Genomic DNA, 71,446 nt, shown 5'->3' on the forward strand with positions numbered 1-71,446 from the left:
GGCCGCCTCCTGAAGGCTTCACTCTTCAGTCACCCATTTCTTCAAACCCGATCTGAACCCAGCTCACCAGCTGCCAGCTCCTCCGCCTGAACCCAGTCACAGACTCACAGTCGTTCCCGATCCACCAACGCCGAGACTCACAGCTCACCAGCTGCCAGCTCCTCCGCCTGAACCCAGTCACAGACTCACAGTCGTTCCCGATCCACCAACGCCGAGACTCACAGTCCCAATCGTTCCCGATCTGAACACAGTCCCAACTCCCAGTCCCAATCGTTCCCGATCTGAACCCAGTGTCAGCGGCTCCGCCTCCTTCAGTCACCTTCAAGCAATCAAACCCGAATTGAACCCAGTGCCAGCGCCTCCGCCTCTGCCTCCGCCTCCTTCAGTCACAGTCCTTCACCCAGCGCCTCCGCCTCTGCCTTCCCAAACTTATCTGGTCCTCTCTCTTTTCACATCAAGCTGTGAGTTTCTTTATCCTTGTTCAGTTTGTTTGATTTCTTCTCTTTATGTGTGTATCTCCGTGCATATGTTGTGATATGTTGAAGAAATGTGTTGTATCTCCGTGCATATGTTGATTTTTTTTGTTTCTCTGTGTATCTCTGTGTATCTCCGAATCGTGTTTTAGCACCGGGAATAGAGTAATTGATCCTTATAGAAGCTCTCTAACTCCTAAATCTGTTGAAGCAATAATATGCTTACAGAATTGGATCAAATCAGAGAATGTTCAAAGTATTGAGTTTTTCCCAACAATTGAGGAGATGGAGTTCTATGAGACGTGTGAAGAGGGTATGTTTACTCTTTACATGTTTACTTCGTCTTCTATGCCATTGTTTTTCAGTTTTTGATGTGAATCAATGTAATTTAAATGTTTTTTTAATGAAATGACAGATTATGCGAAGGAGAAATCCGGTGAACAATCAGCAAAAAGGGCTGCTTGTAAGGCAAAAAAATCAAAGCAGGCTGAGAATTCAGGTGAGCTGCTGTGTATTGGTTTTGATCTGCAATAAGCTATTCATGCTATCAGCCAACAATAAGCTTGCAAGATAATCAAATCAATAAGCTTACAAACTGATTATTATGTTTTCTGCAATATTATCATACACTGATGTCAGTTTTGATCTATTTTCACTCTATTGAATCACTTGTTGATAATTTTTGTATATTGGCTGCTGTAGGGAAAATCATCATTGCCAATTGATGGCTGGCTTTACTGAATTGCTGAGAAGACTGGAAAGAAAAACTGCTGAATTGTTCTTTCCAATTTCGACTTGTTATTTCAATTTTAGCTTTGTACTTGAATTGGGACTTTGTATTTGAATTGCAGCTTTGTGTCTTTATATTTGAATTGGGACTTTGTAATTGAACTGCAGCTTTGTGTCTTTGTGTTTGAATTGGGACTTTGTGTTGAATTGCATGTCAGATTGTTCTTGACTTCTTCTATTTCAATTTGGATCTTGAAATCTACGTATTTGGATATTTGAATGTGCAGGGTGAACTTTGGATATGGATATTGGATAGTGTTTTGAATTCAACATGTTGAAATGAATGGAATTTGCATTATATATGTGTGAGCAGGTAGCAAAGAAGGCATATTAATAAAAGTATAAAACTGGTATTTGGGCCTGAAAGCCCGGAAACCCGACCCGAACAAAAACGGGCCGGTCCCTGTAGGTGTCAAAACGGGCTTTAGGCCCGAACCGTAAAAAACGGGCCGGGTCCGGGCCCAGTGAAATTTTTCTTGAACCCGGCCCGTGCCCAGCCCTAGTTTACAGACCACCGGCCAGTTGTTTTTAGGAGTTGTTTCAAGTGATAGATCACACAAATCTCGATCGAATTATAGTTTTTTATTTTGAAAAATAGTAAAAAAAGAAAAGAAAAAAAAATTGGATTGAGATTTCTGAGTTCTGTCAGTTCTAAAATTATTTAAAAATTATGATTTAGTCTTAGGAAGCTTTTGGTAAAAAAAAACAAAGAATATGCAATTTTGACTAAAAATTCCGAGCATTAATTTTTTTTTTTTGGGGGGGGGGGGGGGGGGGGGGGGGGGGGTGGGGGAAGAATTCTAGAATTGATTCCCACAAGTTGGAAAAGCAAAAACTGTCTTTCATTATGTTTAGCCTCGCTTTCAAGACTAGGGATGACAAAAATCTCTAGTGGGGTGGAGCTCCATTGGATACCCCTAATGGGGGGAGAATTCGGGGACAAATGGGCTATCTAAGATTGGGGATGGGGCGGGGTCGCTGGGATGGTATTGTGTTCTCCATCCCCAATGATATATACATATATTTAATATATATATATATATATATTTTTAATATAAATCACAAATATATACATTTACTACTTTACTTTAATAGTGTTTTGACTTTTGCACTCACTGAATTATGATTTATGAATTTAATCATATTTTAAATTTATTTGTTGTATATTTTTATTTTAAAAAATGCAATATGAGAAAAAATTATTTTATTTATTAAATTCTTATTGGGGATTTAGGGCTGGTTTGGAGGTTTAATCCCCAATGGGGATGGGGGCGAGGAGTCCCCAATATAATTTTATTTGGGATTGGGGCGGGGATAGGGGTAAAAAATGACCCCGGGAATGGAGATAATATTGTGATCCCCATCCCCAACCCGCTCTATTGCCATCCCTATTGATAGGAGCATTTTAATGCGACGTTTTACTTGCTTTTCCCTACATTTCTTGCGTTATTTCCTTATTAAAACCCTGTTTAGGAAAGTTTTCATTCTTTGATTGGGAAAGTTCCTATTTGTAGAAAGTTTCTATTTTTATAGTTTCTATTTATCATTTTTAGTAAGTTTCCATTTTCGGTAGTTGCCATTTTTCATTTTAGGAAAGTTTCTATTTTTCTTATTAGTTTCTATTTTTAGGACCTCCAAGCAAGTGGAAAATCTTGAAGAGGAAAATCAAAGTTGCAACCAAGTGGAAAATCTTGAGGAGGAAAATCAATTCAAGTTGAACAAGTGATAAACAAGTGGGAAGATATTTTTTACAAATTTGTCTAACATATCTAGCCCTTCATTTATGTTCATCTCCACCCTCCATTCATCATTTTTTGGGCTATAAATACACTTCTCCTCTCACTCTCAAAATACCAATACCTTCATCCATCTCATCTTCTTTGTCTCTCTATTTCCTTTTCATTTTTCTCTCCATTCTCTAGTTTTAAGTTTCTGCATTTTCAAGCAAGAAGAGGAAGAAGAAGAAGGAGCCGTGAATATCATATCCTCCATCATCCACCTTGAAGGCTTGCTTCCAAGATTCAAGATCCAACCATCTAGCTCTCCATCTCTCCATCTCCACTCACGGTTTAATTCGTTCCTTTGCCTTGTAACCTTTTTGGTTTCCTTGTTTGATTTCGTATGAACTTGTTTCTAGTTAACAATAATGTTTAGGGCAAAGTTTAAGCCCAATTTCTATGTTTAAATAAAGTTTTCGAATTCTATAATTGTGATTCTAAGTTGCTTATGTGAGTTTGTTCGATTGAATTTGCTTGATAGAAAACTTTTATATGTTTATCTTATTTGGGTCGACACTTATAGGATTTGCATGTAATTGGTGCTAGGTTTAAGAACATGAAATCGACTTTTCGTTTTGTGTAAACTTGAATCAAAGTAGTAAAGGTTCTGGACAAGAATCAAATTTAATTGAAGAGGATTGCAATTAGGTGGACTTTTCTATAACTAAGTTGTACACTTGAGTTGATAGCCTTTCTCTATGTCTAATGCGTTGAACATGTCATGATTGACTAGCTTTCTAGGGCTTGATTGCATGTTTGATAAGATTAATCTAGGTGCTTTCGCTTAGGTTAATTAGCATTGAAAAGTAAAATATGGGAAATCATTTGCTTTCGAATGTTTCACATGATCAACTCCTCTCTCATGACTTGGAAGAACAATTATAGGGTTTGAATCGAATTTGATTACATGGAATTGATTTTGATCTTTGTTCCTTGCGTTCCACCCCTGTATATATGTTTTTACGTTTTCTTTATTTTATTTATTTTAATTTTAATTTTAAGAATCCTAATCCCCCCTTATTTGTGTTTACTTGTATATATTTATTCTTTATTTTATTTTTGTAAATAATACTTTATTTTTAATTCTTTATTTGTTTATACAATTGTATATATTTATATTCTTTATTTTATTTTTGTAAATAATACTTTTCTTTATTTGTTTCACAATTACAAGTGTACCCTCAATCCCCGGAATAGAACGATCCCTATTTGCTTATACTACTAACGATATTTTCAGGGTTAAATTGCGCGCTCCCAAAAGCGCGTCACCTATTCAAAATGCTATTTGAGCTGTGATGCGCTCGAAGCAAGCGCATAATTTAACCCTGAAATATCGTTAGTAGTATAAGCAAATAGGGATCGTTCTATTCCGGGGATTGAGGGTACACTTGTAATTGTGAAACAAATAAAGAAAAGAATTATTTACAAAAATAAAATAAAGAATATAAATATATACAATTGTATAAACAAATAAAGAATTAAAAATAAAGTAATATTTACAAAAATAAAATAAAGAATAAATATATACAAGTAAACACAAATAAGGGGGGATTATGATTCTTAAAATTAAAATTAAAATAAATAAAATAAAGAAAACGTAAAAACATATATACAAGGGTGGAACGCAAGGAACAAAGATCAAAACCAATTCCATGTAATCAAATTCGATTCAAACCCTATAATTGTTCTTCCAAGTCATGAGAGAGGAGTTGATCATGTGAAACATTCGAAAGCAAATGATTTCCCATATTTTACTTTTCAATGCTAATTAACCTAAGCGAAAACACCTAGATTAATCCTATCAAACATGCAATCAAGCCCTAAAAAGCTAGTCAATCATGACATGTTCAACGCATTAGACATAGAGAAAGGCTATCAACTCAAGTGTACAACTTAGTTATGGAAAAGTCCACCTAATTGCAATCCTCTTCAATTAAATTCGATTCTTGTCCAGAACCTTTACTACTTTTGATTCAAGTTACACAAAACGAAAAGTCGATTTCATGTTCTTAAACCTAGCACCAATTACATGCAAATCCTATAAGTGTCGACTCAAATAAGATAAACATATAAAAGTTTTCTATCAAGCAAATTCAATCGAACAAACTCACATAAGCAACTTAGAATCACAATTATGGAATTCGAAAACTTTATTTAAACATAGAAGTTGGGTTTAAACTTTACCCTAAACATTATTGTTAACTAGAAACAAGTTCATATGAATTCAAACAAGGAAAACAAAAGATCATTACAAGGAAAAAGAATGAATTACACCGTGTGGGGAGATGGAGATGGAGAACTAGATGGTTGGATCTTGAATCTTGGAAGCAAGTCTTCAAGGTGGATGATGGAGGATATGATCTTCACGGCTCCTTCTTCTTCTTCCTCTCCTTGCTTGAAAACGCAGAACTTTGCAACTAGAGAATGGAGAAGGAAAATGGAGAGGAAATGGAGAGACAAAGAAGATGAAATGGATGAAGGAATTGGTGATTGAGAGTGAGAGGAGAATGTGTTTAAATAGGGAAGAAAAAGAAGAGTGAAATGATGAGATGAAGAAAAATAATGAAAGTGGAGTATGAAAGTGGTTTGTAAAATATGTAAAAGATGAGGTAATGATGAAAGCAAAGCATGAAGGTGAAGAAATGTGGAAGTGATGATGATCTTTTAGGGTAGAAAAAATGTATCCAAGGAAAAAGAAATGCTTTCTTCATATGGGTGGGAAACATGAATATGTGGTGTTGAGCTGTTTTCAGGTCAGTTTCTTCCCCTTTATTCCTTCAATTATTTCTACATCAAAACTTCAGAATGAGCCTTCGACTTCTTCATAAAAAATGTTCCACTATGAGTGTAGATCATCTTGACAAATTTTCAGAGATTTATTCCATGTGGTTGGGCCGGAAATGCTGCTGGACCTCTTACAGGTCCAGTTTTCCGGTTTTGCTTCTGTAGAAAATTGGGCTGATTGTTTGAAGGCCTTCCACTCATATTTTTCTCTGGTACTCTTCATAAGAAATGATCATTTGGGTGTCTAGAATGGATCTGGAGAGTTTCAGCTCATTTCGAGTTCATTTGGTCAGGTGGCCGCTCCTTCTTCCTTGTTTGGCTCTGATTCTCGTAGCCGGAGTAAGAAAATATTCAAGGTTGACTTTTTAGTGCATTTTCATTCTTCTCCATCATTTCTAGGTAATTATGGACGTAACACTCATTTCACCTTCATCTACTCCAATGTACCTAAAAATAGAAATTGAATTAAAAATCGATTCAGTTAAGGAATTAACTAAGCAAAATGTGAGGAATTAACTATTAAAATATCACATTAAAATGCTCCTATCAAGCTGCTACTCATTTGTGGCTAAGAGTTTTGTTTCTGCCCAACTCTTGTCAAAGGCTTTGGACCGAGACATACAATTAGACACAAGCGAAAAAAAGTCAAATTTTTGTTCATGAGAGCATTTCTACTCCTTTTAATTTGTCTCCAACATGTATTTTTGCGGGGTCAAGTGGTGGGGATGGAGTAACATGAGGTTTTTTCAAAAGGTGATGAGAGCTAAGTAGTCCAAAGAATAGATAGTTTCAAAACTGAAGCTCAAAATCTAGTTGATAGAGTTTTAGATATATGTTTTTTCATTCATGCCTTTGTCATATCTTTGTTCTTCTAAAAATTCTTTCATTTTTTGTTGCAGTTAGTAGCTCTCTATAACTGTTGCAGTGGCTTTGCAACACAATGATTGTAGCTTTCTATGCTTATGTTAGTTTCTTTTCAAGTTAATGTCAATAGCTGTTCTGTTTTTGTTTTGATTGATATCAAGTTATATTAGCTCTCTATAACTGTTATAGTGACTTTTTAACATAGTGCTAATACCTTTCTCTGCCTATGTTAGTATCTTTTCAAGCTGATGTCAGTAGCTCTGTTTTCATTTTGATTGATTTCAAGTTATCTTCTATCAATAGAAATGTTACAATGCTAAGGAAGATAATTAAGTTTACATACCCGCTTCTAGCAGCTGCTTAATTAAAGCGACAAACTGCAAAAACTCGATTTAATCTTTTTTATGATTTTTTTTTGGTTTTCTAATTTTATTTTAGAAAATTGTAAGTCGAGATTTTTGAATTCCATAAGTTATAAAATTGCTTTAAAATCATGACATAAGGATCAAAGAATTTTAGTAAAAAAAAAAAAGGCAAGTAATTTTGGCCAGAAAAACTATGTTATAATCCACATATTTTGGTGAGAAATCATGGTCTCGATCATTTTTTTTTGTGGGGTGAAAGTTTTGGATTTAAAAAACATACAATATCTTTTGGTATGTTAATGTTACTTTCAGGATGTTAGAAAACTGTTATCCGAGCTATTACTCATTTTGTGACAATATCTCTAACTCTTCTCGTCAAAAACTTTGGAATAAAATATTAGATTAGACGCATGAACAAAAAAGAGTCAAGTTATCTATAAGAGCATTTGTACTATGTACTTACATGAACAATTGCCAAGCATAATTAGCTATAATGAGCCACACTCATATTATCGCCAGCGCTACCAACAACCATCAACGGTGTGACATATGGAAACACAACCAAGCAGGCTATCACCTGAGCCCCGGCTCACCTCCAGATCACCGCTGACGCGGCTCGTGTCAAGATGGCCTCGCTGAAGCATCAGAAGCTGGGAACTGAAGCATATCAGTCCCATATCGAAAACAAGGAAGAGATCAATCTCTTCCCCACCTATAAAAGGTCAACTCCTCTCTCCTCATTAATTACGCATTTTATTACTTACTTACTGTGATTCTGTCAACACAAATACATTGACTAACTTAGGCATCGGAGAAGAGAAGACCGCCCAACGCAGTCTCCCTCTGACGCCCTTTGTATTTTACTTGACAGATAGCAGAAACTCGGAGAACATCACAAGTAGAGGTCTGCCCACCGGACCAGCGTTAACTGAGATTTGGGCTACCGCTCAATCTTAGACATTAACATACTCCTTTCGATTTGTCTCCAACAATTTATTATTTAAAATTTATTCTATCAATTTATGCAACTTTATGATAAGTTTCAATTTGGAAAAGCTTGACGATAAATTTACACGATAATCGGTTTTCAAAACTTTTATTGAAGCTGCAACTATATGGTGATAATGAGTCCAACAAGCTTCGAAATGATATATGATGACATGATGTCATGATGTGACCTAATTGGACCAAAAAAATGTCTTCTTTTTTTTTTTGAATGAAAATGTCAACTTCATTAATAATAATAAAGATTATAAAAAATAGATATAGAAAGTACATCAAAAATTAAAAAAGCGACAATAAAAGAATGAAAATAAAACCTAGCATAGCTATAGCTAGATGCAATAATGCATATGAAGACGCACCGCATGTAATCAGGGCTATTTAAAGAATTACTAATGGTATAACCGACCATAAAAGGCCAATCTTCCATCAAAGTAACTGGTGATATGACCAACAAGTAACTGGTGATATGACCAACCAAACATATTCCTCGTATCTTGTACGCCGAAAAAAGAACAATTTTCCACCTATGTTACCGATAGTATGACCAACCAGAAAAGGACAACCTTCTAATAGTATAACGGGTGATATGACTATCCATGCATCTTCCACGTAAAAAATACGCCAAATAGAGGATAATCATCCACCTGAAAAATAGTACCACAATTCAATGACCCATATCCAAGCAATATAGGCCCAACCCAAACCCAGAGACCTAGCCCAAGTCAAGGCCCGACCTGGATCCCAAGGAAGAGCCCAAATCTAGACCCGATCCCCCGAGTCCCAAATCCAGACCCGACCCCAGTCTCCATGTGAGCCCCTGAAAAAATTTGGTTAATTTTCGAAGGTAATTTTTCACCAATAAGATTTTTCTCAAGGTGATTAAAGTAAAGGAATTGATTTCGGAAATTATTTTGGTGTCGAGACTTCGATTTGGGCCTTACAATTTAGGTTTGGGCCAAAGTTCTTCCATTTGGGCCTAGGGCTAAGTCGTAAAATAAATTAGGAGGTTTCCGACGAAAAACGAGTAAAAGAAAAGTTACGACCCAAAACCCGAAAGGAATCAGCAAGGAGAATTCCGTAATTCATCGCAAGGGCAAAGTGGACATTTCGCATACGCTAGTATCAATAGAAAGCTAGGAAACCCTAGCCTCATTTCTCTCCCTCTCTCTTCTCTCGGCCGGGTCCCTCCCCCCCCAACCTCTCGCACTTTCTCTCTCTTCTTCCCTCTGCAAACGCTGGAAAACTCCATCTCCGGCCACCCCCTTTTGACACAGCCTCCACCCTTCAAACCAGCTCCTGAATCCGACCTAAACCCAAGAAAAATCTGAACCATGCACCAACCTTCCTCTCTTCTTCTTTCCTTTGCCACAACCGGAGACTTGCTCCGGCCACCATCTCAACACACCACCTCCACCAATTGACCCAGAGTATAAATCCGCCCAAAGCCCAACCGAAATCACCACCAACTCACCAGGCATCGTCGTTCCCCTCCGCCGACGACCACCACAGTTCCACTGTGTTGCCTGGAAACCGAGCCTCCATTTCTGACCATCATTTCAATACACCTCCGACACCAACGTGCTCAGACGAAGCCAAACATTGAAGCCCCAAAGCTTCGCTGACGATCGACGCCAGGAAATGCCGCACGAGCTTGCCGGAAACCGTAGCTCTACATGTCTTCGTTTTTCGACTTCCCGTTTGAAACGAACGAAGTTACCTCCAAGGATGGAATCAGGACCTCATGATCGACCAAAATCCCCAAAACCCGACCTCCGATTCCGACCAGAGCCACCGCCACCGTGGACGCCGCCGTGAGCTCCACCAGTTTATCCCCTTGTTCTGGTAAGCTGGATTTTCATCCCTCCTTCTTAGTTGAGGCTCCTGCTTCGATTTAGATTGAAAACCCTAATGGTTGTTGTTCAAATTGGATTGTGTGAGGTTAAGGATTTATGCGTTTCTGGAAGTTTTGGAGAAGGAGACGACTACTGGCCGGATCAGTTTCAATTGAAACTGGGGGAGGTAAGAACCATGTATAGGTTCTGTTTTGGGATACCGAAATGGTCTAGGGTGGGTTACTGATGATCTGGTATTTGTTAGGTGTTACGCGACTGTTGATGGTAGATTGCAGCAATTGGAATTAGCCCTCAGTTTGGAGAAGAAGAATTGGTAAGGGTCTGGGTCCCTAGTTACAGAGTACTGTTGGTGTGGTGATGTTAAAATGGTTGTAACTGTGGCTTATCGATTGAAAGCATTGAGTTTGAGTTTGAGTTGTTGTTGATTAAATGGTTGGAAACCGGTTAATTGTTTGATTGATTAATGCCTCTCAAAGTTATCGATTAAAATAAAGTATACTATGGACAAGCATAAAATGGCTAGATGTGTGGAAAAGATTAGTGTTGTTAGTTAAAACGATGATGGAGTGTGAATTGCCATATTGTAAAATAAATGGTTGCTGTAAAAGAACATGAGGAGCTTGAGTAATCATCAATGTTGCTTGGGGTTCGGAAGTGAAAGTGGTGGATTTTATTTGATAGAGTTAAATTAGGATATCGGATTAAAGTTCATGGAACAATTTACAAATGGAAGTACTTTAGTGGTATCATATCTTGGAATGAACATGGTCAGCTAAGTCATTCGAGAATGGTAAATTATGCTTTGTTTTCATAAAGTAAAACACTAAACAAATAAAGGTCAAAGTGCCAAGTATAATGACCATATCCTAAATGATTCAAATGCAATATCATGTGGATTATTTAGGAATGGTAAATATATTTGTTGCTTAAGAAAGAAATGCTAGACAATGGCATTGAATAATTAATGCGGACTGTATTATGGAAAGAAGCATAATCACCATATCCTAAATGGTTCAAAAGCTGTATCATTTGAACTATTTGGGAATGGTTAATAGGTTTTATTTGTTAAAGGTTAATTCGATGGACTTTAAGGAAAATTAAATAAATGCTTTGGTTGCTCGGTTAGTTGAGTTATTATGACGTCAAGTTATTTATTGGTTTAATTTTATTTCAAAGGACTCGAGCGTGTGCACATGGATTTGGACAAATGATCGAAAGTCGGGAACGAACCCGAATGTAGACAAGCACTCCGATTCCAGGTAGGGTGAGCTGTCCCTTCCTTGTTAGATGCTTTTCTATATGTGGAATGCTCTAGTATATTAATATGTTGCCTGCAAGTACGTCTTTGGGTTGTTCATTAGTCGATGCCTCGTGATATCCGGGTTTTCAAAACTGATAAATGTTTATTGCGAAAACCGAGGCTAGACTTGCATGTTGAGATACTGTACCCATCGTATGTTTATACTTGTGACCTGAAAGTGAATGGGACCTCGACGCGTAGATTCCTAGGGATCCCACGGTGTCGATAACCATGAACCTCCGGAGGGGGCCGTGCTCCTATGTTTGTCTAGGAAAGATAAGTTTAGACAGTGAACCAGTCATAGGAGACTCAGGGCCAGGAAATGGACACTTTCGCTACTTGTAGTCAGAAATACTACAGAGTAGTTGGCTGGTTCTCGAATTCAGGACGAACCAGGTCGGTCACCAATTTGTTTATATTAGCCGGTTGGTAAGTATATCGGAGCTCCAAATTGTGTGAAGCATACTGCATATGCTTTATAAAAGAAATAAATGTTTGTGGTTGCCTATTTTTAAAAGTATTTTCGATAAACGTGCAAAATATTATGTAGTAAATGTTTTCAAGTATATTATTATTTTCAAACCTAGCATGGTTGGGTCGGCCCTTACTGGGCATGCGAGGACGAAAGCTCACCCCTATAACAGTGTGCAGGTTTTGAGCATGTGGTCGGGAAGCGTATAGGGGAGGCACATGGCTCAGCTTGGCGTATTCCTCTTTGTCTTTATTAAAGTGTGGTTTTGGGTCCATTATCGGATTTTGAAGTAACTTATTTATTTACTTTCTTACTAATTTATTTATTTATTTCTTACTCGCTTACAAAAATTCCGGGAGACCCGTAACCCTGGGGCGCATCTCCCATGTTTGTGGTTATTTAGTGTTATGTTTTATTTTCCAAATTGGGCTCCGACTGCAAGCCCAAACTCTTAGCCCATTTTAAATTCCGCTTTAGAAATTGTGTTGCTTGGTTGCTAGAACGACTTATCCAAGAAAGTGTTTTGTAACCCAACAGTTTGAACCATAAAGGCCTTGCGATTTCGGGTAAATGAGTTATCGGGATGTTATTCGTGACATGTCGGTTTCTCATTGGCTCGGGGTCGCGGCGCTGTGGGACCCCTCTCTCGGGTCACCACACTCCAAGCCCATCTTGCCAACCCACGGCCCAAACCAGAATCTAGGCCCAGCAATGAACCTGGATCCGAGCCCAAACCTCCCTCCAGACGCACCACCGCGTCCTCAGTCCAAGCTTTGCCGCCCAACGCAACCGTACTCGCCTACATCCAACCAAGATCTGCGGTCGGAACTTGCGCCTGCATAACTCAGATAGGACCAGAAACCTGCTTAATCTGCAACCACTCCGTGTCGCCACATCCAGCGTGCCACTCCTTTTCACCACCAGATTTGAAAGGCGCTTCCACCCCCTAAAACTCCTATGGCCGCAAAACATAGAGCCCTACCACAAAGAAGAAGATTTGGTCCCTCCCTCGTGACGCAGGCTTCCCAGGGCCTCCATATTCATGGAGGAAGATTCAGAGACGGACCCCGGAGGAGGAGGCCGCTCTCTCCCTAGCAGAGCGCTAGGTCAACTACTTTCAAAAGAGCATGCTACCATATTGGGGTGAGCTATTTCTTATATCACATGATCTTAAATGTCCATAATCTTTAGGATAAGATCATAAAATTCCAAAAATATGAATTTTTTTTCATGAATATTGTGTGCCATAGTAAAACTCTTCTCACACATGCCCTTAAGTATACTAAAGTATGATGCCCTTCGCGGTAGGGAAAGAAATTCCAAACATGATCATTTTAGACCACATGACTTCTGACTGATGGTGGTCCAGGCTTCATGCTTAAAGCCGACTATCATCTGCGTACCAAACCTGCATCAATGGAGTCCTCTCTTGGCCATGGACTTGTGGTTTAAGTCGTGTAGGTTAGTACCAAGTAGGTAAGCAACGGAGAAGATCCAAACTCTCTTTAGTAATAGACCAGTTCGCCTTCTTTTCTCGTAGAGTAAAAAATTCAAACTTGCCAAACACGTTGTCATCTCAACCCTAGCTAGGCCATCACTATACCTTTCACTCCGGCAATGATTTCGGATCTTGAAAGGGAATCGACTTTAGGGTAGACAGCAAAAAAGCACCTTTTTACATTATTCAATGGAGCAATTATTTATATGAAAACCAATCCAAGGAACTAATTTCCAAGAAAAGGGGTTACCAGTTCCACTAAATGGGACTCAAACAATGAAAGGTCAATATCGTGCATGAAGAAGGCAAGCCCCCATTGTCTGTCGTCCTTCCCTTTTGCTAAGCTTTTCGGGAAGTAAGGACAGACTTAGCTAGTTTCATATCGATTCCTTAATGATGAGTAGGACAGTGAGCAATTCCCCTATAGGGTGCCCAAGATTTTCTATCTTTACATGTCTACCTCTTTTCCCATCGCCATCTAGTTGATTCTAAAATCATGGAGAATGACGACAGAGGGGTGGTGATAAAATTCAATAATTTGGAATAATTTATTGTCGTGCCACTAAGAATCATAAGACGCAAACAGAGTATCCATTTTAATAATTTAAGATTAGTTTGAGATTACTATGACTTTAAAAAAAAAAAATACTACCGCTGTTGTGTTGTAAAAATAATCAACTATGAATTAAAACAGTTTTGTGTTTGGTAGACAATACTTTTAAAAGTGTTGTCAGTACATAAAACAAATTTATAGTGTGTTTTGATTGAAATCAACTTCTAAAAATAAATTTTGAGCTGCTTCTAAAATCTGCTGTCATTGACCCATAATTTTCAGTTAAAACCGTTTATTTATTTATTTACCAAACACAATAAAATCAAAAAATTTAGACAAAAGCTAATTTTTTTTTTAAAGTGAAGCAATCCCAAACTAGTATTAGAGTTGTGTGTTCTCCTAAAAGTTCTTTAAAATTTACGGCAAAACTGCATTTTTTAAAGGGTTCTTGACCAAAACCCCCAAAATGAGCCAAAATTATCTCACTTACCCCAGCAACAAATTTTTATTCCCACTAACCCAATTTAAAGAGAAATGACTATTCTGTCATCTGCTTAATTAATAAATTATATACTGCCACTCGGTAATCTCTTTCTCATCCCCGATCTCTCTCTCCCCCTAACTGACTTCCAGCTCTGGCAATGTTCTAGGCCCTCCGGCGCTCCACCCAGCCCTTCCGGCGTTCGCCGGTTGACCCAGTGCTCTGGACCCAGCCTCTCCGGGGTACGATGTAGGCCCTCCGGTGCTCGACGAAGGCTCTCCGGAGCTTGATCAAGGTTCTCCGGTGTCGATGAAGGCTCTCCGGCGCTAGATCAAGGTTCTTCGGTGCTTGACGAAGGCTCTCCGGAGCTCGATCAAGGTTCTCCGGTGTCGATGAAGGCTCTCCAGCTCTAGATCAAGGTTCTCCGGCGCCAGATTTTTATGCCATCGAGCTCTCTCTCCTCCGATCTGACTCTCTCTGTCTCTGTCTCTTTTTTTTTCTTTTTTTTTTGCGGTAAAATGGGGCAAAAGCCCAAAATGAAAGGAAAATAAAAAAGGAGATAGGTGAGTGTGCGGCCTTCATGCTTTGGGGACGAGCTCAGGCCCTTCTTGTTGTGTATTTGGTGTGAAGGACAAAGAAGGACAGAGCTACTTGGTTGCTCTCCCAAGTCCCAACTGAAGTCAAGGTTGCTGATGGTTGGGCCCATTTTGTTTCTGTTGCAGGGAAGATTTGTGTTAGAAATGAAAGGATTTGAGTACTCAAATTGATTTATGTGACTGCTTTGTATCTGTTGCATTTAGTTTGTGATGCATTATTAGCAATTTTATGATTCCCTTTGGATAGGAGTAGAATCTGAAAAAGATTTTTTTTTAAGAGGCAATAGAGGTCTATTGGGGGCAATAGCCATTTTTAAATTGATGTAATCTCCTCATTTTTTCTTTAATCAAAATTTTATTTGTGTAATTTTAGAAAAATTAGTTCTCATTTCAGTAATCAAAATGTCTATTAGGGGGCAATAGACCGAAAGTTCTATTAGGAGGCAATATACCTCTATTGGGGGGCAATATCCTATTAGGGCAATAGACATCTATTGCGGGGCAATACCGAAGATTCTATTAGGAGTCAATAGACGTCTATGGGGGGGGGGGAATAGATGTCTATTGGGGGCAATAAAGGTTTTCAGAAAAATCCGGTAGGAAGCGGCCGATGTCAAGGCTCCGGCAAAGTCCCCTATGGTTTCTCTCTCTTCCATTTTCCCTCTCTCTTTCTCTCTACGTAACAAATGTGAGGGTAAAATGGTATTAAAAAAAATAAAAATAATAATAATAGAGTATTAGGGAAGACCTCCTTAGAGTGTTTTGGTTAAGAGAGAATTAAAAAAACTTAATTGGATAAGTGGGGAAAAAATCTCTAGAAATGAGATAAATGGACATAAACCCTGTTTTAAAAGATGCAGGATATAATAAGAATTTTGTCATCAAATCGGCTATGCCAACGGACTCATGACCTTTAGTATATTTCATTAATATGTATCATCAAAGCCCAATAGCCTCAAAGAGACGGGAAGTGTTTTTAATACGAAATTCCTTGTTTGCTATATGGCATATTTTGTTACAATATTTTGAGCTTCTTGAACAAAGTGGGAACCGAAATTTCATGAATTTATGAGAATAAATAAAGATAATTAGTAATCTATGATTTTAGTCGGATCTCCCCATCTTAATTTTTTCATCAAACATCCTATTTGACCCCTATACTTTACACTTACACCTCCCTCCCCTCTACTTGCTCATCAGTCATCACCATCTTCACCTTCCACACCATTCATGTCGTTGGGTCAGCCACATGAATTGGTTCAACATAATGGGGAACCACTTCTCCTTTTTTTCATACACAAAGAGAACAAATTAAGGATGAACACAGCCAATCAACCTATTAGAGTCCTTGCAATTGCTCACCTGACATCATATTAAAACTCCTAATCTTAGTCCAGTTACACGTCGCCAATGGCTTCCTACACAATTGCAAATTCCCTTCAAAGACACTTTTGAGCCAAAATATTTATGGGGACTGAACCATCAAACATATTATACCAGACAATCAAAGAATCAACAAACTCAACTGTATGATAGACCAACTGAGCTGGCCCTCCTCCAAACACAGGGCTGCTGCCCTTGAAAAATACTCGAGCAAAATTCCAATGGAGAAATGATTTTCAGCTAAATGACTCATAAGCTATGCAATTGAAGATCAAATCAACAATTAACCTTGAAAGTAACTTATAATGGTGGTTCTATGTCTGCCGTACAGATTTATAGTTCTACTAGGATAGACAATAGAAATAGGGAGAGGCACGAGGAGACGATCATGGTGTCTTCCTTCTTCAACTTTTTTTGTTAGAAGGGTAAATGAGAGATTAATTTTTACAAAAATTATGAGAATGTCAAATAATAAATTATGAGGTTTGAAAAGACTCACCATCTATCTATTCAAAAAATGAAAATGAAAACAAGATAGATTGATGAGAGTTTACCAAAAAGCTGACAAACCACAACAACATGTCCATTTTTTTTTTTATAGGATGCTTTGTAAACATATTGCTTGTCGGCAAAAGTATGTACCTTTTGAATTTTCTTTTTTATGTTTTTTTCCTGACGAACTTTTGTCGGTACCAGATTGATGAACAATATTTTATTTGTTTATGGATTGTTTTTGCCAACGAGCCATTCGTCGTCAAGTGTGTGCCCCTTTCATTTGATTTTTTTTATGAGAGGCTTTTGTTGACGAAACAAGCGTCCAAGAAAGCATGTCATTTTAATTATTATTTTTTATAGGAACTATTCAGATGAATGTGTCTTCGGCAAAGTTTGTCCATTTTATTTTATTTTATTTTTTATGGGATGCGCGCTTTGGCCAATGAGTAATTTGTTGACAAATGTATATCTTTTTATTTGAATTTTTTATGGGAGGCTACTACCCTCGAAACATTCGTTAGTGTATGTGTCTGCCTCTTAATTTTTTTTATTTTAATTTTATTTTTTATAAAGGTGCCAATTTGCTTTCATAACAAAAAAAAGAAAAATACTGAAATTTGAAGAAAAGAAAAAAGAGAAAAAAAAATTGAAGGCAGCATAACGGTGGCATTTTTTCCTTATTTTTTTTGCTATTATTTCTTGGGAAAATAACTGATTTGATTTATTTACTATTTTAGCCTCATAATATAATTTTCATTTACTAAACAATTCAATTAACAAAGGGCATAACAGGACTTTCTAAAACTTAACCATGGGTAGTAAGAATTTGCTTAATATAATAGATGTTTGTTTTTGTATATTTTATTTATGGGGAACATTTTCCGACCAATGTTCATCAATATGAGAAGTTTTTACCGATAAAAATGCACCGACGGTGTAAGTGACCCAAGCCTTATAAAATAATCTCAACCCTTGATATTTATTATCAACTTTATTTTTAATAAACAAAAAGTGTATTTAATGCAATCTAACCATTCATTTATGTTGGTGCAAGTGCACGGCGGTGCTCTGAATAATCTCTCTAAATACATTAGATAATTTACTTGAAAACTCATATAGTCATATTTATCTTTTTTTTTTTTCCTTCATGTCTGACAGTTGAAAACATTGTAGAACTTTTTATGAACATTGACATTTACTTTAAGCCAATTAACAATAATCATGCATGTTTCTCAGAAAATAAGGGATCCCAAAAGTTGTGAATTAGCTATAGCTAGGAATTTATAGAGAAACTCCTTAACTAGAGTCCGGGGTGTGATTGTGTGAGGTAGCTATTATTGATTCCAAACAAGGAAGGACCACCACACTAATTGCCGAACAATGATGTACACAAAGAAGCCTAAGACAGACAGACTGGGTGACTGACGTAGCATCTATATAATTGTCGAGCACTCTAGCTACTCATTCTCAGTCGCAGATCTGTCCATGTGTGTGTGAGTGATCGATCAATTGTGCCTCTGCAGCATCATGCATATTTATATGTATAATTAAGGTCCATACATATTAATTTCATTAATTAGATCTGGGTCTTCGTTTGTTTATATCCATCGACGATCGATTGTCACTGTATCTCTGTACGTATATATATGTATATGTATAACCATGTAATGCAGCTTTGCAACTTCGCGCGAGGGAGTTTCATATATAGGTATCTACATGTTTAATTTAGGATTTGGGTCTTGTTTGCTTCGCGGAAATGAAGTATTAGGAAATGAAACTAAGTTTTACATCCTATGAAAAAGGCAAAGGAACTACTTTCTTTTCCGCGGACCAAACGAGACCTTAGGTACTCAGTTCAGTGAGTTGGTGTGTAACCGTGGTATCGATTTTCAAACAGTTAAACAATGTTATGTTTATTAAATAATTTCGATAATTTGAGTTGGTGGAGTAGTTGGGATTCAAGTGATGCTAAGCATACATAATAATATTCTGATCTAGCTGCTCTCGCGCTAGGGTTTTCTAGGTCATAGAAAGCAAATCTGCATTCATGGACATGGATGTGCTTAGTTGGAATTGCAGAGGAATTTGTAATGAAGCAACGTCAAGGGCTCTGAAGGACCTTATCTCACAAAATAGGCCTCAAAGTGTCTTTCTATGTGAGACAAAAATAAGCCGAAGGGAGGACTTTGACCGGTTGCATCGAGCGCTTGGCTTTGCGAATGCGGAAATGGTGCTCAGTGAGGGTCAGTCTGGAGGGCTTGGACTTTTCTAGAATGACGAGGTAAAACTGAGGATGGGAATGACATCTGCCCATCATATGGATGCGATGGTTATTGGGGATGCCAGTCTCCCTTCGTGGAGATTAACTGGTTTCTATGGATATGCCAGAACAGGGGAAAGAGATCGGTCGTGGCAGCTCCTTCGTGACCTCTCTGACCTAGACTCGCTACCATGGGTTGTGGTAGGAGGTTTCAACAAAATCCTCAACAATGGGGAAAAGATTGATGGACCCGTTTGAGCAGAAAGGCATATGCGAGGGTTTCAGGAAGCCCTAGGTTATGGGGACCTGTTGGATCTAGGGTTTCATGGGGCTATAGCTACATGGTGGAATTTGGAAACAAAATTGCGACTTGACCGGGCAGTGTGTACTTCTTCTTGGTACGACTTGTTTGGGTATTCGAAACAATTCCATTTGCCTCCATCGGATTCGGATCATGTGCCCATTCTGCTGAAGGCTAGTACAACTCCTCTGGCATCTAGACCAAAGCATCATCGTTTCAAATTTGAGGCCTTCTGGGTTTAGCAACCGGAGTGCGAGGATGTGATTAAAGAAGCTTGGGGTACGAATGTAACGGGGACTCCAATGTTTTGCGTTGCAAAAAAGATAGTACATACTCGGATTCTTCTAGATACGTGGCAGAAGCAAGTTTTTTGGGGACGTCAACTTCAGATCCTAAGTATCCGTTCTAGGCTAGAGGAGTTACTTGATATGCCTACTTCTGAGGTGATACAGAGAGAGAAGAAAGATTTGATGGACAAGCTTCAAATATTGTTATATCAGAAGGAGTCGTTTCGGCGACAACGGTCTAAGGTCACTTGGCTTAAATAAGGTGACCGTAATACGGGTTTTTTTCCACCGTAAAGTTGAGAATAGAAAGAGAAAGAATATGCTGTAGGGTCTTTTTGATGAGAACAATCAATGGTTTGAAGATGATGCTGGAGTTGAGAATGTTGTTACAAGATGTTTAGGCTTCAGAGATTGATTTTGATGTTGTACATACTACATTGGAAGCTATTCAACCTTCTGTGAGTCAGGAGATGAATGACCAACTTTGTGCTTCCTATACATTAGAGGAGATTCGTCATGCACATTTCCAAATGTACCCAACTAAATCCCCAGGTCCAGATGGGATGCTACCTGTTTGAACCCAAAATAAGCATTTTGGCCTGACAAGGCGTGTCTTGGAGAAATTGAGCCAATGTCAGTGGCTCAAGCTATATATTGTCGACAAGTTCGAAATATATTATTTAGAGGCTAAATAAAGCCTACCTGCAGAATTATGGAAGATTATGCGAGTTACAAGAAAAGGAAATGATGGAAGCATGGAAAAGAAAAGTTAACTTAGCCTAACCCACCATAATTCCATCTAGTGCTCCATAATTCCATTAAGTGCTCCATGATTCCATTAGTGCGTAATAGGAAAACCTATCATGATTCCATTAATGCTTAAATGAAAAAACCATCATGATTTGTTTAAGGCCAACCACTATGGCTTGGTAGCCTATATATAGAGGCTACGACAATTAACAAGACACAATTCATCAACTAATCAGCAGATTGTAGTACCGCGACCACAACGGTTAAGGAACCAGCCAAGCAAGGGTAACGCTCTCGCAAAGCAGCCAAACTAAAGTCACACTTTAGCAAGTTCTCCCCACTTCCTAGTGATTTTATCTCTGCTCGATCTACGAGGTCGAGAATCGATTGTGTGATCTTAAAGAAGCTTAGCAAAAGTCTTCACCACGAGGCAGAAAATAATCCCACGACGAGGTTGGTGCTCTCCTCGTCCACAATCGCTCAAAAGAAGTCAGGTCAAGGGACACCCCCGACGACCGCACCGGAACTGTGCTGGCACGCCCACGCAAAAAAAGAGACTGTTGACCAGCTCAAGAAAAACTGGAGCCAAACACCACCTTTTTTTTTCCAACATTATTGGGAGATAATTGGAGGGGACATCTTTGAGGCAGTTAATAGTTTTCTTCAAACGGGTCAGCTGCTTCGGCAAATCAATTTTACACATATATGTCTCATACCCAAAGTTGATAACCCATAACATATGTCTGATCTTCGTCCAATTGCTTTGTGTAATGTGATTTATAAAATATGTTTGAAGGTGATTGCAAACAGGTTAAAGGTTATTCTTCCTAAGGTGATCTCACCCTTTCAAAGCTCTTTTGTTCTAGGACGTCTGATCACGGATAATATTCTTGTAGCGAATGAAATTGCCCATTTTGTGCATAACAAGAGGGAGGGTACCGATGGTGTTATGGCTTTAAAATTGGACTTAAGGAAGGCTTACGATCGTAGGGAGTGAGTTTTTTTTAGGATGGTTATGGCCCGGTTTGGTTTTGCTCAGGACTGGATTAATATGGTGATGAATTGTGTTTCTTCGGTCATGTATTCTTTTTTTATCAGAGGGAAGCTCAGGGGCTATGTGACACCAAGTAGGGGTTTACGTCAAGGCGACCCGCTATTACCTTATTTATTCCTCATTGGGCCTGAAGGTGTCTCTGCTCTACTGCAATAGAAACATGCTTTGGGTTTGTTGCCGGGTATTGAGATTTGTGACAATGCCCCCTCTATTAATCATTTGCTTTTCGCAGATGATAGTATGATTTAAGCTCAGGCATCCTTGGAAAATTGTTATGAGCTTCAAGAGGTTATAGAGACTTATGGTAGGGCTTCGGGGTAGATTGTTAACTTTGATAAAAGTTCCGTAGCGTTTAGCAAGAATGTTTCACATGAGATGAGGGAGGAAGTGGCTACTTGTTTGGGGGGTGCAGATGGTTGATGTACATGAAAAATATATTGGGCTTCCCACTTATGTGGGCAGTAAGAAGATGGCTACCTTTCAGTATATCAAGGACAAATTGGCGAATAAGCTATCTGTTAGGAAGGGGAAAATGCTAAGTGGTGCGGGAAAAGATATTCTCATTCGTGTGGTGGCTGCAGCACTACCTACATATGCAATGAGTGTATTATAGCTGACAATTTTTTTGTGATGATTTGGAACATATGTGTGCTCGTTTTTGGTGGGGAAGCACCCTAAATAAGCGGAAAATTCATTGGAAGACTGGGGGCGCTTTGTGCAATCCAAAGGAGGAAGGTGGATTAGGGTTTCGTAGTTTGGCGGTACCATGTTAGCAAAGCAGGCTTGGAGGATACTTATCAACCCCTCATCTTTAATTGCGCGTTTGTATAAGGCGAAGTACTATCTTGAGACATCATATTGGGAGGCTATTCCTCTTGCATCCCCCTCGTATTCTTGGCGGAGTATTTTCTCTACTCGAGAGTTGTTGAAAGAAAGTTGTTGTTGGCAAGTGGGTGATGGAAGAGACATTCGAGTATTCACCGATAATTAGTTACTAAGGTCACCTATTGGGAGGCCTACAGCTTTAACTTTAGGTCAAAATGAAGTTAGCCACGTCAGTGACTTAATTTTGACCAAAGGAGTCTGGAAAGTTCATGGTAAATTCGTTTTCCATCTTATGAAAATGGGCAAATGAACTACTTTCTTTTCCGCACACTAAACGAGACCTTAGGTACTCAGTTCAGTGAGTTGGTGTGTAACTGTGGTATCGATTCTGAAACAGTTAAACAATGTTATGTTTATTAAATTACAATTACAATTACGTAATTCTCTGCATTCTTATTAATTAAGGACAACATAGCATTAATTAATGAATACCAAATACACAGCGGTTATCTAGAAGCCGATGTCCTCAAAAAATTCAAAAGAGTAGTTATGAAGATGGTGGTGATCTAGACTAGGGTCCATTAAATAATTAGGATTGTAGAGATTTAGGTCATCCTGATTATTATTGTAAAACCAAAAGGAGCTCTGGTCACAATTGTTATTGCTACCCATCATCATCGTCTCCCACATCCCACTGAACCCAACACCACTATCTCGACTGATCATCATCTCCTGATCATGATCATCATCACATCCATGGCGAGCTGGTGCTGCTGCTTCACCATAGTCGTCGCTATTCGAATCAGGTAGTGGCTGCTGCTGTAGCTCTGCAGAGTTGGACTGTTCTTTTGGACTACTTGCTTGTTGGTCTGAGGAAGTAGTAGTAGTACTACTACTACTATGACTTCTACTTCTACTCTTGGCTTTGCTCTTTACACCTTTGTAGTTGTTGACCACACCGAGCTTTTTGCTCAAATGAGAATTCCAGTGGTTCTTTACTTGGTTGTCGGTTCTTCCCGGAACCCGTCCGGCTATCAGAGACCACCTAAAGTGCAGTAAAAACAGCCAAAACTATCAGATCAGAGCAAGCTAGAAATTACTTTTTATCATTGTCGGCGTGCAGTGAAAACAAAGACAGCAACTAGTTGAACGTCTAGTCATCCAATTCCAGCTAGCTACCAATTAAGTATTAATGACCAGCTTCTAATGCATGCAGTAGTATCGGTACTAGTACTAGCTATATGTTAGGTAGCTAGAGTAATTATGGTTGAAATAATTGTGCTCTAGCTACCCCTGAGTTCGTTGGGGTTGGACTCACTTATTCGGAACCATACTCTTCATATTATGATGAACCGCCAAGAAAGATGGAATATTTAACACTAGAGTAGACTAGTAGAGTAATGCAGAAGAAGATGTCTAGCTAGCTTAGGTAGATCTATATAGAACGTGTATCAGTTCATTCAACACAGCTAGCTGTACCCGGATCTTAATTTTTTAGAGAAAGACCGAGTTAAACAGAATAGTCATGAGCATATGAAATGAAAGTATGTTATATATTATAACAAAAATGAACTAGAATGAAGTAGTAATGGTGGTGGTGGACTGGCCTGTTTCCGAGGAGGTTATGGAGGCGAATGATGAGATCGTTTTCTTCCTCAGAGAAGTCGCCACGCTTCACAGTGGGGCTCAGATAGTTCATCCACCTCAATCTGCAGCTTTTCCCACACCTCTTCAATCCTACATACATCACATTGCAGAATACTTACTGTAAATATATATAGGAGAAGGGAGAACAAATTAAAGTAGTTGTAAATATTAGCAAGAGTTAGCAGTAAGTTATTACCTGTGACTTTGGTGACTCGATTCCACTTGCCTTTTCCATGGACTCTGATATACTCGGTTAGAATTCTGTCTTCCTCCGCTGTCCATAGACCTTTCTTATATCCATGATTCCTTCCACTACCTTCCATTACTGCTAATTAAGCTAGCTAGCTGTACAGTTCCCTCGCTTCTGAAGCAAACCAAAGCAAGAAACCAAGAGTAGTATATATAGTAGTACTGTTGAAACACAAAGGGAGAACGTGGAGAGAAAAGGTAGAGAGCTTTTAACTTGTAAGAAAGACCAGATCAAGCACTATTTGGGTGTTGGGAGAAGCGTTGGCTAGTTCAGTATTATTGTGGCGGTAGATATATAGCTAGTATATATGTTGGGACTTGGGTTGGGGGAGAGAGTATTTATTCCGTATATTATTGTTCTATTATCAGGGTGTGAATGAATTGTGATGGTTAGTGGGTGGCCATTTAGTGTCAACATCTGCTGTAGTGAACATGATACTGAAATTATTCAAATTACTGCTTGTACGTATGTAATTGTGTACACTTCAATAGCATGTCATCTTATATTATTGCTATGTGGGAGCCATGTAAACAAACTAAAGATTGAAGCGACCTATCCATAAGTACTCAAAAGGTTAAAGAATTGAGTACTGTGTGTCTATATATATATATATATATATCAATGTATTTTTTTAATATTAATGTACGATATTAAAGTGATCACATATTTTTAGGGCCTAGTATTTCAATTTTCAATTCTACAATAGGAACCGAGTTCAAACTTTGAATTTTTGTTCCACATTCCACAAACAAGGTTGAAGCCAACGGATCGAACTTTGTGACCTCATTTCATTATTGGCACATGCACGAGAGTACAAAAGCCTGCGATAAACAAACCACCCCCCCCCCCCCCCCCCCCCCCCGCAAAAAAAAAATTAGACAAGACCTGAAGATTGAGAGACTGATGAAGCGAACTTGAGGTTGGAGGATTCGATTATGAAACATTGAAACTAATACAAAATGACAACCCAAACTTAACTAATCAACTGGGAAATGATCAATTAGAACTACATGTATATTACTTAATGGCCAGAATCAAAACCTAATTAAAGCATATTGATAATACCTGGCTATCTATATGTATATCCTTAAATATAACACTACAAGTCTTAAAGAGATTAAGAAAATACTTGCACATTCATGCTTCTCATGCCCTAAACCAATATTAAACCAATGTGAAGAAAAATGCCGACGCACAAACAGCAAAAAACGAAAAGGCACACCAAAAGTAGTCTATAGCTTTACGTATGTGAAACACATTGGTCTAGAAATTAAGATAAGATAGATGACAAAAATGTGAATGATGGAATGCCACGTGCTTTATCATGCCCACACACACACACTTATACGTACATTAATGTGAGTGCTATACGTATAAAAAATAGAGAGTACATTCTTCTCATCAATGATTGAAGTATATACAATGAATAAATAATCATTGAGATGAATTCAACAGAAAAAGATAAGAGAGTAAAACATAGAAATTACTCTATGCTCCCAGTAAAACATGATCTTGGTTTCGCATATATTCGCATATACGAATCGGTGAAACAGTTTGCTTTTTGTTTTGGTTCACTTTCACGTAACGCACTCTTTCTTTCTTAACGTTTTCAATTTTCATGTCCTGCTGGAAACTTGAGGTACCTTCACACCTTGCACCTGTTCGATCAGTCTATTCCTAACTCTCTCGCTGTACACGAATTTCTAGGAATAACTAAAGCTAGTGGTGAACTGCATGCCGTGGGAATTTGTACCAATGAAATTGAAAAGAAAATTTTTTATGTAGCTTCGCAGAGAGATTCTCTTTCGATCTCGATCTGCAAATGGATTACCAAAGTTTTCTTCTGGGTTCTGATGAGGTAACTTATCATGATTCGTTCGTACAGTTTTTTTTTTTTTGATGCTATCCGTACACCACTAGAATCATTCGGTTTTGTTTCCTTTCTCCCCAAAACGCCCGTGTGGAGAGAGAGAGAGAGAGAGACGGGCTGATCCACATATTGCATGGGGTGGGCTCAAAATTTTCGACCAAAAAAAAAAAAATCTATATATAGTGTCATTAAAACGTCGTCGGCTTAATGTTGAAGTCCACCAAAAAATAATTAGAGATCGGTCTCTGATCTCCTCTCTATCATTTCAGTCACTTATTAGCGATTGAGCCCTCATTTTCTTCTTCACTTACGTTTCTCACTCTCGTTTCTATAGCCTTCAAATACTCTCGCCTCTCGGCATCCATCAACGACAATACAACATGGTACTTTTTACATTTGTACATAGTTGTACTGAAATTTATTTTTGGTTTTTGCCTAAAAGAAGACACCTGAATATGTAACCCACCCCATTTTTGAATCATAGATCCTGAGAGAGAGAGAGAGAGAGAAGGTAGGCTTTCAAGCTCCTCTTCTATTCAAAATGCAAGGTTGACAGTATTTCACTATTTCTACATTGATGTATGACATGCCTTTTCACATATAACAAAAATAAATCTAGAGGGTAAAAAACGTAATGTATATTACACACTCGTATAATGTAGAATGTATTAATATATATATATTTAAAACTTAAACTTGCTGAACATCCCATGCCTTTCATTTCGATGTGTGTGACAGTGTGAGTGCATTAAAGTCGAAAGATTTCCTACCTTTGTTTGAAGAACTTAAAGTACAATATCAGAATTTTGTCTGTAAAAGGTTCAAATTTTGAATCTTTCAACTCCCAATTCTCATATAGGCTCGTTCAGTTAGTTATCTACGAGACTAGCTACGAGATCAATGTAATGCTATGATTATATGAATGTGAGTGTATACATAAATATCACAGTTTAGGGTTCAATTCAATTGACAATTCAAACCAGAACCTCTTAGGGTTTTCTATTTCAGATGAGCTAGCTAGTAGGTAGACCCCTCGTGACCGTGGTCATTTTACCATCAACTCTGAACCGCCCAACGTGAAGATGATTACACCATGACCATCATTAATTACTCATCTTGTACTAAACTAAGAATCACATGCATGGCTGCATGCATGCTACCCATTTTGGTACTTCATCTAGCTCGATCATGAAATCAAAACGACAACGAGTCAACTAAGAAAGTGACAGAGTCAATTAAAATCTACGCAATCATAGTTTCAAAGATTAAGAAGGAGACGAGTCAGATAAAGAGATCTGGGATGGTCGATAGAGGATCTAGTTCTAGACTTCTAGTATTGAGTGCGAGGTGAGTAAGACACACGAAAAAGCAACAACAACAAAAAATCACTGTCGCGAGCTACTAAGCAACAGTGAGAAGCTTCGAAAATCGAAATCAAAAGCAAACAAAAACCAAAGGCATTCAATGAGATTACCACAGGTCCATTCCGTAGTCTCACTCATTCATACCATGCACCACCTTCTTCACCTCCATGTGATCGAAGCTGTTTTGTTATCAATGCCTCAATTATCAAAAATTGCAGAGAGCTTTGTCTATGTGCTGCTGTTCTTACGTGTCAAGACTGTATTGGTCATGGCTGAACCAGTCCGTGATCGTTTTGATCCAAAGTTGCTGAGATTTTTTGATACTGCACAAGAAGATCCAGTATGTGGCAATCATGATGTTTTGGAATACATAGTTCTAATTTGTTGTGTGTTAGAGAATTTTCTGACTACATTATCTATCTAACTTACCCTTCATTACGTACTACACCTGTTTTTGATGCCAATCCAAGTTCACCAATGTTCTCAACAACAATAACGACAAACTCAACTAGGTTTTTGCAAATCAGAGACAACAACTTTCCCAACTATAGGGATAAATGTTTGTTTCTGTAATTAAAAAAAAATTAATTAAAAAAAAAAAAAATATATATATATATATATATAGAGGGATAAATGCTTTTAACAAATAAACAACTAGCACCGCAAACTCAATCCATGCACCAGTTGGGAACAAAATAATTGATAGGAAAATTCGTCTAAACAATGTCTGAACTTTTCCAGACTATTAATTTTCATACCTATATTTCAAAAAACATCAAAATGGTACTTGACGATTTAAGTCCGACCCAACTTTCGTACCTAGAAACAGTAAAATCGTTAACTCTGTTAACTTTTGAAGGGTATTTTCATCATTTTACTATTCATCATCCTATCTCTCTGCAACTTCACCCTTTGTTCTCTCTTCTGGTTTCACTTCTCTGCACCTTTCATGCCGTCGATCATAGTATTCCAACTAGCTGTACACCTTTCTATCATCTCATCGAACAATGTCCTCGCTAAGATCATATTCCCTACACGAGTAAGAGAAGAAAACATTGTAGTCCATGCAAAACATCTCTCTTAGGCATTTGATCGAACACCTTCTGGGCTTCACCAATTCGTCCCAGCTTCGAATACAAATCAATCAAAGCAGTCTGAACAAACACATGTCTCTTGAGAAAAACAACCATAGAAACAAGTCAAAAAAGAAAACCCAAATCAGATCAACCAAGAAAAGTGAACTGATGATGCCCATTTCACAAAGAGGAGCCCGTCGTCGCCAACCGAGATGTTGGCTTTCCGGTTGATTTCCGGCTTCTCTCTAGAGATACTTGAGACTTCGTGGGTCTGATGACTCGGAGAAACACTCGGTGCTAGTTAAGGTCAGGGTTCTTGGAGTACTTGTATTTTCTGCCTGGAATTGAAGGGCTTGAGGGAGACGAAGGCGTGCATATGGATTTGAATGTTGCTTCGGCGTCGAAAGAGGAGTCGCCCGTAGCGATGGTGGCTATTCTGGTGGCGGAGTCGAGGTGGCGCTCGCGGCGGACGTCATCCTCGATTTCTTGCTGGGCACTGCGGCTTCTCGGCGTTGGCGTTGTTCCACCGCGGGAATCAGACCTCTGTGAGTGGGCTGTTCTGGAGTTGGTTGTGGGTCGGGTTTGGGTTCACCGGTGGCGCGAAAATGGGGCAATCGAAGAAGCAGCAATCGAGAGAGATAGAGATAGCGCTTTGTCCTTAGTTTGATGAAGCAGCAATCGAAGAAGAAGAAAGAAAGAAAGAAAGAATTAGTTATCAATAGATCTGAGAGTCTGGTTTGGTGATGGTTTCAGATAAGATGAATAGTAGAATGATTTAAATACCCTTCAAAAGTTAACAAAGTTAATGATTTTATTGTTGCTAGGTACGGAAGTTGGGTCGGGCTTAAATTGTCAAATACCATTTTGATGTTTTTTGAAATATAGGCATGAAAATTAATAGTATGAAAAAGTTTAGACACTGTTTGAACGAATTTCCCTAATTAATATAAGGGAGAGGATCCTCTCCGGAGCAATGAAATTGCCTGAGCTGCCTAAGCTTTTAATCATGTAATGACACTTGTAAAACAACATCTACTGGTCTACAATAGTGCCACATAAGAGCAAGTCCACTGGTGTGTTTTTGACCGTCACCAGCTAGGAAAAGTTTAGGTGGTAACCATGGAGGGGGAAAATGGGTTTCTAGCGGTGGGTTTTTGGCTGGCCAAAAGTCAGACTTTCTTGATCGAAGCCAAGAAAAAAGGCAAGGCCATGACAATTTTATTGACCCAGCCAAGAAGCCTGCCAGCTCGGAAGAGAGGTGAACGTGGGTGACGTCATCTACACAAGTGGAGAAGGCAACGCGCTCAAGTCCCCGAGAGGATGCTGGAAAAGTGAAATTCTGGCCGGGTCATGTAGCAAGGCTGTGGGAGGCCTTCGATCTCCTTCTGGGTTGCGTGGTGAGGTGAGGCACTACTGTGCGGAGGACGAGCGAGTCGATCGAGGCGAGCCCGTATGGCCTGGGTCCGCGGCTGGAGGACACACGACGCAACGCCGAAAAACTCGGGTCGGGTAGGTCGATACCTGGCGGGTCTAAGGAGACATAGAGGAGAGAGAAGAGAGAGTTTTAGGGGTGAAAGTGAAGAAAAGAGGAAAAACCTGTCCTTATGAAAAAGGACCAGAAATTTTTGCAATTTATAGAAAATTTTCAAAAATTTATAACTAATTCATACGAACTTGGATTTTTGTGTTGCACACATGCACGAACTCGTATTAACGATCCCTATAACTTTCATGAAGGAAGTTTTCCCAAATTATGTATGTATAAAAAGTTAATTTTCGAGACCCCCCTAAATAACGTTTGTTTAGAAAATAAAATCGATTCGAAACCAAATTTCTCATAAAACAACTGACGAAACAGTCTCAATATTCATAATTCAAGTATCCAAACAATTATTGAATTACAAAATCGACATTAATTATCCATAAATCTCAATTATTATCATCTATTTACATCAAATCTATTTTTATTTTTCAATAAAAACAAAATAAATTTAATGAACAGTAAATCTCACAAGTCAAAAAACAGAACGGGTGGAAACCTATGTCCAGTGGCAGTGAACAATTTCTTGACTTTTCGACTTTAACATTTCTTAATTACGGGTAGACTTGCTCTGATGAGACATCTAAAATTTCAACCAAAAGCAAAGAAAGAGAAGGGTAACGACTCCTTCACTCAGAGTACTGGAGAGTCTGGGAGCCATTCGAGCTCTTGGTTTAGAATCTCTTGGCTGCCAAATAAAAACTACATCGTCGTGGCTATTCTTGCATACAGAGAAACAAAACTCGGTGCAGAGAACTACCTTTTAAGATTGGTTGGGATTCAATTGATGGGACGACATTGAGGATCCAAGTATTACCTACAACAAGTAAGTCAAAGACGAATTTGGGACGAAATGGTTGGGATTCAATTGATGGGTTCGAACTTTTGGGGTGGGTGTTCCATTAATGGGTTGGTTCTTCTGTTCTATTGAAGAACAAGATCTGGGTATATGGGTAAACCATCAAGGGAACATATTCATTAAACACAAATCATTTGCAAAATCCAATTAGACAAGGTTGTGATTTTCTGCAAAACCAACAAAGAGAGGAATGAGATAAATGTAAAATTATAGCCACCATGATTGAATAAATTAGGCGACCCAAAATTTGATTTACCCAGATCCACCGGAATTAAACAACTAGATTTATATTTCTACAACATCAGTAGTCTATTTTATGGCGAAGTGGCAGGTGATTTCGTTATAGAGAGAATGAGAGGAAAGGAGAAGATGGTCTGCTACAGTAGATAAGCATTTGAATTTAGAAAAAGCAATCAGTTGTGGGTAAGCTGCGTTGAGTGAGAGAGAATAAATCATCACTTCCCAGCATAATTCTGCATATACCCAATATTTCAAGCTACTATTCTCTTCTTATTTAGTCTCAGCTGTAGAACAGACCAGCAACGAAGAACTGAGAGAAGGAGGCGTGAAGGAAGAGAATAGAGAGAGAAGAACAGCAAAATAAGACAAATTAAAGTTTATCGTAGACCTTTAGATTAATTATATCCACATGTCATTATTTAGTCAAAATATTAGGAAGCTCGGGATGGGAATGAGCTTAGGAGAGATCCACTCTCTTGATGTAAGTGGGGTTACACTCTAACTACGTACGTGATGAGTGGCGTTTTGATCAATTTCTGGCAAACTGACACATTGACCAAGCAGCCTAGCTTGTCGTCAAACAATAATTATTAAGGGACCAAGTAGTATAGTGTAGGTCTCAACATCTGGAATAGTTCTCAGACCTAGATTCGAGGGATAGGGCAACTTATGCAATGATGATTTACACTGCTAGTCAGCAGCTTCTTGTCCACATTGAGGTCTCAACGTCTGGAATAGTTCTCAGACCTAGATTTGAGGGATAGGGCATCTTATGCAATGATGATTTACACTGCTAGTCAGCAGCTTCTTGTCCATGTTGAATCTGAGGCGAATAAACAAACAGTATCGTTGCAGTCTTTATATTCTGGAACATTTTCACTTCTTTGAATATTTCCTTCTGAGCAATGTTGGGATTAGGTCAAGTTTATTTTGAAAATGGGAAAGTCCAGAGGTGCATAACGATCTACATGATGAAATCTCCCGCTCAAATAACAAGTTTCTAAGTTCTAAGGTAAATAACACTAAAATAAAATCTGAGTTGTGACATCTCTACTGGTGCAAGGGTTGACGGGACTCGGACGGCTCATGTACAAGATCATTTTAGCACGGTACTGCGGTCTTCACTGGATTTTGGTGTCTTTGTAATCCGTTCAAGACAAAATCTCTTGGATGAAAAAAAAATTGGGCGAGTTTGACAGCTAGAAAGCTTGCACTTCTGGAATTGTCATGCTACAAGAAAAGCATTAAAGATACAGTTCATATCACTAAAGAAATTGGAGAAATAATACAGAAACACAGACAACGAAGACAAGTGATTGAATCATAACGTAATGGACTAACTTGCTAAGTCATTGATCTTCTTCAAAAGCTTATCCACCATACCAATCTGCTGTACCCCACTAAGGGACTCCGAGTTCATAATTGCATTAGCAACTATGATCACCTTATCTGCTTCAGTAGCGTTCACCTAGAAGTTGACAAGAATATGTAAGGAAAGTCTTTTTTTTTTTAAAGGGATCAGAACAGTGTTTGCAACATGAAAATGTCCCAATTGAATAAGTTTAGTCAAGACCCTAGCAAAGGTTTATCAAGCCTAGCAAGCAATGAGCTTAGTGTTAAATAGATGCCAATCGCAAATAAATTAACTACTGAGATGCAATGGACATGAGAAACTGCTTAAACACATTTTTTCTTTTTCAAGAAAGAGGTCCTCAAGAAGTATACCCAAACACGGCCATTTAAACCAACTGCTATTTCAAAGGAGATGTTCCTCCCAAGTGCTGCAAGAACTGGGCATGTTGGTGAACTCAGCAGCCTGAAAACAAAATTATAGTTAAAATACCATACTGGAAAGAACCCCTCCACATGTAGCTCTTTTGTGTACCAAGAGCAGACAAACATGTAGCCAAGCACTCAAGCAAATTTTTACGTATCATAGCAAGGGGAGCTACATCTCACATTCTTGAAAGGCCAGTTGAGCATTCAAACATGTAGCCATCTTTAAGGGAACCATACTCTGCTGCTTTTCCACCAGCTATAGATCAAACAATTAAAACAAGGTCAATCATACAAATTGATTCAACAAAAAATCAAAATTACTGATACAGGAAAAATAAATGAGCAAATAAGGCATGCGGGAGATGGAGAAAGATAAAGATTGAAAACCAACCATCAGTGCATGACAACTCAGGGTTCATACCAGGGTTTGCCTTCACGACCCGAACATAAAGCAATGTACCTACCTGCAAAGCAACTCATTAAGCCATAGGAGGATATTGTAAAGCCCTGAATTCAGAGATTTCTCTGCACTTACATAAAAAGAGAAGGACTAAAATTATAACAAGAAATTATAGCTGTTTCAGTACAGCGGCTCCCCTAGAGGCCCCCCTCCCCACCAAAAATTATTTGTAAAGGCTATGTCTTTCAAGTATTAGTTGAAAACTGACATCCTATATAGAACATTTATAGAACTACTTCATATATCCTAACAAAAACAAGGCCTAATCATGTTTTATATGCTGTCTTATCAGTTGCAGAGGTAAGGCACAGTCACCAACAAGAAGATCAAACACAAACTTCAAGCTCATAGAAGCTCCCAGAATCACCCTGATATACAGTAGATATATAATACACACATGAACACCTTTGAAATATTCATGTTTTGACCATCTTGACTTTTTCATTACTCAAAAACATTATCATATTTCTCAAAGATATAATTCTGCTTCCTACACAAACACAGACACACCGCTATTAAGAATAAAAGAGCATTTCAATTAAGATTGTAAAGAAAAAAGGAACACTGTGTGCTTAAAAAGTTCATGGTTCCAAATACTTATATTAGCAACAAGAATTATCATCTGATTTCTTCAAATATATAGAACTGCGTCACACTTGACACATTCACCTCCAAAAACTACATACCTACCTACTGAATCAGTTTCACATCTTTTTTGAACCTCCCCGCCCTCCCAAACTTTTCTTTGACAAACCAAACAAGTATGGAGTATGTATCTTACACATATGACTCCAGTCCCCTATACAATAGTTTAGGTCGCAAACTATCCAAAATCATCTACATTGTACACCACACAAGAAATAATGGAAAGTAGCAATAGTACAAACATGATTTGCACTATAAACAGACCTCAAACTTTGGTATGTTTCTCCTGGTTCCTCCTTCGAAAGCAAGCACGGGCAAAAACGCCAGCGAAGGCCCCTTAATGTCCACCAGAAAATTCTAAACCCACACAAACAAAACCAAAAGATGATAAACAAAATGCCAGCACCGAAAATCCAACACCATATACACAATCTTACATCTGCTTTAGAGTCCACCACGATTCCAAGAACAGAATCCTCCACACAAGGCACATACTGCGCAAACAATCGTCAGCATTGAAATTGAGTAGTACTATGTGCAAGAAAAGATCGAAACTTTTTCGAATGTGAATGTGGGCTTGTACTGACCCGTTTCTGGGACGTTTCGACCCAGTACTTGTTGGGCCTTGAGAACCTCAACGTTCCGGCCTTCATCGCAGCTATTGCATCGCAGTCCTGCCGGAGACCCCCGCCCAGTTTGATGGTCTGGTTCGCCATTTCTGTTAGGTCAAGAACCACATCTCCCGGAACCTAAACCACCATGAAATTGTTAAATTCCCAAAAAAAAAAAAATCCAATCTCTTATGGTTTAGGGAAGAAGAAAGGGAAGTACTTACGACTGATTGGTCTACGAAGTTCGCCGGCGCTATCTCGGCCATTGATAGTTTCTCTGACTGGTGATCGGCGACTAGGTTGGGGGGAAGCAGGGTTTGAGTATAAAGTATAAAGAAGAAGAAGACGACGACGAATGGGTATTTAAGTCATTTAAACCCTAATTTTCTGCCGCCCTAACTGCAAACGACGTCGTATGGTACCATATCTTATTCGCGGGAAGTTTTGGGTCTCGGGGAGAGAAAATGGCTGGTGTGAGAGTGAGACCACAAGGCTCGTGTTCGCTGAGACCATCGGAGCCATTACACTGCTACAAGTTGAGAGGTGGTGCTACAACAGTTTCTTTTGCTTCAAAGTTTCAATCTTTATGTTGCAAATCACAGTTCCCGGGAAACCCATCTCGGAAATCGAATTCCAGAGGTGGGTTTTCGAGGAATTGTTCCCGGATTGATGTTGTTTCGGCCGGTGAGCTGATCAAGAGGTACGTTGAGAATGGGAATTGCGAGGATGCGATAGTGGTTTATGTTAAAATGCTTGAACTTGGTTTGCCTGTAGCTGAGGAATTTCAGTTCTTTCCGATTTTGATTAAGGCCTTTGGGGGGCTTTGTGATGTGGGCAAGGCTAGGGAGATTCATGGGCATGTGTTGAAATTGGGGGTTTTGGGCGATGTTTACGATGCCAATTCGATTTTGGGGGTTTATTGGAAATGTGGGGAGGTTGACGATGCGGTTCAGATGTTTGAGAAAATGCCTGAGAGGGATTTGGTGTCTTGGAATACGATGATATCTGGGTTTTGCCATTCAGGGGATTATGTGAGCTCGTTGGGGATGTTTAGTCGGATGGTTCGGGATCATTGGGTGTTGCCTAATCGGGTGGCTTGCCTTTCGGCTCTCACTTCGTGCTCTTCGCTTCACTCTTTGGTTCATGGCAGAGAGATTCATGGCTTTGCCCTGAAGCGTTGGCTGGATGGTGATCAGTTTATGGTTAGTGGGTTGATTGATATGTACATGAAATGTGGGGATGTGAAGAATGCGGAACGTGTTTATAGGAGCGTTATTGGTGAAGCGTGTATTAGAGAAAATACAGTGATATGGAATGTGATGATTTCGGGCTATGTCTCTAATGGGTGTTGGCCGCAGGCCGCGGAGTTGTTTCTAGAGATGTTGGCGATTGGGTTCTTACCCGATACTTCCACAATGGTGGCCATTACAGGTTTGTGCTCTCACCTAATGGATTTAGCATTCGGAAAGCAGATCCATAAATTCTGTTTGAGCACTCAATTGAACACTGATGTACGAGTTGAAACAGCTCTTATGGACATGTATTTCAAATGTGGTGATAGCACAACTGGTCTTGAAATCTTCAGAAGGTCCCTGAATCGTAACATGGTCATGTGGGGCGCCGCCATCTCAAATTTTGCTCAAAGTAGTCATCCTCGTGAGGCATTGAATCTGTTTCATGACTATATTTTAGAATATGGCTTTGTGGATTCTGTCATAATCTTGGCTATTCTGCGGGCTTGTTCATCCCTGGCGGTTAAGTCTATAGGGATGGAAATTCATGGGCTACTAGTGAAATTGGGGTTTGATTCAGACCATTTTGTTGCCAGTGCATTAGTTGATTTTTATTCAAAAACCAGAGATATTGAGTCTGCTCAAAAAGTATTTCACAGACTACCAGCTAGAGATTTGGTGTCATGGAATGCCTTGATATCCGGATATACTCAGAATGAGTATCTAGATGAAGCTTTAAAGGCATTCCTTGACATGCAACTTGAAGAAATTAGACCTAATACTGTGACAGTGGCTAGTATTCTGTCAGTTTGTGCTCAGTTGTCAATCATGATGTTGTGTAAGGAGGTTCATGGTTACCTAATACGGCAAGAATTTGAGTCCAATGTTCTTGTGAGCAATTCCCTGATGACTACGTATGCAAAATGTGGAGACATAAAGAGCTCAAGGAGTGTGTTTGTGAAAATGCCTGAAAGAAATTTAGTTTCATGGAACTCAATTCTTCTGGGGTTAGGAGTGCATGGCCATGCAGATGAAACATTTGCTTTATTTGAAAAAATGGAAGCGGCAGGATTGGAGCCTGATCATGCAACTTTTACAGCTCTTCTTTCTGCTTGCAGCCATGCAGGGAGGATAGAAGAGGGGCTGAAGTATTTTCAGCGTATGGTAGAAGTTTACAAAATTGAGCCTCAACTTGAACAGTACACCTGCATGGTTGATCTTTTAGGCCGAGCTGGCCATCTAAAGCAAGCATATGATATTATTTCAACAATGCCTTGTGCCTCCGATGATCGTATATGGGGATCATTGCTTGGATCATGCAAAATTCATGGTGATGAAAGACTGGCAGAAGTTGTGGCTGATCATATCTTTAAACTGGATCCTACTAATATTGGCTACCGTACACTTCTTGCAAATTTGTACGAAGGTTATGGGAAATGGAATGACGTTACCAGGGTTAGATCAGACATCAAAGGTGTGGGACTCAAGAAGATGCCTGGGTGTAGTTGGATTGAAGTTGATAACAATCTCCATACCTTTACTGCAGGTGATCATTCTCATAACGAGGCAGAGGAGATATATTTTACAATAGAAAATCTGACAACTGAAATTAGGAAGGCAGGATATATCCCTCAATTACTGACTCTGGGTGAGGGGCTTGATGAGGTTCTTGATGAAGATCTTACGTCATCTAGAGACAAGGGTTTGTTGTTTCTGGTTGCAAGTACAAACAATCACCAACAAGTTTCAATATAAATGACGACATGACAATTAGTCAGTCAAAGCTAGGTTGTGCAGCTTTTGATCAGAAAGGAGACGATTAACTGTTCTGAGTGATTGAGGCTGACTCGGATAATTCACACTTGATGACTACATTACAGCAAAGAAATGGTTCATTAGACCTATCCATCCATCTTTGCAACTGATTGTCTATTCCTTTTGGATTACTTCCCAAGTAAGTTTTAACATGAATTTCTGTAGCTGATGATGCAATTCTGTATTTTCAAAATTTTATATCAGTTAGACCTCATATTAAAAGTAAGATGGTTACCCAGGACATGTACCGAGTTGAATGTAACATATAGAGCACAACATCTTAATCTCCACCTAGCTGACCTAGAAGAGCTATTCTAGAAGGTTGGTAAGTTCTTTTCTACGTTGTTATATCTTGGGTTTTTTGACTTTTGTCAAGACTTTCATTGTGGTTTTGCTATCTTCTTTTACTCACTTCTTCTGTTCAATTCGATTCTATTGATAGGACTTGACTGTGGAAAGAGGTGACTAAAATCTGGTTTCACAAGGATGATTCACTCTGGCTCTCTTGAGTGTTGTTTGACGGCACTGTTTGCTGCCCATTATGTTTAAAATTCATGAGCAAGCAGTTTAACATTCCCAAGATAATAGAAGGCAGTCTCATTACCTTTGTTCTCTATTGGATTCAGTAAACTCAGAGGAGAATAGACTGTCATCTTCTGAAGTGCTCAGACAAAAAGGTAATTCTTATTTGCAGAAGTACATTCTCAGGTTAAAGGTTGAAATGTAAGCTGAATAATAGTTAAATGTATTGGAATTCAAAAGCAGCTCATAATTCTAGTTGCTTCAACTGCAGGCCAGTGCAGAAATCTTATTGCTGCTTTAAGATGGACGTTTCACAAACTCCAGCAGTTTACTATTTGTTTTCTTTACTACTGACATCACTCAGGTTAAAGCAAAGTTGCAGACATCAGAGTATAAGAATAGTAATACGTCGCCTTCCGTTGCTGTGAAGTTAGGAGATGACTATTTAGAGGCTACTAAAGGAAGATACATCAAATGCATCTTCATGGGGTTGAAACAAAATGTAATGAGTAGTCTAAATTTGCTATTTCATTATTTTGCTATTAATATGGTGAAATAGTGAAATAGCCAATTAAAGGTTATTCATTTTTTCTGACCTGATATCAATATCTTCCTTTTTGAATGTCTTGTTGCTACGGTACTTATTTTTTGGGTTTTGTTATCTTCGTAAACCAGTTGGTGCTGGAACCCAACCCAAATGTGCGGTAAGAAAGACTAGTGGTGAGTATGACCACCAGATGATGAAATCTGCAATCAAGGACAAGGACAAGGACAAGGACAAGGAATGAAGATGGAATGGAGGAATAATCTTCTAGGGCGCTGTTTGTGCTACCTATATGGCTATATGTAGCAATCCACAGGCCGGTGTACATTATTTAATAAGCTCTTGATAGAGAATTAGAGACTGGTGTTAGTAGATGATTTGGTTTTGTTGACATTGTGGAAGTGTTGTAATATGGTGCCCTCTTTTTCTCAAGTACTAATTTCAGTTTAGTACCTCTGACCTCTTCACCAAAATCTTACGTTTTTTACCTTCTAATTTAATCTGCAGATCTGATTTGATTGATCACCTGTTCCCCCAACTTTTCACCAAGAATTATGGTACCACTTGGCTTCCATTATGGTACCATAATTCTTCAGACAAAGGGGCAAAAAAAAAAAAGTAGTACTATAATTCAGCAAGTGATTTTATCATACAAATAAGATTTTCCCAGACGGCAAAATACAGAACAAAAACCCAAGTGGAAATTAATTCAAATAATGAAATCTTCATACTGGAGCGGAGTGTGAAACAAATCTGTAATTCTTGAATACAAGATGAATTCGTGACAAAGCTTCATGCCGCAATTACATAAATAGTGTTGACACAAAATGTGATATCCTTCAGCAATATAAATTAACAATACACCAAAAACCCTACCCTGGGGCTACATTCACCCTCTCCCCAGCAAGAATCTTATCAACACACTCAACTGTTTTTCTTGGTTACTCTATCATTTTCCTCTTAAATGTGTCCTATTATACATTGATTTCATTCCTGAACAGAACCATTCTTATCATACCTTGATTCCATCATTGTTTATACCATGAGAGTTGGCATCAAGGAGGTTCTCTAGTGATCTGGCTTTTCTGTTCCGAACTTTGCCCGTTTCTTTCAATAAATCAGCCAACCTTCTTTTCTCATCATCCACATCAGGATTAGCTGTCCCTAGCTTTTCTTCCCTCATCCCAACAACAAATTCCAACAGTTCAATTGCATCATCCAACCTGGGTATAATGACAACAGAAGAATATCGAGAATCAGTACATTGACTAATTTATAATATTAATTAAACTTAAAGGCTAATTTAGCAACAATATTAATCAAACACCGAAATATCCCTTCCAGAAATGCAAAAGACTTCGATAGCTTACACAGCTTAATTATTTTTGTTTCTCTGACTAGCCCTTGTTTGGTCGGTCAACTATGTTCTAACAATTAACATTCTGGGTACTCTTACAACTAGGGTGTTGAACAACAAGTCCATGAAGGAAAGGAAGAGCTACATGGACAAGAACCAAATATCAGCCTGTAACTAAGAATTGTGTTACTAATTCACACCCATGTAACATGGCGAAGTAAAGAATAAGGGAGAACAAAAAGCAAGTTTACAAGCAATTGAGCATTTAGAAACACAACAATGCTAAGGGAAGAAGAAGGCTAGAGATGACACTTGGGGAAGGAAAGAGATAAAGTACCTTCCAACTGCATCATAAGTGCCTGCAAGATTGCTATATACGCCAAGTGTATCAGGGTGATATGGCCCACACTCTTGCTCCAAAACAGTTCTGGCTTCTTCAAAGAATTCTTGAGCTTCATTTATATCATAACGTTGTACACAAGCAAGCCCCATTTGGTTCAGAACAATCCCAAAGAAGGCAGATTTCTTTTCTCCAGTAGCGCGGAGCTTTGTGATGGCATTCTTGAAGGACTCATAAGATTCAGAATAATTCCCCAACATGTAGTTCATGACCCCCATTTGGGCTTCTATCCCTGCTACTGTGCTTTGCTGACCAGGGGCATCATTGTATATTTTTAACGCCTTCTGTAACAACTTGACTGCCTGCTCGAGCTCATTCATTGATTCATAGATAGCTGCAATATCTGTGAGACCACTTGCCATTTCCTCAGGAGGGACTCCGGGCATGGGTTTTTCATAAATTCGAAGAGCATTCTCACAGTATGATACTGATTCCTTAACTTTCCCTGTCCTGTTATACAAATCTGCCAGACGGATGAAAACTGAACCAACAGATGGATGATTCTCTCCTTTAGTGGTCTTGAACACATTCAGTGCCTTCTGATAAGCAAAAACAGCCTCATCATACCGAGACAAGGATAAGTATGTGTCTCCAATGCTGCTGTCAACAGAAGCTACCTCCACTTCCTGGCCATTTGCCACCATAGCCATGCTGGCTAAAACAAGATGCTCAAGAGCTGCTTCATGATCTCCCTTTGTTTCACATATAAGACCCATGAGTCTCCTATCTGCTGCCTCTTCCATAGAAGCTGGGGAACCATTCTCTTTGTGAGTGTCAAGAGCTATCTGGCAAAGCCTTTGAGCCTCCTCAAATTGTAATGCTTGAACATGAGCTTCAGCCAGATATCTACAAGTTTCACCAACTCTTGGATCCGTTTCTCCCAAAATTTGTTTCTGAATTTCCAATCCAGTTGCGTAATGCGCAAGTGAATTTTCCAGTTGGCCCAGCATAGCATAAGTATCACCCAACTGCATGTGACCAGCAAATTTAGCAAGGGCATGATCTTGGCCTTCCTCAATGGGTGAAATCTCAATTGAGCGCTCAAGAACCGGAATTGCCTCACTGTACTGGCCTAAGCTACAGTAAATTGCCGATGTAACATGCAAACACATTACTAGCTCTAAGCAGGGTTTCCCATTTGCACATAGTTCAAACGATTTTGTAGCTCGAAGGGCTAACTCAAGAGCTTTCTGGGGATTATCCCCTGAAGAAATCAAATCCCTTGCTTGCTTTAACAAAAATGGCCCCAGGTCCGAATTAAGTCCTGATTCAGCTGAATCCTCGGTTCCAGTCTGCAACTTGGAGCCTCCAGAAGGTGATTTCCTGTTTTTCTTAACAGGAGTTGCTCCCACAGGTTTTGGTAGAGTCTTATCACTATGCTTACGCAGGGGAGGTTTGTCAGGACTTTTTCCCTTGGAAACTGATTTTGATGAAGTCTCGGAGTCCTGCATGCGAGCACTTTTCTTTGAGTTGCGTGGAGAAGTGGATTTTGTACTTGGAGATTGAGGCTTATCAATCTTTCCTGACTTTCTACCAATGGACGAACCTTCCTTCTTGGAACTTGACTCACTACGAGAATCATCCACTGGCTTTGAATGCACCTCCTCTTCCATTATCTCCACCTCCCTCATCTCTCCTCCAACAAGATGGCGCAACTCGGAATCAATCCTAGACTCCTCCCCATCTGATCGAAAACTACGCCTTGAAGGTGAGTGATCAGAGCTCTGCATGTCACACACATTCTCATAAAGCTGCTCAATTGAGGTGTCAACTGCCCCCTCAACCGGATGATCATTTCGCATACTCCGAGGGCTATGTGCACTCAGAGTACTTTTCGGGGATCTAATCACCGCCAAGTTTTCCTTGTGAGGTGGAGAATTCCCACTCGATTCATTCACCACCCCTTCAACAATTGCAGGCATGTCTGTCTAACCAAATCAACAAAATCTCTCTCACTTCGCTGCAACAGACATTTGAAAGTTGAAACCAAACGATGAAAACAAGAACGAAACAACTAGCCTGAAATTTCTAGCAAAATTCCAAAAGCGTACATAAATCTATAGTTGACAAACATTGAATAATGTAAGCACAAAGCACAATGCATCAGAAAAACACATGTTTTCCTTGCCGGTAATCTGCTCGTGAAGCTTTGTATCTTTCCCAGGAAACTTAACAAACCAGATATGAAGCAATAATTACAGATATACAAAATTTCAATTTGTCCATAAACAGAAACAACGAACCAATAACTAAAATGGCCTCATTAGATCTCCACAACCAAACCCAGATAAATACAAATTCCATATATAACTTCAAAACCCAATTAGATTAACACAAAACCCATCACCAATTAACACCAAAGTTTCTTACTTTCTTGCACAGTATAATGGAAAATAAATATAAAGGGTTGAGCTGAAACAACAACATAAACAAAGAGGAAATGAAAAACCCATACCTGAAGAACAATCAACCGACCATGACAAAACGACACCGCGGAGATTATGCTATCTGGGTCTCAATAAAAAACGCGTACCCATATATATATATATATACAAGGTAAAATATCTAATCTTTTGCTGGTGGGTGAGTTTATATCAGCTGGATTGGGACGAAGATGACAGAGATAGAAATGGGAGAAATGGACAAAAATAAATTTAAATTAAAAAAGTTGCAGACTTTTGGGGGAAGAGGAGAGAAAAAAAGGTGCGACTGTTCCCCACCCGCCGATTTCGTTTACCCCCACTGTAATTTAAACTGAAACTGGCCACGTGGCGATGTGGTAATGATTGTTGGTAAGTTGAATGACTTGTATTTTCCTTGTTTTTGGGGTTGGTTTTTGTTTACCTCATTTAATTTGGTGGGATGTAGGTTTTGTTATGGACAGAGGGTCATTAGCTTGAGGTAAGCTTTGCTTCTTCTCAACTTAATCATCAAGCATATATAGGAGAGAAGAGACATTGTGATGTATACTACTATGGAACATTAATCTCAAAAGTTTCTCTATTGGTTATTTATATATTCAAACGATAATATACTCAAGTTTTTAGAAGATAATACATACGTAGTTGATAATATATATGTGTGATTGATGGTGATACATTGGTTGCTTAATAGGTTAATATTACCACACACATGAGGTAAGATTACATCATATATAATAGTAACTCTCACATGTAAATAATGAGATCGAGTAGATAGTTTGGTGAGGACGTGGGGTGCACCTTTGTTTTTGACCTTACAATGATGTGCTTTCCCATCACACGTTGTGCCAAATTTATGTGCTGGTCAAGTTTTTCCTTTAATTTTCTTGCGCGCTGCATCTAAAGAATGAATACAGTGAAACATAAAGATGGAGCATTATATGCAAGGCTCGAAGTTGATATAACAATAATGATATGGGGCATAATTATTGATAATAAAAAGTTAACAACGTACAATTACCTCACTACAACGAAACACAACCTACTTTGATCGTGTACATTTTAAACAGTTTGGACCACCCATATGTGGATGTCTCTTTCTATCATCTAGTAGATCAGTAGAGTAGTAGCTAGAGGTAGTAATTTTTAGCTCGAAATGGGTAATACGATTGTAAACATGATATGAAGTTAAAAGGTTTGTGTCAACGATTGAACATGAATCATGGTCGGGTCAGGTTATATGTGATTTAAATGTCGATGCATCATATATGTACGAGATAAAGTATTAGTAATTCTGCATTAAAAAAGTAAAAAAGTTATTTATTGTTTTTCAGAAAACCAAAAATATATACAACCTAATATCATTTGGTTCAATACTATTAGTGTTCATTGTAAGTAGAAGATCATGAGTATGCGATAAATCTTTTGAGCTCACATTAATCTAAAGTAATATAAAAGTGAAATGATTTGGTCAGGTAAATATTGAATCTTTCAAGTTGATTATTCGCTTAATTAAAATATAGACATGAACACCGTTTGTCTCGCTTGCAGGGATGTGGGCATGTCCATAATTAATGAGCCTCACTTGCCTTGGCCACTGTTAGCCTCACTTGCCTTGCCCTCAATTATCCTGACTTGTCATGCTCATGTCTTGTGATTCTAAGGATGCTCATGCATGCCCACGCTAATGCAAGCGAGGCTAACCGTATATCCTCGAACGAGACTATGTTGTATGCTTTTCCATCTCATAGATTTCAGTGGTAGTACGATTGTAAACACGGTACGCGGTATGAAGTTACAAGCTTTGTTTTAACCATTGAATATTTGAATATGAATACGCCGGTTGAATTCATTATTCATGCCATCATTTGAACATAAGCACATTATTTATGCAAGAGATAAAGAGTTAAAATCCTGTATTGAAAATATAAAGAGTACGTCATCAATTGATTTCCAATATAACAAACCACAAACGAAAATCCAGTAATCTATGATCTTTAAGAAAATCCTATACCGGCCAGTATGATTTTGATCCCACTTCACTTTAAAGTAATATTAGAGTGATATAAGTTGGTTACTTGATTGGCATGGGTAAATATTGAATCTTTTACCCCAATTGTTTACTCATCAAGGGAATCATAGTAGTGTTGACTAGTTGATGAGAGTCATGAGACACAATATACGAATTGCAGCTGTCATACGTACGTACTTTGTCAGTATTGAATCTTGATGATGAGAGTCATGAAACACAATACGAATTGCAGCTGTCATACGTACTTTTTCAATATTGAATCTTTACTACTCGATCAAATGAATAACTAGATCTACATGTCTAGATTGACTGGTATCGATCTGAGATGAAATACGATGGAACACGATCGATCTTGCCACCCTTAATCTATTTGCAGTTTTGTGTACTTAATAGTCAACAAGTATTCACCAAATGTGATCCAACACTTAAGCCTCGGTTTTGAGCTGCTGTACGTGCAAGAAATTAATTTGATCATGACAATTAGTTCAAGGTTGTTTAATAAACCAATGGCCAAGTAACTGCGTTTTTACATTCCTCAATACAATCCAAATCCGCAGGCAGCAAGGAAAAAAAGATTCAGAGGGCCCAATATAGATAATAAATAGAAGAAGAAGAAGAGGTCAAGGACGTGGAAGCCCTACAACTGCCAAAAGACGTAATGCTGGAGATCTTCTCCAAACTCCACCAAAACACTCATCCGCTGGACCCACGTGTGCAAGTCTTGGCATAGTGATGCTAAAGGATTCGGCTTCTATGCTCGAATTCATTTTGCTAGGATTTGCTTGGATAACACTATCAGCTCACCACGTTACTGGTTCAATCTAAGGGTTATAATGCTTACAACACAGAAAGCCATAACTTCACTAACGATCTCCAAATAGTTCTTTAACGTCAAGGGTTTTTCAAGTTTCCCTCCAACAATTTTCACCTTCTGCTAGTTCCCTCCAATCAGACTTCCTCTTCCTCATTGCTGAAACGTCTCTTATTCTTCACGATCACTTTTTGTCTCAGTCCAAATTGCATTCATCTCTAGGTGCTGGTACTTTGCTTTCATCATTCAGGTATCTGTATCTAGCTCTATAGATTGATCTTATGGATCCTGATCTTATCCCATTTAGCATTTTTGGTTTTGGGTTTTGGTTATTTGAAATCTCAGCCTTGTATCGATGAGTGTTTATCCTATTAAAGTATTCTATGTGTATATGTTTAGCTAAGACATGATTCAATCATTCTTATTCTCTTGATCTGACTCTATGGTTTGTGATATCAGATTCTTCTATTTTTTTGTTTTGTTTCAGAGCTAAAAACTGAACATAGTAGCATATAAGCCAAACTTCATAGCATGATCCATTTTGCTTCTGAATTTGATTGGAATGTTAATACAAATTTTATATGTTATAGATTGAAAATCAATGATTGAATGGAGCCTATGGATAGAGATGACTTGACTAGTCAAGCCAGGGAATGGTATGAAGTTTGACTCAGAAGAATTAGCATATGATCTCACTACTACAAAAAGGTCATCAGACGACGGTGGATTTGTGTTGTGTAATGACCAAGCTCACCGTGGTCTAAGTGAGAGTGTTGTGTGATTGAATCATCAGACAACGGTGATTTCACCGTTGTGTGATAGTACTTTGCTCAACAGAATACTAGTTTCCGTTGTGTGAATTTTGCGCAGGCATGTGCCTGGTATGGCATGCGCGGGGATGCCGCGGCACAGTCAGACAACATAAAAGGAAATTTACCGTTGTCTGAGATTCATAACACACAACAGATATAACTCATTCTTTGTTGTCTGAGATTCATAACACACGACGGATATAACTCATTCTTTGTTGTTTGAAACTAATAACAGACAACGGATATAACTCATTCTTTGTTGTCTGAGACTAATAACAGACAATGGATATAACTTACTATTTGTTGTCTGAGGTAAGTAACACACAACTAAAGTAAAATTATCTCCCTTGTCTGTTGATTACTCAGACAACAGTGATCATTTTATTTCTGTTGTGTGTTATGAATCTCACACAACATAATTTTGTTTTATTTTGTTGTTGGTTGTTAGTTCACACAACAACTATATTTGGTTATCCGTTGTGTGAATATCGTAATCAAATTAGGTACCAACCAGTGACTGTTGTAGGAGTAGCCTCAATTTTGAACTCTTTTATCATCATACAACACATGGTTTTGTCTTGTGTTGTATGACTTAACCTTGGACAACTTGGATTGCCTTAACAAATTGTATGAGCTTCTCTCAGACAACATATTCTTTTTATCAACTGTTGTGTCAACATTATAAACCAGTTGTGTGATTAGTTGAGGTTGTGTTGTCTGAGTTTGCTTCTCACAACTTCTTGTGAACTGTTGTTTGTTCATTCATTACCTAGTTAGCTAGCTTGGAACAATTTTCAAGAAACAATGCAGCATATATTTTACCACAAAAACAGTACATATATTACCAAATGAACAGTACATATGAAGCCACAACATTGATCCATATAATTAGTGTAACTATATAGTTGCATTTGTCAAGTACAACCAAACATCTAACTAGATAATTAAACTACTACACAAACAAAGAAAGCATTCCTAGTCTAGCTAGTGTTCTATTGTTCTCAAAGTAGCAGGCAACTAGCTAGCTCCCAATATACAAGCAACAGCCATTTCAGAGATGGATCGAAAGTTCAATTACCTAGTACTCCCACCACCAAAGCTACACACCCACTATCATCATCTGCACCAAAAAAAATTAATCATTCGTCAACGCGTGTAATTTGAGTAGGAATGAGATAAATTTGTGTCACAAAAAACCAAATTTGAATAAATGAAACAGTACTGCTGCATCGTTCTTGTATATGAATATTTAGGTATTATAAGCCAAAAAAAGAATGAAACAAAAAAACCTAAAAATTGAGTAGTGCTGATGTTTATGATGAGTCACCATCTATATGCAGCAAATATATGAGTTGTTGACCATAAATTCTACTATTCGAGGTTAATTAATGCTATACAATGCAATATATAAAAGAGATATATTGTTGAGGCTCAGGGACTATGAATGAAATTTCAAGGACATGGGGATGCATGAATCATGAAAGGTAGTGATGAGTACAAACGATTCTCGCCATGTAATTAAATTTCACAAACTTTGCTTCTTCATATCAATTGCAGCAGAATCAACTAACCTTCTCCATCATTGACACAACCACAAACTCCTCCTGATAATTTAAACCTACTACCTTAGCTTGTTCCTAGACTCAAATTACTCAAGCACATTTCATTTTTAATCAACAGCAGAAACCCAAATTACTCAAGCACATTTCATTTGTATTCAAAAAACAAATCAAAATTCACATGTTAAAAGGCGAGCAAGGCTGTTGCCTTAGGCCTCACATGTTAAAAGGCCTCGGTTTAAAAGTTAACTCTATTATATATATATATATATATATATATATATATATATTTGGATCTGAATAAGAGGCCGAAGGCTGAGTAAAATGCCCAAGTATCTTCAACATAGAACACCTAGAAAAGCAAAAAAACAAGCCTAAATCAGGGAGGCCTCTTCACATGATGATCATAGAATAATCACATCCCAAATGAGAATAAAGCATTTTGCTTTTCTATTGGCTATAGCCTAGTACAGATTAGAGTTCATTTTTGTTTTTTCTTTTATCAACCACCTAGTTCTCTAAAACAAAGAACTACATAGACTTTCCTCATTTCACTTCTGAAAGTCTAATTTCTTTTTCTTATCAATTTTCAACCGTGAGCTCTAAGGCTAATAGCCACTAAGGTAAATAGTTCAACAAGACCATAAAATTCAAGAAAATGTTCTAAGACCCACAGCAAAAATCAGTGTCCTATCAAATTAATAAAATACGATGGAAGCAACAAAAGGAGCAGCAAGTCAACAAAGTGTAGTTCACTTCAATCATTTCTTTCATCCTCATTCCTAGAGAATCCATAATCAGAAATTGAAAACTTTCCTCCTTTTTCCATTATTCCCACATCTTCTAAGCATTCAACTTTTGCTCAAAATTTCTCAACCCCAAGTTGTAAAACACAACAAAAGAGCTTGACGCGGATCCAGCATTCACAACCAATTGCGACTCCCGAATCCCAGAATTTCAAATTTTCTAAAAATAAAAAAACCCTTAAAAAATCCCAAACAGATTTATGAGCTCCTGAACTGGGGTTTGATCCCCCAGGAAACTTCTATAGCCATTATTAACAGAGCAGTAAACTATTCCCACCCCCAAGAAAATCAAGATATGATTTTAACTTCTATTTCGTGCTAATTTTGGCAAGATGGTTTCTGGGTATTCACGAAAGAAGACCAAACAACTCGAAAATGAACAATAAGAATAAGAAGAGCAAAAGAGAGCGACATAGGAAGAGAGGAGAAGCACCTGGTAGTCAAAATTACGAGCAATACACAGCGGGTATATTGCAATTAGGAGCAATACACCCAAAACACCAAACATCATGATTCTTGAATTCACCCACGCTTCAATTGCTCTTGAGTCGCGAGATAAAAAAGGCACCCAGTCACCCGCCTTCTGTGGATCTCTTTCTACTCGTGCATCCTCGATGACAAATCTGGACAACCCATTCCCAATTATCAAACATCATCAGCATGGGTACTAGGTAATCGATGTTTACCTAAGATTCAGGGATTGGAGCCTTGAAGGAGTCGTAAAGATCAGAGATATATACTTGCAGTGAAGGTGACTCGCTGGCAGAGGAGGTGGCTTAGGCAGACTGTAAGGGGAGGTGGCTCGGTGGCTGGAGCCTGGAACTCTAGAAGGTGGAACCAAAATGGATCTGAACGGGGAGTGAGAGATGGGACCGGCAGCAGCAAAGCACGATAGCAGCAAGCGAGATCCCTACTTGGCAGATTTTGGCCCAAATTTCGTAAGGGATATGCAGTTGAGAGAGGGATATACAGTCAATGTGCAGTTGAGAGAGAGAGAGAGAGAGAGAGCTAAGTGTCGATGTGCAGGGATATGCAGTCGAGAGAGAGCTGAGTGTCGAGAGAGCGGCCTATGTTTTTTTTGTTCTTTCTTTCTTTTGGACACGATGTGGGAATCAAAACCTAGCTAAAAATTCTCTTAAGTTATTTACACAACAAAAATATCTCTCACTGTCGTCTGAGTGCATCATTAAAAATTAAAATGTAAAATCATGGAGGGAAACATGGCACCTTCAACATTTTTGGTTAAAATGTTGCCGCCAGTTGCATGTTCACACAACAGAACATCTTAAATCTGTTGTACGATTATAGTAGCTTGCACTAGCCCTATCTCGGTGAAGACATTCAAGCAAGCATCCTTCAACTTTGGTGCTTGGTTTTTCAATCACACAACAGAAATAATAAAACCCGTTGTCCTAGTAGCCCAAATTTCAGCTTTTCAAGATCCAACCAAAACTCCGAAGTGGAGGGAAATCTGCAGCTAAATTTTTAAGGCTCAGACAACAGACCATGCTTAATTCTGTTGTGCAATGGAGTTCCAATAAAAAAGTTATCACTTTGTTGGCATTCACACAACAGAATATAACCAGCACCGTTGTATAATAAAACTGACTTCAACATACAACAGATGATTTGTGTTCCGTTGTGTGATTAGTGTTGTGTGATTAACTTTTTGTACTAGTGTGAGTTTTGTAACATGTATGGGCGAAGAGTTGAGTTTAGTATTAGAAGACATACACATTACAAGAACAAGCATTCTGGTAAGCTCATCTCAAGAATATTTGTTTGTTCTAAAGAAGGTTTACGTACAATAGATAAGCGAGACCATTTGACTAAGAATCCTCGAGCGGAGACACGAACAAGTTGTGATGCTGAAATGATCATTAAGTTGGATAAATCAAGTGGTAGGTACAGAGTTGTTCAATTTGAAGAAACTCACAGCCATGATCTTGTAATACAAGAGTGTGCTCACATGCTACCATCTCAACGAAATGTTACTTCTTCACAAGGAGCTGAGATGGAATTGGTACAAGATTCTAGAATCCCACTGAAGCTTTCATTCGAGTTAATGGGCAGAGAAGTTGGTGGAAGAGAGGCTCTTGGATTCACTAAACAATATCAAAAAAATTATCTTCAATCTCAGAGGCAAAAGAAATTGGCATATGGAGAAGTAGGATGCTTATTAAAATACTTCCAAAATCAAGCATTAGAAAATCCCTCATTTTTCTATGCTGTGCAATTGGATAGTGATGGGCAAATAACAAATATTCTTTGGGCTGATGTTAGGATGATACTTGATTATGGTTTATTTGGTGATGTTGTGAGTTTTGACACTACATACAGAACTAATGAAGCCAATCGTCCATTTGGAGTATTTGTGGGATTTAATCATCATCGTGAGACTGTAATCTTTGGGGCTGCATTGATGTATGATGAAACTTCTGATTAGTTTACATGATTATTTGTGACGTTTTTGGAGGCAATGTCTAACAAGGCTCCAAAGTCTATTTTTACAGATCAAGATGCTGCAATGGCTAAAGCTTGTGCAAATGTGATGCCTAACACATATCACTTGCTTTGCACATGGCATATAATGAAAAATGCCATTAAGAAAGCAAGTAGTATATTCAAGGGTGAGGAAGGGGTCACCACCTTCTTATCAAAGTGTATGAATAACTATGAAGAGGAGGATGAGTTCCTAGTTGTGTGGGAAGCAATGTTGAATGAATATAGTGCACATGAAAATACTTGGTTAAGTAGTATATTCCGATTAAAGGAGAAATGGGCAAAACCATATATGAAGTGGGCATGGTCTGCTGGAATGCATAGCACCCAATTAAGTGAGAGTTTCAATGCTAGCCTAAAACCATATGTTAAGTCAGAATATGATGTGGTTAAGTTTTTCAATCACTTTGACAGATTGCTCAATGATAAGCGATATAAAGAGTTAGAGACAGAGTATGCTTTGTGCTACAAGTTACCTGCTATTGGGATATTTTCTTCAATGGTGATCAAGGCTGGAAATATTTACACTAAAGCTGTATTTAAAGAATTCCAGATTCAATATGAGAAGGCAGGGCCGGTCCTGAGATTATAACGACCTGAGGCGAAAAATTAAAATGTGGCCTCCGAGATATATATGTGCGAGTATATATACACATACATACATATATATATATATATATTTTATATATATATATATATATATTTTCCAAATAACAATACAAAATCATGTATTTTGAATAAAAATAAAAGTAGAACTAGAACTACTAACAAAACAAAAATATATGAATTTTTATTCATAGATAAATTTCTGAAATACAAAAAGAAAAAAATAGTTAAACATAAAATTATATGGAAAAGAAAAAGAAAAAGCAGGGTTTGGGCCACAGGCCAGGGAAAATTGTAAAAAAAAACTGAAAAAATGAGGGTGGGGAGGGAAGCAAGGTTCAAACATTGGTTGGGAATGAGCCATTTTAGCTGCAGTGCTGGTAAACCAAGGCTATATTTCATCCCAGTTAAACCAAATAATATATACGTATTAAAGATGACATACATATAGGACGAGATCTTCAGAGGCCCTCCGGGACTGGTGGCCTGAGACTGCTGCCTCAGGTGGCAGCCCTCAGGGCCTGCCCTGTGAGAAGGCTCTTGATTACAACTTAGTCGGATGTATTCAAGATGGTGATGACATTGTGTATAAAGTTGCCTTTAATGGTCATCCAAAGGAGAGATGTGTTAGGGTGAACAAAGACCAGTCTATATCTTGTAGTTGCAGGTTGTTTGAGATTGAAGGTATTTTGTGCCGCCATGCAATAAAAATCCTTACTAAGTACATGAATGTCAAAGAGATTCTTGATTAGTATATTATAAAAAGATGGACAAGAAAAGCAAGATCGGAAAGAGTGAAAGGCATGAATGGCCAAGACATCCAAGTAGATACCAACCTATAACAAACATCTTGGTACAAGTCTCTAAGTTCCATGTCCACCAAGATTTCATCTTGGGTCGCTGAGACCGAAGAGACATATAAGTTTGCTGTTCATCATTTGGGGGAACTAAGCAAAGCTATTGAAGACATGTTATGTTCAAAAATGGATACATTACATCTCGATAAGGATGACCAGATTGCACCTTCCACCACTATGATTGAGGGTATTAATATGGCCAAAAGTAGCCCAGATAAGGCGAAATATGTTCAAGCCAAGGGATTCAAGAAAAGAGAGAGTGCTCGAGGAAGAAAAAGAAGAATTATAGGTGATTTTGAAAAAAGTTTGGCCAAGAATCGAAAAGGGAGTACTCTTGAGCAAGAAAAGTCATCTAGTTCTGATTCAGCCAAGATATTTCGTTTTGGTAAAATTTGTTCATTTAGTTCTGATTCAACTAAGGTATTTCGTTTTCTTAAAAGTTACTCATGTTTGTTTTTTCTTTTTTCATGTCCTCAGTCTGGAAATTGTGGTTCTCCAATTCCAATGTTATGGATGCAATTTCAAGAATCTCAAAGTTTTAGTTACCAAGCATTACTTAACTCTCAAGATTTTTCAGATGATGGGGAAGACTCACACAGTGGTGATGAATTATTTGAACTCAGAGTTCAGTTTCTTCTTCTTTTTGCCATTTGTAGTGAAGCATATCATAGAATTGTGTAGATATTAGGCTTTATACAACTTGCTATCTTCTTCTGTAGTTTGAGAGTTTCATAAGTTTGTGGAACTGTTTAGGAGTTTTATCAATTTGTGGAACTGTTTTTTCTGTTCATCAATTTGTGGAACAAAGATGCTTGTTTGTGGAACTGTTATTTAACTCTGTGCTTTTATAGTTTAAGCATTACCTATTTGATAATGAACTGTACAAGTTTTAGTTTTCTACAGAAAGTTGCAGAACTTGAGTAATTTTACCATCAGTTTTTAGTTTTCTGCTCAATTTGTTGTGTATGCATAGGAGTTTTGGTTAGCCACTTTTGAGTTTCAAAGTGTTCATATTCAGTAGCTTAACAAGGAGGCAATCACTTAAAACTGGAATTTTTGTTCTTCAAACCTGCTTCTTTGGTACACCAATTGACAAAACTACTTACTTTACTTAAAGAAGCTTGAGAACTTTGAATAACATGGCTGGTCATTCGCCAAGTTAAGATAAAGAATGAAATTCTCATATACTCTGCAGAATTTCTTCATACATAGAAACTTTTCATATTAATTCACTCCAAATTGGAGTCATGCACAACCTTTTCATATATAGAAACTTAACAATTTACTCCAAATAGGAGTCATGGCCAAAAGTAAAAGTTTTACACCTTTACCAAAGCCCAATAGCCTTCAACAATAACATTAGCTCCAATTTGTTAACATCATCAGTTCCACTCACCTATCCTAACCAATATGTGGTGCTCTAATTCTCATTCCTTCATGGGATCTTTCGTTGTACAGATCAATGCGGGTCCTGCAACAACATGGCTTCTTGTACAAATTGTCATTGACAACATGAGTATGATAAACCTGATAAGGTGAAGATGAGTAACATTAGCTTCATAGACTTCATCATTTTTAAATGCAAGACAACATTAGCTTCATAGCTTGAAGGTGAAGATGAACAACATTAGCTCCATAACTTACAAACCAACTTTAACATTTTCTCTCTTAGTCTGACCAAAAGTTTCGAAATTGGTAAAATTACAACATCTATACCAAATCCTTACAAATTTTCAATCTTTCCTCTACTTCACACCAATGCATGGTACTCTCCTACTCCAAATCAAAGCTCAGGGCGTACAAATGCATAATTTTTTCCACACTCAACCCATCAATCAACAATGAAACTCCCTCAAAACATACAAACCCAGATGATAAAATGCTTAATACAGATGGAAAATACTAACAATATGCAGAACAAACAAAAGGGTAATCATAACAGACCTGAGAAAACGCATCAACAAAGTAGTCATCTTCAAATTCGATCTATTGCATCAGCAAAACAATTTAGAAGTTATTCCTACAACCTCCCAACAAAACACGCTCAAATCCAATGAATTGAAATACACCCAAATCAAACGAACAACATAACACAAGAAACGAAAACAAAAAGACACATCTCACCAAACTTGGATCGCCACCTCCTAACAAGTCATTGACACAATAACTGATTCTTAAATTTTTCACTATTAGATGGTGAGGGGAAGGAGGAAATTGGGCCAAGAGAGAGAGGGAGATGTGAGGAGTCGAGAGATCGGACTCGGCTTCAGTTCACGACTAGATGATGAGGGGGGGGGGGGGGGGGGGGGGGGGGTCTGATGAGGGGAAGGAGGAAATTGGGTGAAGAGAGAGAGGGAGATGCGAGGAGTCGAGGGGTAGAGATCTTGCTCGATTCAGTGTTGACGTTAAAGAACTATTTGGAGATCGTTAGCGAAGTTATGGCTTTCTGTGTTGTAAGTATTATAGCCCTTAGATTGAACCAGTAACACGTGGCGAGCTGAGAGTGTTATCCAAGCAGATCCTAGCAAAATGAATTCTAGCAGAGAAGCCGAATCCGATGCTAAATGCCCATGTCCAGAAAATGAGAGTGCTTCTTGTATTGTCGGTTCCAATAGTACACCTCAAATAAAGATTTAGAAGAAAAAAAATTTCAAAAATTGACAGCTGTGGGATTTGAACCCACGCCCTTTCGGACCAGAGCCTAAATCTGGCGCCTTAGACCACTCGGCCAAACTGTCACATGTTCAAATGTTCCACGTACAGTAAATTTATTTATTCAGCAGAACTTTTCAAATTCTACCTGCACCGCTCCACTAATGAACCCAACCAAATTTGCCGGCGCCACCCATCGGCCAACAACAAAGAACAACAAGAGAAACCCTCATTCTAAAACTACCAATGTATTTAACAGCGGAGATCTTGCACAGACTCCCAGGCAAATCACTCGTCCAGTGCAAGTACGTGTGCTCGTCTTGGCGTTGCTGGCTCCTAAACCCTCACTTCACCAAACCCCTACTCCCACGAAGACGTGGCTGCCTCTTGATCCGTGGCTTCACCGACCTCACAGACCCTCGCACCAGCGGCACCTTCTTGATCGATCTCGACAAGAAAGACTACTCGAAGCCAAACGTCGAGATTGCACTGAAGCTTCCGAGGGATCCGAACCCCCCACCTGTTGGTTTGATATATCAAATTCCATTACCGGTGAGTCTTTAGCTCTTCCTACAATGCCTACCAAACCGACACGTAAACGGAGCCATATGCAGATAATTTCCGGGCTAGGGTTTTGTCCCTTCCGCCGTGTCTATAAAGTACTGTGTACCTTTCCAATAAAAGGTTCTAGTGATGAAGAGGAGGCAATGGTTTTGACAGTTGGGCTGCGGATCAGTTGGAGAAGCATTGGGCATTATAAAGGCACGGCTGCTGGGAAAACACAAAAGCGTATGATTTATCTGAATGGATCCCTTCACTGGATAAATGATTATGGAAAAAGGACTATTTCGATATGTGCCTTTGATGTTGAGAGAGAGGTGTTCCAACAATTACCATCTTTTACAGTGGGAGCTCCCTTTTTGTGGGACTGTGATCTTGGAGTTTTGAGAGGTTGGCTTTCCCTACTTGTTAACATAAGCACTTCGACTATTTATGGGGACATTAGTTTCTGGGTGATGAACGATTACGGTGTCAAGGAGTCTTGGACCAAATAATGTGAAATTGGAAGCAGAAGATTACTGCCTACCACTCGAGCACTGGCATACACAGAGGAAGGGCAAATATTGAGGTTCCAATATGAAAAACTGCTTGTATATACTAGCGATGGGGGACTGGTGAGGGTTCAAGCTGATGGAATACCATCAAACATTACGAATGCATGTGTCCATATTCCAAGCTTTGTTTCGCTTAATGATATGATCAGGGGTACCGTACTTGGAACTCCGAGGTGCATTATTTATCAAATGTTTGTTATATGTGCAGTGAAATTATATCTAAGTTAACTTCATTGGAGTAATGCTATGCGTTTCTAACTGTTGCAGCTACCAAAGTATTGAGCGTTTATAACTTGCTTGATCATCATTATACTCGCCTCTAAAATAAAAACGGTGAACAACATGCATGCTTGCTTGCATACATTCTATTTGTTGCATACAATTGGATTTTGAAGTACGCGAGAAGTACAGAAGGTAAAATGTGCTCCCGCTTTGTTACTGGGACAATTTCGAGCTATTTCTTTTTTTGGTTTCTGCTCTATTTCTCTTGTTAAGGACTACTGTTTTCTTATTTCCATTGCATAAATATCTCAAAGTGATTTTCGGAAAAGTTCTATTTGTATATGTCCATAGCAGTTTCTTATCACTTTGAGATATTTATGCGATAAAAAGCTTTGCTACAGTTAGCATATGAATCTATTCAAAATAGACTATAAGGCAGAGTACGATTATCTGTTGATGGTGTTTAATGAATGCTTGAGATCCAAGGTTTCATCCAAGTGGATTGCCTATAAATAAAAGGAAAATAAATCCTAGTGAATCATATTACCTTTGCAGCAAGGAAAAAGATAGAGAGCGAGTAGTCACTAATAGAAAAATGGCCTAAGGGAACATATAACATGTGTGCCTTTTGATACCTATAGGGACAAATATGTGTCCCCATTGAGCTATAGAGACATATATCATGTGTGCCTATTGCTAGTGTTTCTATTGCTAAATTGAACACATATCTTAAGTGTCCCCAAATAGAAGAGTAGGTCCCACGGGTCTCTCTACACTACAAATCTGGATTCTGTATCAAGTATTGTACTACACTTGTACAAATACAGCAAAAATATACTCACTCTTAGGGACACTTACATCTGTGCCAATGACCTTTTTTTTTCCCCCGGTTTTCTGACCATAATAGATTCAAATCAATCATGGGCAATTGCAACAGTACAAAAGTACTCCAGTATGCATTAGAAACCATATCAAAGAATAAAAACACTAATCGCAATCCCATTAATGAATAAGTATTTCAATGTTACAATAGAATAAGTAACTATATCCAACTACGAAACTTCAATTCAGTGGATCATTAATACATGAAAAAGCTAAGTACTTCAGCAGCACTTGGTCCAATAGTCCGACCCTCTCCAACATGAGATCAAACTGCACAAGTATGCAAATTATATGATCAAAGCAGCACTTAATATGATGAAACACATACTACTACTATTAACCCGACCATACTACTACACAATTCAGTCAAGGCATGTTTGGAATCATGGTTGCATCCTGAATGAAGCTAATTTGTACATGAATGTTTGATGATCAATATAACTCGTCATCCACCAGACACAAGTGTACAAGCTGTGCAACTTCTGAACAGGTCTAGCATAAATTATAGCATTGAACTAAACTAGCAGGACAAGAGTATGTGGCTTTTCAAGATCACAAATTAATAAAGAAGCTTTTATGCATGTTCCCATTAGCCATCTTAGTAACATGTGAAACCTAAAAAAAAAAAAAATTATAGATCACAACATGAAGCTTACTTTTGAGAAAAATGAGGCACAAAGTTCAGAGGCTCGGTACCATCGAGTTGCAACATAATCCTTCACAGATACAAAAAACCTTAGTCTGTAGCCATTGTCGTTTATAGGCAAATGAAAAACTTCTGACAATAGACATTCTCATATTTGTTTGGTGGCAACTTATAGTAAAAAAATAGCAGATGGGGGCATCGTTGAAAGATACTCGAGCAAGCCCAATGTCTCATATCATTAATTTGCAGTCAGCATTAGCAAGAATATTTTTTGGCATTAAATCTCGATGAAATACATTTGCTGCAAGAAATGCAAAGCAAAATGAATTAAATCACTGAAACTGTAAACACTACTATAATTAGTCCAAAATACCAACCTGTATGAATATACTTTAAACCACGAAGAACCTGGTACAGGAAAAACTGATAATGCTCCTGGGTAAGACCATCATTTGCCTTGATAACCCGGTGAAGGTACGATTCCATCAACTCAAACACAACATAGATATCTCTGAATTTTTGTTGTGAAGAAGGAAGCATAATGTGATTTATTTCAACAATATCAGGATGATGAAGCAGATAAAGAAGCTTGACTTCTCTCAGGGTCCTTGTAGCATTTGAGACATACTCAAAGACACCATTAATCTTCTTGATCGCAACTTTTTCTTCGGTGTGGGTGTTAACCGCAGAACCCACAACACCATAACTTCCTTTCCCAATGACCTCCTGAACTTTGTACTTGCTTGCTGACGCGCCTGAAGCAAGCGCGCAATTTAACCCTGAAAATATCGTTAGTAGTATAAGCAAATAGGGATCGTTCTATCCGGGGATTGAGGGTACACTTGTAATTGTGAAACAAATAAAGAAAAGTATTATTTACAAAAATAAAATAAAGAATATAAATATATACAATTGTATAAACAAATAAAGAATTAAAATAATAAAGTATTATTTACAAAAATAAAAAAAGAATAAATATATACAAGTGAACACAAATAAGGGGGGGTTTAGGATTCTTAAAATTAAAATTAAAATAAATAAAATAAAGAAAACGTAAAAACATATATACAAGGGTGGAACGCAAGGAACAAAGATCAAAACCACATCCATATGCAAGAAATCCAATTACAATTCCTATAGTTGATTTTAAATGTCATGAGAGAGGAGTTGATCATGTGAAACATTCGAAAGCAAATGATTTCCCATATTTTACTTTTCAATGCTAATTAACCTAAGCGAAAGCACCTAGATTAATACTATCAAACATGCAATCAAGCCCTAGAAAGCTAGTCAATCATGACATGTTCAACGCATTAGACATAGAGAAAGGCTATCAACTCAAGTGTACAACTTAGTATGGAAAAGTCCACCTAATTGCAATCCTCTTTAATTAAATTCGGTCTTTGCACAAAACCTTTACTACTTTGATTCAAGTTTACACAAAACGAAAAGTCGATTTCATGTTCTTAAACCTAGCACCAATTATATCAAAATCCTAAGTGTTTGCAACCACATAAGATTAAAATACAAAAGTTTTCTATCATGCAAATTTAATTAAACAAACCCACATAAGCAACATAAAAATCAACATATAGAAATCACAACTTTATCTCAAAACATATAAACGGGCTTTAAACTTTGCCCTTAACATTATTTGTTAACTAGAATTCATAGTTCTACAAATCTAAACAAAGAAAACCAAAAGAAATTACAAGGAAAAAGATAGAATTACACCATGAAGGGAGTGGATGATGAAGAGCTTGAGACGTTGATCTTGAATCTTTAAAGCAAGACTTCACTATCACGGCACAAGGTGGATGATGACGGCTAGGAGGCTTCATGGCTTCTTCTTCTCTTCTTCTCTTTGCTTAAAAATGCAGAAACTTAAAACTAGAGTATGAAGAGAAAAATGGAAAGGAAATGGAGAGACAAAGAAGATGGAATGGATGAAGGAATGTGTGTTATGGATTCAGAAATTGGTCATTGAGAGTGAGAGGAGAAGGTGTTTAAATAGGGAAGAAAAAGAAGAGTGAAATGATGAGATGAAGAAAAATAATGAAAGTGGAGTATGAGAGTGGTTTGTAAAATATGTAAAAGATGAGGTAATGATGAAAGCAAAGCATGAAGGTGAAGAAATGTGGAAGTGATGATGATCTTTTAGGGTAGAAAAATTGTATCCAAGGAAAAAGAAATGCTTTCTTCATATGGGTGGGAAACATGAATATGTGGTGTTGAGCTGTTTTCAGGTCAGTTTCTTCCCCTTTATTCCTTCAATTATTTCTCCATCAAAACTTCAGAATGAGCCTTTGACTTCTTCATAAAAAATGTTCCACTATGAGTGTATATCATCCTCACAAATTTTCAGAGCTTTATTCCATGTGGTTGGGCCGGAAATGCTGCTGGACCTCTTACAGGTCCAGTTTTCCGGTTTTGCTTCTGTAGAAAATTGGGCTGATTGTTTGAAGGTCTTCCACTCTTATTTTTCTCTGGAACTCTTCATAAGAAATGATCATTTGGGTGTCTAGAATGGATCTGGAGAGTTTCAGCCCATTTCGAGTTCATTTGGTCAGGTGGCCGCTCCTTCTTCCTTGCTTGGCTCTGATTCTCCTAGCCGGAGTAAGAAAATATTCAAGGTTGATTTTTTAGTGCATTTTCATTTTTCTCCATCATTTCTAGGTAATTATGGACGTAACACTCATTTCTTCTTCATCTACTCCAATGTACCTAAAAATAGAAATTAAGTTAAAAATCGATTCGTTAAGGAATAACTAAGCAAAATGTGAGGAATTAATATTTAAAATATCACATTAAAATGCGCCTATCAAATTCCCCCACACTTAGCTTTTGCTAGTCCCTTAGCAAAACAAAACAAAAAAAATCCAAAACAGAACAAAGACTTGACAAAAAGCAAGTAAATGACTCTATTGCTCCTAATTGTTGTCTCAGAGACTCCAAACTCATGGCTTTCACGTTAAACACTTAATCAAAATTACAAAGATAATTCCATGGTTAATAAACCTGTGACATTCATATGACTAAGCAAGATATGGAGAACTTAATTTATACAGTGAATGATAGCATGTTTCGAACAAGTCCAATCCAAACTCACAGGGCATACTCTCGATTTTTCTCTCAGAAATGGCTATGCTTAAAAGCTTCACACTCAAGTATATGCAAGAGAACAAATTGTAAGGCAACAAACAGCTTGCATATTTCATCAATAAACACATTTTGTGAAGAATTTTTAAAGACCTCATGAAATGACTAAGTGCACAAATGGACCTAAACCATAAGCTCGACTGCGTAACTGACTCCACTAACCAAAGATTGCCCATCTCAAGGATCAAGTTAGCACTTAAAACAGGTTGTAATGGGGCTAAGCTAGGGTTTTCGAAATGAAGATTAAGGATACAAAAAATCCTAAGGACCGATCAGAGCATATAAGGACCACCTTATGTCATCATTTTTGTAGACCAAATATCATTGTTTTGGGCCAAACCTTCACTCTAACCAACATGGGAATGGACAAAGGCGTAATTTTCAACTTTGAGCCTTCTACAAATTTACAAGTCCAAAACCACACTTCAACATTTTCCCAAGAGTTTTCTTTTCAATTTTTTTCTTCTCTTTTGCCGCTTTTCTTTCTTTCTTTCTTTCCTTTTTTCAAGGCAATTTTTTTTTTTCTTGGATTTTTCCCACCCCACACTTGTCTTTCATCGTCACCCCTACATACTATGTCATGCTCTACTAAGTCCTTAAGACAAGGGTAGAGATATCCTGTACTAAGCTCATGGTAGGGTAGTGAGGGTGATGAAACAAAGGTTTTCAACATAGGCTCAAAGGGGTTCATTCTAAGGAGTCCCACGACGGGCACAATTGGGGACACATGCTTGTTTGGCTATGGTGGTTACCCTAATGCCTTCTATCCTATCCAAGATCAGGGCATATTATGGCATACAAGTTTTGACAGTCACAACAGCCGAGTTCTAGTACTCTCTAGTCCATTAAAATCTATGGCACATGATCATTGGATTTTCAAAGAAAGATGAGGTTTTGCAAATACAGCCATGAAATTCTGAATTTATCAATAAGCACTCGAAAAGAAAGTATTTTAGCTCAACAACTCACTTAGGGTCAAATGAATTAGACTTAATCCTAGCATGCTTAATGAACCAAGTTACAATCCTATCTCAAATCTTCATACAAGCATCACAATGTCGATTAACCACAGAATTCAATTAAGTCCTATTTCGATTGTGAAAACCTTCAGCCATGAATTCAAAGACATGTTCATCCTAGACGTTAAGAGCATCCTAAGACTCAAAAACAAAAACAAAAGCAACGAAATTTTTTTTTAAATTTTGACATTTTTCAAATTTTTTGTATTTTTCAATATATATGACTCAAGATAAAAGTGTAAATCCCTTCCCCCACACTTAAATATTGCATTGTCCTCAATGTAATCAAGAATAAGCATGCAATGAAACACTTAAGCATATAGGGATGAAATTTACGAAAATAACTACTAAAACAAATAAGCAAAAACGAAAAATAAAAGATAAGGATAAAGAAAGCAAATCTGATTTGCATGGGTTGCCTCCCAAGTAGCGCTTGTATTTTACGTCTTGTCAGCCTAGACGTGGTTTCCTCTTGTCCTCAGTTGGTGGAACCTTCAAAGCCTCCCTTTGGGTTTGGAATTGTATTGCTTGGAAACTTACCACTCTCATGAAACTTGGTCATGAAGTCCACCACTTGTCCCATTTGCTTCTTGAGCTCTGCAATGTCCTTGGTATGGTTCTGTTGTCCTTGAAGCAAAGTCCTACGGAAATGCAGACATGGCTTAGTATAGTGTATAAATTTTTTTTTTTTTTAAATTTTATATATATATTTTTTTTAATTTTTTTTTTTTTTTGTAAATAGCTGAATTTAAAAAGACTGAATAAAAGCAGTTTTTATTTTATTTTATTTTTTTAATTTTTATTTATTTATTTATAGGACTAAAAAATAAAAGACAAATATATAAATCCCTTCCCCCACACTTAAATATTGCATTATCTTCAATGTAATCAATTAAAAGCATGCAATGAAATAAGTAAGCATAGATAGAAGACATTTACGAAAACAAATCCTAAAATAAAAACTAAAGAGAAAAATTGAAAAATAAAAAGAAATAGGGAAAGAGAAAGCAAATCTGAATATATTCTGAATTGGGTTGCCTCCCAAGTAGCGCTTGTATTTTACGTCTTGCAGCCAGACGGTACCTACATTAAATAAAGTTAGTAACTATAATTAACAAAGAAATACAAAATAAAACAAGTATAACTATTAATTACAAACTACAAGTATAATTAACAAGTATATTGTACATAAGACACAAGTTAAGTACACAAGTGAGTATAAAACGTGAAAAGTATTTTTACAAGTTTAAAGTGTGAAACAACAAAATAATTTACACGTATAGAGTATTCACAAGTATTTCTTTTATTATAAACATTATTGATATCAAATCAAATTCCAAGCGGTAAATCAAGTGGACGTGCGGCCCAAGTATAGTCGCCTAGACACAAACTCCCTTTCAAATCGTTTGGGCAACCTTACTGAAATGGCCAGGTGGGGGAGGACGAACACGAGAGGAAAAATCCATTTTGGCATGAGCTACTCCCACATAGTGGTTTAGGCCCATTTGCAAGCACTTCTGGATTCAAAAACCCGTCATGAACGTTGTCCCCTTCCTAGACACCATTCCACATAGGCTATACTTACTAAGATGAAAAAGTTCATAAGTGTGAAGACAGTTCAACAAGTGTTAATAAAGGCCGCCCTCAACCTTAAGGGACCTGAGCTAGGTACCAATAAGGGGTTTAGGCCAATATTAACAAAAGAGACTTCACCTATTCCTCTCAATTTACAACCTACAATTAAAATTCGTGTTCAATAATATAAATAAAATTTAAACTAAGTTTTAAACAATTTATATACAACAAATATATACAATAAATGAAACAATTTAGCAAGTGATTTTTCAATCCCCGGCAACGGCGCCAAAAATTGACGCGCCTGAAGCAAGCGCGCAATTTAACCCTGAAAATATCGTTAGTAGTATAAGCAAATAGGGATCGTTCTATCCGGGGATTGAGGGTACACTTGTAATTGTGAAACAAATAAAGAAAAGTATTATTTACAAAAATAAAATAAAGAATATAAATATATACAATTGTATAAACAAATAAAGAATTAAAATAATAAAGTATTATTTACAAAAATAAAAAAAAGAATAAATATATACAAGTGAACACAAATAAGGGGGGGGTTTAGGATTCTTAAAATTAAAATTAAAATAAATAAAATAAAGAAAACGTAAAAACATATATACAAGGGTGGAACGCAAGGAACAAAGATCAAAACCACATCCATATGCAAGAAATCCAATTACAATTCCTATAGTTGATTTTAAATGTCATGAGAGAGGAGTTGATCATGTGAAACATTCGAAAGCAAATGATTTCCCATATTTTACTTTTCAATGCTAATTAACCTAAGCGAAAGCACCTAGATTAATACTATCAAACATGCAATCAAGCCCTAGAAAGCTAGTCAATCATGACATGTTCAACGCATTAGACATAGAGAAAGGCTATCAACTCAAGTGTACAACTTAGTATGGAAAAGTCCACCTAATTGCAATCCTCTTTAATTAAATTCGGTCTTTGCACAAAACCTTTACTACTTTGATTCAAGTTTACACAAAACGAAAAGTCGATTTCATGTTCTTAAACCTAGCACCAATTATATCAAAATCCTAAGTGTTTGCAACCACATAAGATTAAAATACAAAAGTTTTCTATCATGCAAATTTAATTAAACAAACCCACATAAGCAACATAAAAATCAACATATAGAAATCACAACTTTATCTCAAAACATATAAACGGGCTTTAAACTTTGCCCTTAACATTATTTGTTAACTAGAATTCATAGTTCTACAAATCTAAACAAAGAAAACCAAAAGAAATTACAAGGAAAAAGATAGAATTACACCATGAAGGGAGTGGATGATGAAGAGCTTGAGACGTTGATCTTGAATCTTTAAAGCAAGACTTCACTATCACGGCACAAGGTGGATGATGACGGCTAGGAGGCTTCATGGCTTCTTCTTCTCTTCTTCTCTTTGCTTAAAAATGCAGAAACTTAAAACTAGAGTATGAAGAGAAAAATGGAAAGGAAATGGAGAGACAAAGAAGATGGAATGGATGAAGGAATGTGTGTTATGGATTCAGAAATTGGTCATTGAGAGTGAGAGGAGAAGGTGTTTAAATAGGGAAGAAAAAGAAGAGTGAAATGATGAGATGAAGAAAAATAATGAAAGTGGAGTATGAGAGTGGTTTGTAAAATATGTAAAAGATGAGGTAATGATGAAAGCAAAGCATGAAGGTGAAGAAATGTGGAAGTGATGATGATCTTTTAGGGTAGAAAAATTGTATCCAAGGAAAAAGAAATGCTTTCTTCATATGGGTGGGAAACATGAATATGTGGTGTTGAGCTGTTTTCAGGTCAGTTTCTTCCCCTTTATTCCTTCAATTATTTCTCCATCAAAACTTCAGAATGAGCCTTTGACTTCTTCATAAAAAATGTTCCACTATGAGTGTATATCATCCTCACAAATTTTCAGAGCTTTATTCCATGTGGTTGGGCCGGAAATGCTGCTGGACCTCTTACAGGTCCAGTTTTCCGGTTTTGCTTCTGTAGAAAATTGGGCTGATTGTTTGAAGGTCTTCCACTCTTATTTTTCTCTGGAACTCTTCATAAGAAATGATCATTTGGGTGTCTAGAATGGATCTGGAGAGTTTCAGCCCATTTCGAGTTCATTTGGTCAGGTGACCGCTCCTTCTTCCTTGCTTGGCTCTGATTCTCCTAGCCGAAGTAAGAAAATATTCAAGGTTGATTTTTTAGTGCATTTTCATTTTTCTCCATCATTTCTAGGTAATTATGGACGTAACACTCATTTCTTCTTCATCTACTCCAATGTACCTAAAAATAGAAATTAAGTTAAAAATCGATTCGTTAAGGAATAACTAAGCAAAATGTGAGGAATTAACATTTAAAATATCACATTAAAATGCGCCTATCACTTGCCTTTCCATATTATGTGAAGAATTTTGGCTCTAGATTGCTCTTTGCAACAATCAACAACTATCATTTGTAAACAAAAACAAAGAGACTCTTCCATTCTTATAATTTATTACTTTGATCCAAAAATAGTTTAAAAAACACATACTAGCTACTACCAAAATTAATAAAATATGTGGTCATAAGTTGATATAATATCAGACTAAAACAGGGTTAAAGACAGAGTCAAAATAGGCTTAGTTGCTAAAAATGTACATGCCTCCCCATCAAATTTGAAGCTTTATAGAGCAAGGTTCAATTACCCTCAAAATGAAACAGGGTAAAGAAAAATTAGCTTAATTGGGCACAATGTCCATGCCTAACCCATCAAAATTTGAAGCTTTGAATCTTTGATCAGACCAAAAATGAAAAAAAGTTTCAATCTTTGCTAACTTGTATTGGTCCATTTTCATAACTAAGCCAAACAAAAGCCTAAGAAATCAACTAAACCCACCATCAATATTCAACTAAACAAACAATAAGCTATTGAAAACAAACAAAGAACTAAAATAAGATCACGACCTAGATTCTGAAATGCAAAGAAGAATGAGAAAGGCACTTTCTTTTCCATACTATAAGCTTCGTTTAGTTTACTTCCTAGTTCTTAATATAAGCTTAAGAAGTAAGAGCTCCCCATTTGAAATTTGAAATTGAAAATGAATTTGACTACAATACCTCATCATAAGGAGAGCAGTGCTAGCCTTCTTGATAGTAGCTAGCTTCAATGGTACGATGAAACCAACAACCACCACCGAAGAACCCAACTGAAGAATCAAATCGAAGAACTGGACTGAAGAACACAAAAGAAAAATCTAGTGAAGAAACTAATGGAACAACACAACCAAATAACCCAGATTGAACAACCCTTAAACCCAGGCCAGATCCCCTTCAGTTTTCCTAAACCAACCCAGATCTTCAAGTTTTCCACCCCTAACTCATAAGCTACAAATCAAATAACCTAGCTAGAGGCAGAGATGGTTTTGGTCAGGGTTCATTTTTGGGAGATGGCTTTGATCGGGGTTTGTTAAAGAGAGATGTGGCACTGGGAATAGAAGTGGAGAGGGTTTGGGTCGCAATACACACCTCGCAATACACAAGAAATGGGAGAGAGAGAATGAGAGATAAAATACGTATTTCAGTGCGTCCGTGGTATTTTTATCAAATATGGACACTTCATCCGTCCCTTTTCAATGGGGAGAGAGAATGTGGAGATAAAAATGTATTTTTCAGTGCGTATGTGGTATTTTTATCAAATGGGAACGCTTCATCTATCCCTTTTCTAACTATAGGCACACATATCTTCTTCTGTGCCTATTGATCACTTAAAAGGCACACATCCTTCATCTGTCCCTATTCTATGTGTCCCCTTAGGCCTTTTTGCTAGTAGTGAGTCCTATATGATAGAGAGCTCCACAATTTCCCTAGCTAGTCCTATACAATACATAGGACATATAGCACTTGTCTAGTACCTATTTAATGTTGGAAAAGAGATAGAATTGTTTGTCTCTTCCAACATCTACTTTAGGTGAGTAAAAAAGCCATTTCATATTGATTCAAATAAGTATTTATAGCTTTCATTACTTACTGAAGTTTGTGCGCAATGGTCTTTAGTAATCCTACATTCATAGATTTCTTGTCTCTAGCATTTGGTGGGGTGGCCATTGGCCTTTGCACACGGACCTTCATGTCTATGTGAGGGTTTTCTATGTGACCCACTCATATTTCAAATTCTCATTTGTTTTTCACTATCAAATTAAAATCAGTTTGATTTTTTTTTGTCTTTTTTGGGACAAGAAAATCAGTGTGAATTGAGACTGAAAATCTGAAATATGTTGTAGAGAAACTGAATTTGAGAGGAATTTTCTGTGTATTCTCATTGATAATAGGGGCCTCTTTATATAGAGGATTACAATGCATAGAATCTCAATCATACAAGGAAAGTAATTCTACATTGATTAGGATTCTAGATCCTTCTAATTAAATCCTATTACCACTAGGTCAAGTAACCTAGAGTTTGGGCTAAACACAAATTAGGTTTTCCTTCAACACTCCCCCTTGTGTTGCCCAAACGCGGTGCTTCTCTCGTTGCCTCATTAAAAACCTTGCCGAGTAACAAAAACCCAGTGGGACAAAAATAACCTCGGTCGAAGGGGAAAAAGAGCACAACACACCCTTCACGATTCGAGACAAACATGTAGACATCTCCCCCTGATGTCTGCGCCTCCCCCTGATGTCTGCGATCATGGGAGTTCAGATAATTTCTGCAAGCCAATTCTTGCCACATGTTTCTCGAACGTGGTATTGGGCAATGACTTAGTAAACAAGTCTGCCTCACTATCCTCAGATCGAACCTAGTTCACTTTGATCTCGAGGAGTGACTGCTGTTGCTGATTATGCTTGGTGTTATCGCTTTTGATGTAGCCTTGCCTCATTTGTTCAAAACAAGTAGCATTATCCTAAATGCTCGTAGGCTCATCTGTGGTAGACTTCAAACCACAATTGTCCGAACATGCATAATTATGGATCCAATCCATATACATTCACGAACCACTTCGTGAAGAGCAATGATCTCTGCATTGTTCGAAGATATAGCGACTAGGGTCTAATATGTAGACCTCCAAGATGTCACGGTCTTTTCCCATGGTGAACACTTAACCGGATTGGGAATGACCATTGTGTGGGTCAGATAGATACCCAACATCAGCAAAACCTCCCAAAACACATGTCGTTTTGGAATGGGAATAGAGAACGCAGGCCAGTGTTGGCGGCGTACCTGGTGTGTGATGGGTCCGAATCCATCATCTCTTTGTAGGGATAGAACAAGCCCATATCAATCGTACATCTCAAATATCGAAAGATATCTTTTACACCAATCCAATGGCGTCGCGTTGGCGCAGAGCTATATCTAGCTAACAAGTTCATGGTAAATGAGATGTCCGGTCTTGTGCATTGAGCTAAGTACAATAATGCGCCTATTGTACTTAACTAGGGCATTTCTGCCCCTAGCGCATCTTCGTCATCATCCTTCGAACGAAGAGGATCCTTTTCAGGATCAAGACTACAGACGATCATGGGGGTGCTTGGAGGCTTGACCTTGTCAAAATGCCTAAGCATCTATCGACACGATGCTCAAGTTCCAAACCGAGACATAATCGTGTTCTCCCAAAACCCTTCATCTCAAACTTGGATTTCAAGTGTTCACCGGTTTCCCTTAACTCTTTAAGGGCTTCTAATGAAGATCATGTCCAACATGAACCGCGATAGGATCCGAAACTTGTTATATAAACGCGTGGGCATATCCCTTCCCAATCAAGTAGTCACTTTAGTGAGCGTTTCAACCTCTTTGTAAACGCGCTCCATGGTCTAGAACCTCTTGACTTGGGTAAATGAAGTTCGCCATGAACCTTCATGTATGTTCCGTATCTAGATCCCTATAGAGATACGTAGTGACCATATTTGTAAGCTGCATGTTCAGTTATTCGGAAACTACCAAACTGACAGGGTAGTGGAGTGCAATGACATCCATTACGAGAGAATATGTCTCATCGTAGTCGATTCCAGGGCGTTTTGTGAGAAGCCTTGCGCCATAAGGCGAGATTACCATCTCTTTTTCTCATCACGCTTTCTAACGAAGACCCATTAGTCAACAGGTTTTATGTTAGGAGGTGTTGGCATCTCTAGCTCGAAAACCTTCCTCTTCGTTAGAGAATCCATCTTAACCTGGATCGCATCTTTCCATTTAGGCCAAAAACTCTCTACGTTGGCATTCATTCATTCATCAACGGAGCGTGGTTCGATATCATCGGACTCAGCAAACTCATGCGCAACAAAATGCGTAACTACATCATCAATTATGATGGAGTTTCTATCCCACGTCTCATGTACACTAGTGTAAGTTTCATAGAGCTCTATATTCTCAGGAATAGGGTTTGACGTTGAGGCGTCCCCCAACGATAACCATAACTCGGAAGATACTCATGAGATGGATTTTGAGTCTTGATGACTAAAGGATTGGAATGTGCCAAAGTATCCTTCGAACCCACGGGCCTCCCACGCATCCTAGCTGGGGCCAGGGCCTGTAATGCCAGAGTGCCACTCTCTTTGGCATTGGCGCCATGCCTACCTCCATGTAGGGTGGTGCGTACGTCCTCTCGTAGGGACGTCCTTCCTTGCAGGCATGTTTGCAGCATATTTGTGTGATCTCGTCACTTTAATAGGGATCAAGATGAGACATAGTGGGGACAGACCACGACAATTCTTGTCGTTCCTGTTGAACATTCGTGTTCTTATCTCCCCCTAACGACGGGAAGATTGTCTCATCAAAGTGACATCCGCAAATCTAGCGGTAAGGAGATCGCCTAGCAAGGGCATTTAAGTGGCGGACGATTGTTGGAAACGCAAATCCAACGTAGTTGCCCATTCGTCTGCAAGGACCCATCATAGAGCGCTGTGGCTGCGCAATTGGCACATAAATGGCTCACTCAAATGTGCGTAAGTACAAAAGACGTGTACCCAGTCACTAGCTGTAACGCAGAGGTACATTGAGTGGCGATAGGTCGTAGACGAATTAGCATAGCTGCATGCGATATTGCATCACCCCAAGAGGATGTAAGAAGATTGGTGCGCATTACCAATGTTCGGACTACCATCGTAGTCGTTTCCGCGAGACCAATTGGGTGTGTACATGGGAATGTGATGTCCAACATCAAACCCATTGCAATATCCATCAAAAGTCTTTCGATGTAAACTCTCTAGCATAGTCAAATCCAATTGACTGAATAGGATGATTCGGGGAGTGAGCCCGTTGTCACATGATATGTGCTAGGAGTGTAGCATAAGTAGCATTTATAGGTGGACAATGGCACAACACGTGACCGGCGTGTTTGCGTGTCAACCAACATCATGAAATATTTAAGCGTCCGCAAGTTGGTTGAATCAATCCACAAAATCCCTACGGATTCTTTGTAAGAACAGAATGAGT

The 71,446-nt window shown here is 38.1% G+C and overlaps 6 protein-coding genes, 1 non-coding gene and 1 pseudogene across 13 annotated transcripts; 3 read left to right on the plus strand and 5 right to left on the minus strand.

The window, feature by feature from the left end:
* Positions 1-22,599: 22,599 nt before the first annotated feature.
* LOC112179724 (transcription factor WER) lies at positions 22,600-24,362 on the minus strand. Its single transcript, XM_024318196.2, has 3 exons — positions 24,010-24,362; positions 23,774-23,903; positions 22,600-23,211 (listed from the first exon to the last, which is right to left on the minus strand). The coding sequence occupies exons 1-3, from the start codon at positions 24,134-24,136 to the stop codon at positions 22,677-22,679; spliced, it is 792 nt and encodes a 263-aa protein (XP_024173964.1). The 5' UTR covers positions 24,137-24,362; the 3' UTR covers positions 22,600-22,676.
* A 7,481-nt stretch (positions 24,363-31,843) lies between these two features.
* Positions 31,844-34,892, minus strand: LOC112177269 (putative exosome complex component rrp40). 3 transcript variants are annotated; one of them, XM_024315572.2, is made up of 9 exons: positions 34,732-34,892; positions 34,484-34,645; positions 34,334-34,390; positions 34,161-34,253; positions 33,213-33,255; positions 32,972-33,047; positions 32,738-32,828; positions 32,354-32,480; positions 31,844-32,242 (listed from the first exon to the last, which is right to left on the minus strand). In XM_024315572.2, exons 1-9 carry the CDS (start codon positions 34,771-34,773, stop codon positions 32,238-32,240), a joined length of 696 nt encoding a protein of 231 aa, XP_024171340.1. In that variant the 5' UTR covers positions 34,774-34,892; the 3' UTR covers positions 31,844-32,237. The 3 variants fall into 3 exon arrangements, with proteins under 3 accessions (XP_024171340.1, XP_024171341.1, XP_024171339.1); XM_024315573.2 differs by having other exon boundaries at positions 32,396-32,480; positions 33,183-33,255; XM_024315571.2 differs by having other exon boundaries at positions 33,183-33,255.
* A 24-nt stretch (positions 34,893-34,916) lies between these two features.
* Positions 34,917-39,087, plus strand: LOC112177268 (pentatricopeptide repeat-containing protein At1g05750, chloroplastic). Of its 5 annotated transcripts, none has more exons than XM_024315567.2 (5): positions 34,917-37,693; positions 37,794-37,879; positions 37,997-38,231; positions 38,348-38,653; positions 38,752-39,087. In XM_024315567.2, exon 1 carries the CDS (start codon positions 34,972-34,974, stop codon positions 37,492-37,494), a length of 2,523 nt encoding a protein of 840 aa, XP_024171335.1. In that variant the 5' UTR covers positions 34,917-34,971; the 3' UTR covers positions 37,495-37,693; positions 37,794-37,879; positions 37,997-38,231; positions 38,348-38,653; positions 38,752-39,087. The 5 variants fall into 5 exon arrangements, with proteins under 5 accessions (XP_024171335.1, XP_024171337.1, XP_024171333.1 ...); XM_024315569.2 differs by having other exon boundaries at positions 38,348-38,578; XM_024315565.2 differs by having other exon boundaries at positions 38,348-39,087.
* A 212-nt stretch (positions 39,088-39,299) lies between these two features.
* Positions 39,300-43,024, minus strand: LOC112176487 (protein KINESIN LIGHT CHAIN-RELATED 3). The gene is made up of 3 exons (XM_024314428.2): positions 42,833-43,024; positions 40,315-42,337; positions 39,300-39,843 (listed from the first exon to the last, which is right to left on the minus strand). Exons 2-3 carry the CDS (start codon positions 42,297-42,299, stop codon positions 39,633-39,635), a joined length of 2,196 nt encoding a protein of 731 aa, XP_024170196.1. The 5' UTR covers positions 42,300-42,337; positions 42,833-43,024; the 3' UTR covers positions 39,300-39,632.
* A 7,486-nt stretch (positions 43,025-50,510) lies between these two features.
* LOC112177407 (protein FAR1-RELATED SEQUENCE 5-like) lies at positions 50,511-51,263 on the plus strand. Its single transcript, XM_024315700.1, has one exon. It carries the CDS (start codon positions 50,511-50,513, stop codon positions 51,261-51,263), a length of 753 nt encoding a protein of 250 aa, XP_024171468.1.
* Positions 51,264-55,440: 4,177 nt separating this feature from the next.
* Positions 55,441-55,520, minus strand: TRNAL-UAG. The gene has a single exon. It is a non-coding gene; the product is annotated as a tRNA-Leu (tRNA).
* Positions 55,521-55,598: 78 nt separating this feature from the next.
* On the plus strand, positions 55,599-56,489 carry LOC112177408 (F-box protein At3g07870-like). The gene has a single exon (XM_024315701.1). The coding sequence runs from the start codon at positions 55,599-55,601 to the stop codon at positions 56,487-56,489; it is 891 nt and encodes a 296-aa protein (XP_024171469.1).
* Positions 56,490-58,134: 1,645 nt separating this feature from the next.
* On the minus strand, positions 58,135-68,151 carry LOC112177409 (annotated as a pseudogene).
* Positions 68,152-71,446: the final 3,295 nt, after the last annotated feature.

The sequence above is a fragment of the Rosa chinensis genome, chromosome 7 (assembly GCF_002994745.2).
Source record: "Rosa chinensis cultivar Old Blush chromosome 7, RchiOBHm-V2, whole genome shotgun sequence".
NCBI lineage: Eukaryota > Viridiplantae > Streptophyta > Magnoliopsida > Rosales > Rosaceae > Rosa > Rosa chinensis.

Bases quoted from the DNA above. Each gene is read 5' to 3' on its own strand.
- LOC112179724 (XM_024318196.2), bottom strand. From the start codon at position 24,136: ATGGAAGGTAGTGGAAGGAATCATGGATATAAGAAAGGTCTATGGACA. The intron at 23,904-24,009 runs GTAATAACTTAC...TGATGTATGTAG, and splicing joins TCGAGTCACCAAAGTCACAG to GATTGAAGAGGTGTGGGAAA. The intron at 23,212-23,773 runs GCCAGTCCACCA...ACTGCACTTTAG, and splicing joins CATAACCTCCTCGGAAACAG to GTGGTCTCTGATAGCCGGAC.
- LOC112177269 (XM_024315571.2), bottom strand. From the start codon at position 34,773: ATGGCCGAGATAGCGCCGGCGAACTTCGTAGACCAATCAGTC. The intron at 34,646-34,731 runs GTAAGTACTTCC...ATGGTGGTTTAG, and splicing joins ACTTCGTAGACCAATCAGTC to GTTCCGGGAGATGTGGTTCT. The intron at 33,048-33,182 runs GTTGGTTTTCAA...TTTGATCTATAG, and splicing joins TGAGTTGTCATGCACTGATG to CTGGTGGAAAAGCAGCAGAG.
- LOC112177268 (XM_024315565.2), top strand. From the start codon at position 34,972: ATGGCTGGTGTGAGAGTGAGACCACAAGGCTCGTGTTCGCTGAGACCA.
- LOC112176487 (XM_024314428.2), bottom strand. From the start codon at position 42,299: ATGCCTGCAATTGTTGAAGGGGTGGTGAATGAATCGAGTGGGAATTCT. The intron at 39,844-40,314 runs GTACTTTATCTC...CATTATACCCAG, and splicing joins ACTTATGATGCAGTTGGAAG to GTTGGATGATGCAATTGAAC.
- LOC112177407 (XM_024315700.1), top strand. From the start codon at position 50,511: ATGTATGGGCGAAGAGTTGAGTTTAGTATTAGAAGACATACACATTAC.
- LOC112177408 (XM_024315701.1), top strand. From the start codon at position 55,599: ATGAACCCAACCAAATTTGCCGGCGCCACCCATCGGCCAACAACAAAG.